Source organism: Anopheles nili, chromosome 3 (genome assembly GCF_943737925.1).
Source record: "Anopheles nili chromosome 3, idAnoNiliSN_F5_01, whole genome shotgun sequence".
NCBI lineage: Eukaryota > Metazoa > Arthropoda > Insecta > Diptera > Culicidae > Anopheles > Anopheles nili.
Window position 1 is genome coordinate 33,048,376 of NC_071292.1, and position 66,368 is coordinate 33,114,743.

At 45.9% G+C, this 66,368-nt stretch overlaps 6 protein-coding genes across 7 annotated transcripts; 1 reads left to right on the top strand and 5 right to left on the bottom strand.

Moving 5' to 3' along the window:
* Window positions 1-31,483: 31,483 nt before the first annotated feature.
* Window positions 31,484-32,502, bottom strand: LOC128724102 (uncharacterized). The gene is made up of 4 exons (XM_053817865.1): window positions 32,448-32,502; window positions 32,334-32,379; window positions 31,889-32,258; window positions 31,484-31,823 (listed from the first exon to the last, which is right to left on the bottom strand). The coding sequence occupies exons 1-4, from the start codon at window positions 32,500-32,502 to the stop codon at window positions 31,695-31,697; spliced, it is 600 nt and encodes a 199-aa protein (XP_053673840.1). The 3' UTR covers window positions 31,484-31,694.
* Window positions 32,503-33,221: 719 nt separating this feature from the next.
* On the bottom strand, window positions 33,222-36,055 carry LOC128722924 (serine-rich adhesin for platelets). The gene is made up of 5 exons (XM_053816617.1): window positions 36,004-36,055; window positions 35,553-35,592; window positions 35,331-35,348; window positions 33,548-35,204; window positions 33,222-33,474 (listed from the first exon to the last, which is right to left on the bottom strand). The coding sequence occupies exons 1-5, from the start codon at window positions 36,053-36,055 to the stop codon at window positions 33,319-33,321; spliced, it is 1,923 nt and encodes a 640-aa protein (XP_053672592.1). The 3' UTR covers window positions 33,222-33,318.
* A 690-nt stretch (window positions 36,056-36,745) lies between these two features.
* LOC128723143 (uncharacterized) lies at window positions 36,746-42,379 on the bottom strand. 2 transcript variants are annotated; one of them, XM_053816855.1, is made up of 7 exons: window positions 42,272-42,379; window positions 40,019-40,077; window positions 39,691-39,952; window positions 38,597-38,695; window positions 37,776-38,049; window positions 37,639-37,708; window positions 36,746-37,301 (listed from the first exon to the last, which is right to left on the bottom strand). In XM_053816855.1, exons 2-7 carry the CDS (start codon window positions 40,062-40,064, stop codon window positions 37,183-37,185), a joined length of 870 nt encoding a protein of 289 aa, XP_053672830.1. In that variant the 5' UTR covers window positions 40,065-40,077; window positions 42,272-42,379; the 3' UTR covers window positions 36,746-37,182. The 2 variants fall into 2 exon arrangements, with proteins under 2 accessions (XP_053672830.1, XP_053672831.1); XM_053816856.1 differs by lacking the exon at window positions 38,597-38,695.
* A 1,401-nt stretch (window positions 42,380-43,780) lies between these two features.
* On the bottom strand, window positions 43,781-44,442 carry LOC128724103 (uncharacterized). Its single transcript, XM_053817866.1, has 3 exons — window positions 44,357-44,442; window positions 44,046-44,213; window positions 43,781-43,946 (listed from the first exon to the last, which is right to left on the bottom strand). Exons 1-3 carry the CDS (start codon window positions 44,440-44,442, stop codon window positions 43,781-43,783), a joined length of 420 nt encoding a protein of 139 aa, XP_053673841.1.
* Window positions 44,443-45,968: 1,526 nt separating this feature from the next.
* Window positions 45,969-47,675, top strand: LOC128726947 (lamin Dm0-like). The gene has a single exon (XM_053820797.1). The coding sequence runs from the start codon at window positions 45,969-45,971 to the stop codon at window positions 47,673-47,675; it is 1,707 nt and encodes a 568-aa protein (XP_053676772.1).
* A 445-nt stretch (window positions 47,676-48,120) lies between these two features.
* On the bottom strand, window positions 48,121-52,093 carry LOC128727548 (peroxisomal acyl-coenzyme A oxidase 3). The gene is made up of 5 exons (XM_053821470.1): window positions 51,959-52,093; window positions 50,955-51,878; window positions 50,411-50,885; window positions 50,166-50,343; window positions 48,121-50,097 (listed from the first exon to the last, which is right to left on the bottom strand). Exons 1-5 carry the CDS (start codon window positions 52,091-52,093, stop codon window positions 49,725-49,727), a joined length of 2,085 nt encoding a protein of 694 aa, XP_053677445.1. The 3' UTR covers window positions 48,121-49,724.
* Between the last annotated feature and the right edge of the window lie 14,275 nt (window positions 52,094-66,368).

Sequence of the window (66,368 nt, forward strand, 5' to 3'; positions counted from 1 at the left end):
ATCATCATCGTCGCCGTCGTCGTCCTTGCCGTGGCTTGATTGAATTTTCACCCCAATGCGAGCGACTTGCGAGAACTGAAATCGATAGCCCCGGCTGCGAAGGGACCGCGAGTCCGCTTTCCAGGGTTTGGGGAGAGCGAGAAAAACCCAGTAACGCCCAAGCCCCGGCGCCGAAGGCCGTTACGCAACGTGCCGTTTGCCCTGCCGGAATGGGGTGTGTCCTTTTTCGTCCTTTCGTAAGTGAGTTTACCGCCGTTCGGCAAGCGCTCGGGCGCACAAATTGAATACGTGTTCATTATTACGCAATTTTCGGGATCGTTTCGCTCGGAGTTTAGGGGTTTTTTTTTTGGGTAAAACCACGGATGCTTATAATCAAACACGACACAAAAACATGTCCGCCGGGTGAGGAAAAACCCAACCAAACCAAACCAACCCGGCTTGGGAGGGAAAATCACCAAACATGCACGCGTAGCAAATCTGCGTTGTCTGTCTGTCTGGGAAGGGTGATAAATGAAATGATCACATGAACGCTTCATGGCGCATCAACGTGCTACGTTTTTTGTTTCTGCTTCTTCTTTGGGGAGGGTTCGAAATGTCCTTCGAAAGACGAACCGTGACGGTGCTTTTGTGGTGTGGTGCACGTATTGCGCGTATCCTTCGAACTCACGAGGCACCCGGATTCGGTTGCAGCTGGCCAGCGGAATGCCGCTTGTGCAAACGAAGCGCAAATTAACATCTTTATGAATGCACTAAATTACCGTGCTTTGCCATTTGTGCGATCCCGCTGTCTCGGCAGAAATCCATTTGCGACAATGCAACATTGCGCAGATTGAATTTATTCGTTTTCGGGGAAGGAAAAAAACTCGTTTCGGGGGGTTTTTATGAAAACGCGTTCGATTTAATTGCACATGGGTTGCCTAAACAAATGGGCCCATATCTTATCCGGGCCGGGGGATGATTTAAGTGTTCGTTTACGCAATCAAAAAGCGACACGACTCGTTATCACCTTCGCGAATGGTGTTTATCGTGAGATTAACACCGAGCTCGAGAATCGAACCGCTGCAGAAAGCCGACGGGGAAAATGTGTTCAATAAAATGGCTTCCACGGACTGGGTAAAGGAGTGTTTTAATGCTTAAGGGAACGGAACGGAACGGAACGTCCTTTTACCGACGGAAAATAAACATGAAATTGACGCTCTTTTTGAGATTTTGGGAACTGAAAAAGAAAACAATAAATGCAATAAGTGCTGTGCAGAGAAAAATACGAATTGAATGAATAAATTTACTTGTACATGCACTGAATAAAAGTTTCTTTTTTATGGGCGCAAATTTGAGTAATATTTATGTTTGACTATTCATCAATATACTTCGATGAGGCCATTTATTTGAGCATTTTGCAATAAACAGAAAACGAAAAATGAATGCAAAAAAAGCTGCTCAGAAAAAATGTATATTCGATAGAAACAATTACTTAAAGAAAATCCGAATAAAGGACATTTTGAATAGGCGAAAATTTGAATCATATTTATATTATGCTATAGAATTTTACACGTCACTTGAGCCTTCCAATAGATTAATGTTCTACTGCAAGCCGTATGTTTTGTAAAGATGTTCGACACGCTACAACGTTCCAGTCCCGTCGGAATGGATTAGTTTAAATCCTGACACAAGACGGACCCTGTCTGGCTTCATTAATGCCCCTGCTCCGATACAGCTCGCAGTCAAATCGTGTTAAAAAGTAACGATTAAATCGAACCCTAAAGCCTCCCCAAAAGGGGGGCAAAGCTTCGAAACATCTGCTGTTAAACTCGCTCGCCGATACAAATCATGCCTGCGACGGGACACGAATAGCTGAGAGCACGATCGCAGCATAAAACCGATATTGATAGATATTAAACGCAGATAAACTTATTAAACCACGCGAGACCAGTGCACGAGGTTTGGCTTCGCGGAACACGGTCCAGGCCAACATTTATTATGATGTTTGCCAGCGACTGCCACTTTCCTGGATATTCCCCCCTTCGAAATGCAGGTGAAGGTGAAAAAAGCTCGACTCGACAGTTTACTACTATGCGTTCGCGGGATCCTGTTACCGGTTCGTTTTATTTTCAAAAACAACCCAGAGAAAGCGAGAGAGAAGATCACTCCCAAACCCAACCAACGGCAAACGGGCGAGGTTAAATGGTTGCTGAAGAAATGGTGGAAAACGAAATTCCATCGCCCAAACGTCCAGCAAAAAAAAAAGCACACTCAAACCGAACGGCCCACGATCGATCGCAATGGCGCAGAGCGGTCTGTGTCGAATGCTGGGTTTTTTTTTTGTTTCCTTGTTGTTTTGTTTCTTGGTTGCCCTTCCGGCGCGAATGAAGACGAAATACGACGGCAAAAGGGCGAACGCGAGAGCCCATCATCAACGCGGCTCGATCGTCTGTTGCGATCTGTACGGTTGAAAAACAAGAAAAAAAAAACAGGCCCTTTTGGACGTGCGGTGAATGGCACGGAAGAACGCAACGCGAGGCCCTCGATTAACGCCCATCTTCTTTCGCGGTTTCGTTTCGATTTTTCGGACCCAAGGGGTCGGAAAGCTGCACCAAACGTTGCCATCAAATCGGGTCCCGGTCCCGGTTGGGTTTGGCCCTTCGCCCGCCTGAAGCCCCTTCAGGGCGGTTTGTAATATTTCAATCTAATAATTATACACGGTGTCAGCCATATTGCCGAACGTTTGTATAACTTAACTAATAGCGGACGCGGACGGACCCGTTCTTTGGGTCGCTTGCCTGGTCGCTTTTCCGTTCCTTCGATCCGTCCGTGAGGGAAACATGTTCCTGAAACCAAGGCGCAAAAGAACGCCCAAAGAAGACGCCACAAAACACGAAACAAAACGATCGCGAAAGCGAGAATTTTAAGCTGAATCATAAAAAGTAAATTAGAAACCGCACTGGCCAGGGTTTTGCTGGGTTGGGTGGGCCAATGTCGGGAATGAAAAATGGCCTAGCCTTAGGGAAAATCCACATGGGGGAAAAAAAAGGAAGAGAAGAGACCGAGAGAAGGCACCTCACTCCAGACCTTGGAGGCCGAAGCTGTGGCCGAATGGAAGTGGCTTTAAAAATGGCAGCAAAGAATGGCTGGCTTCGCTTACGGGCTAATGCTAGCTTTCGGGACGACTTTCAATCCTCGCTCGATCGCATCAATCCCGGTAATTTCGTGCGCTTTTTGTTTGCCCGGGTGTTTCCCCCGGGTGGATTTCGATTAGAACGCTCGGTTCAGCTTGGCTTGATCGCATCGGAAACCAGCTGGGCCCTCCTCGGTAGGGCTTAATTAATTTTATAGAGTTATAAGCGAATGTGCGCCGCTTGGGAGGCAATTTTTCGCCGTCGATCGATCGCCGACCGGTTTATTTATACAACAAAATTTGCCCGGAAACGATTCGCTTCGAACAGGGAAGGGATTGGGAAATGAAAAACGGCTGGTTGACGATGGCGAATCGAGAGAAGATGGTTTTAGTGGTCAAATCAAGCTCATGAAGGAGATACGGAACCAAAGGTCTGCAACGAACGATGCATGTTTTTTTATGTGCAATCATCCAAGAACAAATTGATTGGTAACTGCGATTGTGCGATTGTGCCAATGCCATCCAAGTAAACATTGGCGTCGTCGTCAGCTTGATTTTATGTTTATTTAGCGCCTTGGTATCTATTTTTAAAATAATGATAAGAAATGATTGCAATTGTTGCACGCTTTACACACTTATCTTGTTGTTATTTATTTAAGAACGGCCTGGCCGTATTTAAAACACACTTATCTTATCGACATACATTCTTTTTTGATCCGACAAACATACCTCAACGACAGGTTCCGTTTAGATAAGACATGTAATTGAAAATTCATGACCTTTGTAACGTATGCATCGTAAAAGTTGTAATTTTTCAGAATAACAATTCTCAATAAAATTTTATTAAATCAATTAAATTTCTTGAAATAAAATATTTGGTAGTGGCAGATTTTATAACCATAACACATTTTGCATATAATTATTTCCTGTATTCAATGGAAGATTTAATACTTGAGCATGCATTTAAATCCAATCATTTCATAAGGCCTGAAAAACCATCCGTACTCATCCTCGCCAACGTAACCGCTTCCTCGTTCTTTTATAGCCACCCAGAAAAAAAAATCCCATTCAATCGATCCGCCACTTCCGGCTGATTTATACTGCCGCAAATGAACGCGAGGATTCTGAAAACTGCTCTTCAATTTAAAATCGATTCCCGCAATTTCCCTCGCACAAGGATGTGGTCAAGACGGCACCATCTTTCAAAGCGCGAATGAAATGAAAATCGATCGCCAACCCGAACCCCAACCGCACGATCTGTTCTGCATTCGTCGGGCCAGCGGGAAAACCTCCGTTTTCCATTTAAAATTCAATAACCATCCCCTGCCGGACGATCGGAAGCAAGTGATTGCATTAATGTTTTTTAAATGAATTCCCCCTGGACACAAACGGAGGCTTTCGAGGTAGCGAGCTCCAACCGTAACCGATTCGAGTGAACCGAGCGACGAACAATCAACCGGAATCGACTGAACGCCACCGGAGCGTGTCATCAGACAGACAAAAAGCACACATTTCCTGCGCTCGAGCTGCCTTTTGTGCTCGCGCTCAGAAAAAGAAAATAGCCCCAATCGCTGTGGCAATCCTTTTCATAGAGCGAAAACCCTACACACAGTAACACTATGTAAGCAACCGGGGAAAAACCGGCATCGAATCCATGACAACCCAACACGAAACCAATACCGATAGCTCAATAAATTGCAGCTGACAGATTGACAGGTCCTCGGGCGTGCTCGCGGTGCCGCGATCGCACCATCGATCAATCCGTTCAATTAACAGCCAGCGGCTTCACCTGCCGTGGGTAGCTGGAACGGGCAGGGAGTGGCCCTAACCAGGGCTGAAATAACAAATGTTTATGCAAACGCGAAGTTAACCAATTATTGACGCGATCGTAGCGCGGAGGGCGTCGAAGCGTCCGAGTCCAGCCGGCAGGACATCAATCATAAGCAAAAACAAAGTGCCCGGATGGTTTTGCGAGAAAGATCACCATCGCCGGTGGGGCCGTGGAAAATAGCACACTCAAAATGAAAACGATCCGAAATGGCTACCCAAGAGGTACCCGCTAGCATCATCATCATCATCATCATCATCGGCGTCGTCGTCGTCGTCGTAGTCGTCATCTTCGGTCGGTTGACTGGACACCCGGGCGCGAAAGTTTCCCAGCGCTCGTTCGGGGCGGACCGCGCGTACAATCGATCGCGGTAATTTATCATCCCTTTTTTTTCCACCGGCAAAGGGCGTTCGGGACCCCCACTTGACGCCAATCTCGTTAAATTTCGCGCATACGAATGTGTCCGATCGCACACGTCCATCCGCGTTGTTTTTGTTGATGGAGGTCTCGGGCGTAAATTCGCAACCCCTTTTCATACGATGGCCACGATCACGAATGCAGGGAACGAAGGAAAATCGCTGGGTGTGCCAATAATAACCACGCGTACTCGTCGTTGGCGGGCGGAATGTCTGCAAGTAAAAATTACCAATCAACCAACATGATTACTATATAAAGTTCGACAAAAGGGCTGCCTCGTGGACCTCGTCTGGTTGTGTATTTTTTTGGCATTTTTTGTTTTCCTCCGCACTCGAGCTGCAGCTCGCGGTGGATGATTTATTTAGCAAAGAAACGACGAGAAAACGGGAACACAACGTCCCAACGCTGAACGGGGCGAACGACCCGACCTGGGAGTTATGTTGCGCCCCGGGTCCCAGGTGGACTGGGTGGCTTGGGTGGCCTGGGTTCGATGTTGCCAAGTCCGCCTCTAACGAAGAAATAAACGAAAACGCGAACGCACCGACACCGACCGGGTAGTTGCATAAAGTCATAAATTTATTGAAGTCGTTACTTGTACGTTTTAATAACGGACATGCGAATGAAAATCGGACCCTCGTCCTTCGCGGCTTGAGACCTCTGGTGCCCACTGTCACGATGCAATCATCGCGTTTCAACGCCTTCCCGGAGGCGAACGACTTTGGCAGGCCACCAAATCACAGCCCAACCGTCTTATCGATAAGCGCGTTCGAAGGGTGAACGTCAAGCCATCGCACTCACACTGACGATTTTTCTCTCTCTCTCTCTCTCGTTTCGCTTGCTCGATTGTTTGTGCACTTCATTATGCACTTCCGTGATGCACTTGCGCGAAATCGGTAAGCGATGGAATTTTGATTGGAGTCTCAACGCAATCAGCTCTTTATTTAGCGCCTCGGCGACTCGACTGCCACTTGCGTGTTGGCTCTTGCATAGAGCGTTGCGTGTCAGCTGGGGAATTGATTTCACCTAACGAAGCTGTAAATGAGCAGGCCATGGGGATGGTATTGCCTTCTAGCTTTTCTTTTTTCATTTCTCATCATTAAAGCATATGTGTGACGTTTAAGTGAGAGTGTGTCTGTTTTTAAAGGAGGCAATGCATTTTGTTCATAAACTGCAGATTTTCGCACTATGAAGGGCAATATATTGCTCATATATTTCAGCTTATATTGGATCATTTGAAATCATTGTGGTGTCCTTTGAAAAATACCTATTTTAAAAATATTTCTTGCATATCATCTGCTTGAAAATTTATCAAACGATAAAAATATTATGAATCACATGACGGTATATGTGGGCACTTTAAGCTAAAATGAAAAAGAATAAATCAAAAAAAGAGATTCATTAAAAAAAATGCTTAATGCTGATAATAAGAAGTGGTAAGTGATTTAAATTAAGATTTACGAGCACGGTTTTAAATAATCTAAAGCACGGTCGCATCATACTCTAATGCACAAAAAAGCCCTAAATTTTCTGCACACGTAAGTAGGAGTCCTTCACAAACACCAACGGCAAATGCCTATTACCAGAATCGCCGATGCTAGAATAAAAATAAAAACATTTATAACGCCAAACACCGAGAGTACATTGTTTGGCGCAAAAATATGATTATATACCGTACTCTTTAGCTCAGATTGGAGCTAAACGATGCCTTGTCTTTTCCCCCAAGGCTTGTTAAAACGATAAACGAGCAATACCTTCCCTTTGGTTACCTTTCGAAACATTAAATGAAAAATCCCTCCCCCCCCCCCAAAACGACCCATTGCGATCCGACGACCCTTTGGTCCGTGGATTTCCCGAGTCTCAGCGAAACGTTACTTGCACTTCAAACAACCGCACGGCCATTTTTGCCCCCGCTCGCGTACAAGAAGCGAAAAAAAAGTGGCGTTTCATTTTTGTTAACTTTAGCTTTGCGGTATTTTATGTTTTAATACTCGCTCCAAGCCGCTCCAAGCCACCCTTCAGGTGCTGCCAGGCACTGAATGCCACCACGGACCCAAATTCAAAACCCTCACCACCGAAGGCTCTTCAGGTGCGCGACCGAAGCAAACACCAAACAGTGAAATGTAAACCTTTTACCCTGCCCAGGAATGGTACGAAATGAGGTACGGCAAACCGGGCGAACCGCGAGTAAACTGGCCGCGAAACTGGCTGGTGAAAAGTAAACATGTAATTATAATAAATTCTGCTTGCGAGCTTCATAAATCTATCACCGTATGTTTTTTTTTGTTCGTAACCCGCGGGTACCGTACCATTTACGAATTGGTACGTTCGGGGATTTGTGCCCTTCGCTTCAAGCCCCACCAGAGCGCGTTTGGTTGGTAATTTTCCGCACACCAGGTTTGTTTTCCACGCAGCCACAACGGCGACCACGATCACTGTAAGGTGCGCTCGGGAGATGTCGAAGATTTTGCATCCCCACGGTCCTACTTGGGTTGGCCGTTTGTAGAGCCGTCATTTGCTGTTTCCACGTTGGCGTATCCTTGTTGCCCTTTTACGAGGACGGGATGGAGAAAATGAGAAAGAGGCTAAAAAAGAGAGCTTCTAACCACCTTCTCCCGTGGCGATGGCTCATCAAAACGGCTGTCGAAGTGGCTGGTCGTGAGGCGAAAACCCAGGCCCAGGCCCAGGCTCGGCACTGATTCAGCAAGTGATAAATCAAACCCCGAACCGAACCCGACCCCTGACCAAACGCGAACGCGACCGCATTGGAGCCGTATCGAAAATATAAAAGCATGAAACAACAACGTCGGTGCGAAAAAAAACGGCCGCTAATAAAACGGGTACGGGAGTGTTTATTTTGCCCGGGTCGGTGGTTGTTTCTTTTTTATTTTTTTGCTTACCGCATCACCTCGAACGGCGTGTAATAACGCGTTTGCGGAAGAAAAACGACCAAACTCCAAGCGTATAAGCGTGTACACGCCGGGAAAAACACCTCTCGTGTCCGAAAACCCCTTAGGAGAAGGCGCTTAGCGAAAGAAGAGGTGAACAAATGGGCGGCTATCTGTTTGCAGGCATCGCGTGGGCGGACGATTTTGGGGAGACCAAATGGTAAATCTTTTCAGGCCAACCTAACTCTGCGAGTGCAACAGTCGACCAAGCGATAGGCGTCGTTTTCCGTTGGCTGATAAATTTTTCAGTCACGGTTGGGTGCGATTTGAACGCTCGGGTTTTACGGGTTTTGATGAGATTTGTGCCGGGAAATTAATGCGCATGACGCGCGGAGATCGATTCCTGCGGCGGAAAAGATGGAAAAATGTTCAAAAGAAGCCTCTACAGTGCTTAAAATGTAGGTGAGCTCCATGATTGATTCGCCAGAAGGCAAAAACATGCCTTGGGTAAGATAATATGTTTCGGAATTGTGTCTGTTGCGCACTGACAAGCATTTTTAAATAGGTAAAATTGTATTTATGAGCAATTATCCTTACAATAAATTATGCTCCATAAAAGAAAGCAAAATGCGTATTATGCTCCATAAAAGAAAGCAAAATGTAAAAAAGCGTTTTGATGGAATTTTTAACTCAAGAAATTCTGCCCTAAATCTGCTCTTTATATTATTACACCCACGTTAATATAACTGAAAAAATATCAATTTACAAATGCTTTTTTCTCCTATATTTAAACGCTGTTTTTAAACGCTTCAATTCGACCTCTTTCTCAGGACTAATAGCCACCTAAAATATGAGGTCATCGCATCGATCAATTATCACTCCACCGGCCTGCCGCCGTGCGACTCCGGCTGACAAATAATTCTTACTTCATTTACGTGATCCGGCTCGCGAAAGCCGCTACCACAATTATTATGACCCCACTGCGCCCACGGCATGCCCTACGGCCAAGTTGACACGAAGACGTAACTATGCGCGAGAAGAAGAAGAAGACAAATAAGAAACAACCCGTCCTGACGCACCTTTCACTTCGCAACCAAACACTAAGTAGGCCTTGCCATACCGTATGAGAGGGTTCAGGGGTATTTTTTTCAGGTTTAAGTGTCATTTCCACAACGCGAACGGCGAAACGGACGTAATCTACCGGATCGGATTCATAATTCCCGCTCGGAACGACATCGATCACTCTACACTCCTTAATTTCTACGGCAAGTTTCTCGAACCGAATTACCCGACCCGAACCCGGGGGTCTTAACGATCTGCCCCACGAAATTTCGGCGCGACAGCCGACGGAGACTGATGGTGCTTTCCTGGGCTTCGAATTACGCCACCAGCGGCGAACAACATTATCAACAATTATCAGCGCTCCTTCCACATCTGCGATCGGTGGGGAAAACAGGCCGATTCACAGGACAGGTCTCAATTTTCGCGTACCAAACACACCAACTGCATCGTAATAAGGTCGTTATTTTGACACTTTTCCGTTACTCCCGTCGGGTGGCAGGACGATTCCCCACACACACACGCCAGAGCGAGAGGGTAAATGCGTCGCGAAGCCAATTTCGTGTAATTTAATGTTCCGAAAATGAGAAAATTGCGATCCCTCCACTGTCTGGGGCTCGATCAATTTATGGAACTCGTTTTATTCTCATCCTGTTGTTTTTTTTTTCTTTTTCGAATACACCACTCACCGAGGGAAGAAGAAAACCAAAGAAAAAGGCTCCCTGAGGGCGAAGGTACAGCTACTGCGTTGAAAAAAAAAAACAGATCGCCCTAAAAAAAACCTTTAATCGTGTCCAAACCGGACGCGTCCAAACCAATGGGGTGATCATTTTCCTTTTTTTTGTGTGTGTGTGTGTGTGGTTCACCGGTGGACAACCGGTGAAAAGTAAATTGTTCCTGCCGACGCACCCGTGCACTTTCTTTGAGCAAATTTTCGTTTTTCACCCGCAAAAAAAAGGAACACCGCCACCATCAGGCATCATTATCACAGCATCCTCTCTCTCGGGCTGCTTTGGCGGTGAAGAACGAACAGGAAGACACAATCCAGCCAGCCGGTTTCCTTCTTTGACGAATCCATTTTCACCACACGCTCACACACACGCATCCTTTCTCTCGATCAACGCGAAGTTCAAGGCACCCGTGACGATCGTTTCGAGCCGGAATCCTTCCCCCAAAATAAGTGGTTATCGATCGCGATCGGGCGGGAATGCGATTCCACAAAACGAACCGAAAAAATAAACCCCTGCGAGCGACAAATGGAGCCACTGGGCGCGTCATCAGGCTGCAAGGATGCCTATTTTTGGGCATATATGTGCGGCCTTTCGCCCATCGGAGACGGAGCATTCACGAAGCCCGATTCGATGGACGGGCATTCCTAACGTTACTCGATTATACATTTTCCACCTCCCCGAGCGGTTCCGGGACGATGCCACAAAACGCATTGTCTCGAAGGAGCAAGGAGTCAATTTTACGACCATTCGCCGACTGACCGACCGGAATATCTCTATACCGGCCGTGGACCGATGGAAAACCGCAAAATTACACGTCCTCCGCGCGATCGTTTCCCAGCTCCCGGCACGTTCGTCCATCGTCGTCGTCGTGCTGTGCGAATGGGGCCGTTTCGGTTGTGGCAAAAATTGGCTCCTTAAATTGACACGATTGTTTGGCTTTCCAAATGGACCGGTGGCCACGCTGTATCCCGTCGGCCGGAATGCGCTGCGTGGATGTTAAGCGATCGAGCCCAAGCATGGCTCGCCCGACAACTTAACCGTAACCGCCTCGGCAAATCTCCGAAACTGATATAGCAATTTAATTTCTTTTTGTAAGGGGTTTTTTGTCCGTGTTTTATTGGCCCCTTCTCTGGTGGGGATGGCGAACGCGTGAAGCAGAACAGAAGCTGAAGGGAGTCAAGAAGAAGACGATCGTTGCCTTTCGCTGGAAAACGGAGCCATTTTAAATCGCTCTTTTTTGATCATCTAAACGGCTAGCTTTTTTTGTAATTATTATTCTTCTTTATTTTCCCCTTATTCTTCACGTTCTTGTGTATTTGATTGGAAAGTATTTTTAAGTCATGCTCGTGGTTTGAAGACAGATTGAAAAAACAAAATCTAATCCTTCAATCGCTACATATAAACGATCCTTCCAGAGCCGGTGTGAACTGATCCCTCATTGCCTTGTGCTAATTACATCAAATTCCTTCTCCGAATCTCACCTTCAAACGTCTCCGATCAGATCGACATTCCGGCGACAGAACACGCTGAAAAAAAGTAGCCGCTTTCGAAGGCAACCTCTCCTTGACCTTCGCCGACGGACCTTCAACGCCGGTGGTCCACGGCAGCAGCAGCAGCAGCAGCAGCGGCAGATTAAAGATCCTCAACTGGCTTCTTCCCCCAAGGTCTGTCGGTCCTTTTTTTGATTGTCCTCTGCCTGTCGAAGCGCCTGGCGAGTCGGCTCGTGATAGCGCATGGCATGTTACACACGACAAATCGATCCCGATTAGAACCCCGTCGTGTAACGAGCGGATGGACCTTCAAAATGGCTTCCCAAATAATGCCGGCGCACAGTGAAAATGAAAATTAGACCCTCGAGTGGTCGCCCTTCCAAAGTCCCGGGCGGCTTCCCTTCGAGGAGGGTTTGTTGTGATGTGATAATACGCCGAAATGCGCGCCAGCAATTGCTGGTGACTGCGGAATCGACCAACCTGGCCGGACAGATATCCTTCGGCCCTGCGATATCCATCGCTACGTATCACGACCGTCATCAGCCGGCCATTCATGCCGGTTCGTCCTTTTCGCTCCCTTTCGCGTCGGCCATAGGACTCACCGATAGGACAGGCTAATAATAGGAGACCCATGGCTGCGAGGATGGCCCATGGCCCGGCCGGTGATGCAGCACGTAGAACGGCTAGCCGAAAATTGAGTTTCTATGATAAATGATTGGCTGTCTGGCAAGTTTTCTGTCTATTTACGATGCTCGCAAGCCGCGCAGGACTGTTGATGGCTCGATATCCTGCCTCCCTTCGAGCCGTTGCGTTGGGTTGTCTGTTGTTGTTTTTCCGTTTTTCGGTGGTGAAATTAAATTATAGCTCCTAATAGACATTGTTTCCCCAACAGGCAGGCGAACGAGCACCGGCCCGGCACACGGACGACACCGTTAGCCGTTGGTGTGTTGATAGTTTAAAATTTTCTCAACCCAAAAACAGCGCTCGGAACCGGCCGGAGGGTCTGGCAGCCATCAGCAATTTTGAAGGGTTCGTGAAGTATAATTATGCCCTACGGTGTGGCAGCGCGCACGACCAGCGAAAAAGGGCTCCATCCTCGGGGATGGGATCCTTGAAACGCGATTTCACTCACCCGGACCGAACGTTTGTGTGTGTCTGTGTGCATGGGTTGTTGGAACCTTAGAACCTCGGCAGGCAGCCAGCCAGGATAACTACTATATTACTCAACGTCGATCCAATCCGCGTGTCGGTGGCTTGCTCGTGTGCTTCAAAGGGGAAAGGTCTCAAGTGGGAAATTGCAGATAATGAACCGATTTGCATTTTCGCAAACCCCCAACAAACGCCTTCGATACTAAACAAACAACGGCCAGCATGTGGCAACGGACCAAGGATTGGCGTGCCTCGTAGGTGAAGGAACTGTTCCGTTTGGAGTCGTTTTTTTTTTGTTTAGGTGGCGTGAAATGGAATATGAGCGCAAAATATGCACTCAAACTAACACTTGAAGGTGAAGCAGCATGATTGCTCTCCTGCTCCTGCGTGTGGAATATTCATTCGTTCGTTCTACAATTCCAACCGAACTCAGCGTCAACCCACACGAAAAATCGTTACACCATGTACAACAACATTTTCGGCTACATTAACATTTCAGGCATTCGAGTATTTCTTCCCACGAGAACAGAGGCTCTCCCCTCAAACCGTAACGGACCTCACTCACAAAAAAAAAGCAACAATTCAAATATCTACCACGCTATCTCCATCCAAATCGCAGTAAACCGTGCCATTTCGGATCGTTTACATTGTCAGATCGAGCTGATTGAAACCGCGTCATGTCAGCGGTAATGTTGGAAGAAAAAAAAAACACCCCCAAATCAAGCCTCCATTTTTTCGGCTGGTTTTCTAGCCGCTCCCGCAAAAAGGTTATCTTCCACGGGTATCGACTGTCACTGTGAAAATGAGTCCCACCGAAGTTAGTGGGCCAACGGTGTGCCAAGGTCACAGTCGAAAAGCTCAGTACAATAGATGGCTGGAAAGAGTTTCAACAAAAAAACGCCACACATTTCCATCCATCGTGGGCAGCGTGGTTGTTTTGTGGTGATTAATTTAGCTGTCAATCTCTCTTCGGTTTTGGTTCCGTCGGAGGTTGTGGGCTTCTGAGGGTTGTGGGCTTTGCACGGCTCTGCTACCGGCACACCGTTATTACCCGATGGTTGTTGATTTGATTGCCATTAATACCGTAATAATGGCTATCTGCACATTCACGCTGTCATTTAAGCCTTTTTTCCGTGGAGCCTGCATACGCGCTGCCGTTGATTTGCATGTCTAGCCAGCCGGTTCGAGTTAATCTCGGGTGGTTTCGAGTTAATCTGATCAAACACGCCGTAGGCAACCGCGCACGACATGGGTGAGTGTCGTGTTCTATTAATATTTTTACAAGTAGGTCTTGTTTGACTTTGCAGCCATTTGCAGGGATGCCTAAGTATGCAACCCGTAGATATAAACGCCTATCCTGGCGGGAAATGTAACTCAACGTGCTCCAGTCGATCGAACACCGGTACGAAATGCCAATTTTCTCTCAACTTTCGTCGAGGTCCATCCACTCCATAAGTCTGTAACGTACCGAGGATCGAAAATAACCCTACTGTGCCGTTGATAACGCCATCGCGATAGTTAGATGGATGGTTCCCGGTACCTTGCCGACAAGGGCGCAGGCCCTTCGGGCGGCATAATTAATGTGAGCGCCTCCCTTCTCGCTTTTGCATGCAACCATAATTTACCACTCGGCTCTCGCCATCTAAAGGGAGCCCAGTGTATGTGTGTGTGTGTGTTTTACAGCAAGGTGGGGCTTTTCTGCAATCAGGCTCCGATCCATGATTACATTGTAAAGCAAACCAGCGCCCGAGCGACAGTGATAAAATACAGTAATTTGCCGTGCAAGCAAAAAGGGATTTCCACCCCTTTTCCACCTGAACGGGGGGGGGGGGGTTAAAATGCATTGTGAATGTTGCATTAACGCTCCACCACCCCCGATTCCCGTCGCCCTACCCACCCGTAATTACAATTACGATAATTATCGCCTCCTAATCGGTTGCCGCTCGGTCGAGAGCGGTTGAAATCGGGAAGTCAACCAGGCCGGCTCCAATCACTCGATCATTGAATAATTGACGCTTTCAAAGAGTCGCAAGCAAACACGTTCCATCCAAGGGCTGGCTTAACCGCGAAATGGTGGGGTTGTTTTGTTTTTCTTTTTCCACCCCTTTTCTGTTTTTTGTTCTTGTAGATTTATCTCCCACCGTGCTCGCTACCCACCGTGGTTCGATTCGATCGGATCGAATCCATCACGTAAAGGGACGAAAGCATTAATTGCCATCCGTCGGTCGTGTTTGACAACTGGGCGCGCGTTAGGCCGCCTTCACGCGTCTGTCAATCATAAATCATAGCAAAGGCGCGGGTGCACCACGCATGCCGGAAGCCAGCTCCTTTCCAAGGGCTCAGGGAACCCACAACCCGGTGGTGCTCTGTTTTACAACCGTTTCAATTATGTGCGGCACGATCATCGGAAAGCGGATGACAAATGAGCTCGCGACAAATAATGATGTAGTTGTAGGGTGGCGTGGGTGGGCTTTAACGTCACGGAATCGACGAAGGAATGTTCGATCGTTGTGACACGAGGCATGGCACGAGATTGGTGGGGTTAGATAAATCTGTTCGCTTTACGGTGACATGTATTTTTAACGTGCTCGAGCTTGCGCTGATGGTGATGAGAGTGATAAGCGTAATTTTACTACAAAACCAAATCGCACCTTCATGGGGTGAAATTAAGGACTCGAAACAAGGGCCCTTTTGGGTGACCAGTGTTTCAATTACCTCGCGGTAGAAAAGCTCAATAGGTGCTTCATTTTTCATACTTTGTTCCGGGTTTAAATAAACAAAGAAAGGTTTAACAATTTAAATGAAAAAAAAAAGAAGTTTAACAACGCTTTCTCCTGAACAAATTACTCATCATACAAAGGAACAACCGTGAAAATAAAACCACATTTGGAAGCTAGGAAGCTCACTAAAAGCCATCATTGAGCGCTTTTGCTCTAGCCGACGGCAACCAAGCCGCCGTTTAAGCCGGCTTTGCTTCCCACAACCCTGACGTGGCCGTTAATCCGTTCGCTTATGATTAATCGATTACGCCGTCTTGACGATTTGTCAGCCGCCATTCATTTCGAATCAATCTCCCCCGGATCCGGGACCACCCAAGCCGGTGTAGTCCTCATCCACGGGTTGCGCACGAATGACTTCCAAATATTTTGAAATTGTTGTGACAATTATATTACGACCCTGGCAACAAAGGACCCCGTTGGCTAGCGAAGCGAGCCCTTTTCAAGCGATCCCTCGCACCATGTCGTCTGGAGTGAACGAAAAAAACATCAAAGCACCCGTGTGCGACATCACCCTGGCAACGAGCTTATTGTCTTCTGTCAAAATGTTGCTACACCGTTCGACCTGACAACCTGTGCCGATCCGACCACACCGTTCCCGAACCCTTACCTGGATCAATTGACCGCTATTAATTTATGTTCTGCCACGGTAACCCCGAGGACCACAAACGTCGCACATCAAACGCTCCCGCATTCGCCTGAGGTTCTGGGCGAAAAATCCCGATCCCAACAAACACCGCAGAGGTGCCATTATGATACACACACACAGTGCTGTTGTCGCTTTCCCCCAATAACCGTGTTTGGCAATCGACCTGCACCACGGGAAGGTGCGTGTGTGTGTGCATGCTCCGGATCTAGCGCCCCAGGGAGTCCTAACCTGCGTGGTTCCGATGGGACAACCTCTGGGCGGGTTCAAGATACGGGAAGCACCTAGCATTGTTTGTGGCCGCTTGGCGGAGAAAAACTCCGTTGTTATCGCATTTTGCGGCATTTGTCACCATCAAAGGGATAAACGGGGAGTAGGATAGAGAGGGTGGAGGGGAGGGGGGAAAAAGGACACTTTCATCGTTTCAGCACACGAACGAATTCATCGGTTGGGAGTGGGTTTTTTTTTCAAGCTGTTGTTGCGCAGGATAAAAAAGACACCGTAAGGATGCCGCAAGGTTTGACTTCGATCCCACAAAAAATGCGGCCAGCTCACGCTGTGCGAGATCCCATCAGGATGGGTCTCGATCGCGTGGTGCCCGCAAGGACGTGCGAATCGTGGGAAAACTTGCTTCCCGGTATTCGTGCCGAGTGCAACCACAATCGCACATTAGAAAGACTCGAAGAGCAGCATACCGACGTGCTTGTTTGCGGGATTACACCCGTGAAACCCTGTGGTGGAGGTTCTTTCGAATAGAAAACGTCTTTATGGTTGGGAGATTTGAATTTTAAGCCACAACAAAACCATATGTTAAAGCTCACGAACCAAAAATTCGGCTCGTCTTCTGAGATTCGGAGGAAGAACGTCAAAACCATCACGCAATAAACCGATCAAATTAAATCATACGCTGGATAATTTTGCTCCCAATAAACGCCCAATGCTGGATCCAGTTCCGCTATTACTTCCGACTGTTGCCGGTGGTCTTTTCCTTCGGACTATCAAATGCCCCATCTGCCCTGGCTCATCCTGTGGGATCCGCTCAATCGACGGAAACCGCTTCCGAAGCAAGGGTACGTAGCTTATTTCCGGCCATTCGAAATGTACACCGAGGCCAGATCATTCGGGTTTGCCCTCGATACCCTCGATTCACTTGACTCTTGGGAACCACAGCATGAAGAAAATAATATACAAAGCGAGAGAGAGAGAGAGCAATAGAGCGCGTGTGAGAGAGAGATAGAGCGGTCGGAAAAAGGAATGAAATAATTCAGCTCCATCCTCGGAATCAAGATCAAAAGACGCCGAATGAACCCTAGGGCCGCGAATTAGACGGGTTGGTGTCATCCGGCCATTCTCTCTCTCTCTCTCTCGTTCCATCCACACACCAAAATGGCCACCGCCAGTGCGTGAAGCTTTCCGGTGCGAAATACGAACCGCGCGGTATAGCAATCATTATCTATTTGCTTTTCGTAATTAATTTTCATTGGTCATGCTACCAATAAAAAGGTGTTCGGGTGGAAGTACAAAAAGGCGAATTAGCCGAGCGCCATTGGGGCCGGGGGCCATTCAATTCATTAAAGAAGCCCAGGAAACTCAACCAAAGCGCACCGAAAAATTGGAAAGAAACCACCGCGAAAGAATAGAATTGTCTTATCGCGAGGCGCGATCCATCGCGATTGAAACGCTCGCACGAATTCCGATACGCCGACCGGGTTCCGGGAAAACCCGCCATCGCCATCGTACCCCGCGGAAAATGTTATGGTAATGTGTAGCTGCTACTGCTGCCTGGCCACTAGACGGCATAATTTGATGGCACTAATGATCGATCGCGGGTGGTAGCTCGGATATCCGTGACGCGGATCGCAAACCGTGCGATCCCGCGCCGTGACAATGCTCGCGACCCAACGAACCTTGGCGTGCCCCGTATTTTTTTTTTTGTTTTGACTTCCAATGGCACCTGCAGCTCACGGAGTGAAGGGAACAATTACATGCGCCCCTTTCGTGGCCAGATTCGGGTGGTTCGGGTACGATGGGCAGAGAGGCGGAAAAATGGCTCAATGGCTGGCCGGTGGTGATGCTAATCGAGAAAGAAATCGAGGAAAATGCTAGATTCGTTCCCATTCCGGTCGCGTCGCAGTACAGTAGTGATGTTATTCTATTCGCTCCTGGGAAAAAAACGCGCCCCAAGCGTAACCTTAATTCCGAGCTTAATTCTGGTCATTTTTCTTTATTTTTTCTGGGTGCAATTTAGGCGCTTTAATTCGCGTACCGTTACCGCTGACGTTGGTGAAGTATTGCAAGCATTTAATTACGCAAAATCACAATTACATGGGAAGGTTTCGGTATGAAACGGCTCGTTTTAATGGCCAACTTTGATGCCATTTGACGTTCTGCTCGCTTGTCACAATAAACCTGACATTTAAGATAAATATTAAACACTGTAAACAATATCATGTTTTCAGATCGCTTTGCACTATTTAAAACGTGTGATATTTTCAAACAATTGCTGTGTCCTTTTTCCACCCGCTAATCCACCTGCATTTGTGTTGATTGCTAGCTGTACTTTTGCGCGTACCAATGCCTTGTTAACAACCGATTAGGCTTGTTCAATTATTCTCGACCTCGTCGACCTCGCAGTTGCGACCGGTTCCCCGGCGTAGAAATCCGATTCCAACGTCGCGGTTCAATTCGTGTTCCACTTCAAGCGCACCGCTTTTCCAATCATCAACCTCAAATTGTCAATCGCTCGTTGCGTTGGCGTTCGAGCAATCTCCCCCTCGAGTGGTTCCGAGCGAAGCTCGCAACTCGCTGCCCAAAACCGAAAAGGAGACCCCAACGCACGGAACGATCGGCATGATTACCATAAACATATGCTCGATGACAATTTCTTGCCCCGGCGCTCGCTCCTTTTAATACGTCGCCATCCATCCTTGCTCTGTACCGGTACCGCTAATGATATTGTTTTGCATATGGTGAAGTTTTCATAAAAGCCCAGGCCTCTCGCACACATTCATCCCTCCCTTCCTGTGGCCAGTGAAACCACGGACTTCCGCGCCTCGGGGCCAAAACTCGCTAGCCTCGAGCGTTTTGTGGGATGGAATGGGCTCGAAAAAAAAGCCGGCTTCTTCCTTATTTTGCCGGTGACACATGTAACGAGCACTGGGCCCCCGGGACAGGCAACAGCAACAGAAATAGCACCCTTACACACACATACGTAGGCAATGCCTCCCCGTCCGGTGTGTGGCTAAATAAGGCTAATTTATGCCGCAAATTGAAGCACAATAAATAAATAGATCTCGCTCCGGGGCACGGCTGGCCAGTTACCTGGGAGTTGGGTTGATGATTTCGTTTGCAACCCACAACTGGGCCGATCCGGAACGATTCCCGAATGCGTTCGCGTAATTGAATAATCACAATTGGAGTAGAAAATTGCATTCTGCAATCGCGTGGGTAACTGAACGGGAGTTTCGAGAAGGGAGACGGTTTAGCTTTTTATTTCTGTTTTCTCGCTACCCCATCCAGGTTTGTCGAACCAGAAATGGGTGTTCCATCGTTCTCTGGGTTGCGTTCACCACCCCGTGGGACGGTATTTCCTCCAACTTGCGCCGGTTTCACAACCACCCCGTGGGGAGTGGGTGGAGTTTTAAGGGTGAAACAGCAGTGAAGCATACGGTACGCGCCATTACGCCGCGTCGATGGCGGCGCATACGCATTGTGCATTCATAGTTGCCGATGAAAAATGCATCATCAAATGGGGGCGGGTGCACCAATTGCATCCACCGAAGAAGGGTCGGCGTTCCCCGTGAGGGCGAACGGAACAATTGCAATCGATTGCATCCGATTATCTTCGAGGGAGGCGAAATGGGAGCAAGTTTGAACTTCATCAGGGGCGATTATTCAATTTTCCACGCTCATTATGATAATGAATTTGCCCGTGCCTTTCTCAAAACTCTAGCTCACAAACTCCACCACGGGACGCCATCTTGTTTCTATGCCTACTGCGTAACTCGCGCGGTTGCGAAGTGCGCTTTCGAATGTGACAGATAGCGGGCGAATGGAATGCAATAGAAAAGCACAGCAAATGACAGTTATGGTGGGGAAAATGAATAAAAAAAAACATCCCCTCGCGAGGAAAAGTGAAACCGAAACGACCGTTTCAGAAACGCTCTACGGAGGAATTGCGTGTGGCGAGGTTAGGGCAGCCTATTTGCTGCCAATGCACCAATCGGGCGCATACACTCCGGGGAGGCCATTACGCTAATTACTTCATCAACAATTTACATTAATGGAAACACGTTCACGAGACCTGGCCAGGGTGCCAGAGATGGCTCTCGACGAGTGGCCAGCTAGAAATTGCATCTCATCAGTGTGCAGATGCTGAAGATGTACAGTTGTTGGCGTGCGTGCTCTACTTTCGTATGTAAATATGCTTTTTAACCGATATAAACCGTTTCTATTACGTTTAACTGGTGAAATCATTTAAGATTTTGCAGCATAAATTTATTGGACAATAATTATGACAAATATATGCTTAACTTTAGCTGTTAAAAGCATAACATTAGGCAATAATAACCGGTCTGTAATTTTCATACACATTTTTTCAATAACTAAAAACTCTACGCATTTTTATTGAAATGAAAAACAAAAATTGAAACAAATTATAAAAATACTAAACGTATTCTTTTTTGGTGTGTGATTGTAGGTAATCTTTATTTTTTTTTGTTTTTTTAACGCAACGAATTCTTTAAAATTGGAGAATACTCATCGAAAACAATTCATGCATATCACCCATAAATCATACAAACTCTTGACGCTCCCATCGCATCTTTTATACAACCTATCATCGATTCTATAAACGATAAGAGAACAAACCAATTAGCCCCGTTGTACGGGCGGTCGCAGGACGCTCGTTTAATAATTACCGGCACTGTGCGGGTCCATCATCGCGTGCCCAAAATCGGCTCAACTATGTGGCTCCGTTGGCCATTTTGTAGACGAATATCATCACGTAATTTGATGGTCCCACAAATGGTCGAAATTGGCCAAACGGTGGTCCTCCCATTCCGGCTGCGAGTGCGCGTCGACAAAAAAGGACACTCCATTAGGTATGCTCCACGGGCCGTCCAGGTTCGCAGATGGTATTCGGGATTGTCGAGATGCTTTCCTAACACCGGACCACCGTTCGAGGTTTGCATTTTAATTAGCAAAAGCCCGGGGACGAGCTCGGGAAAGGGCCCTATCGCTGGGGCGTTGATGAGTGGACGATCGCGATCGATCGATGCACGGAACGGAACGATCACAATTATCGCCTTTTGTCCAAGTACGGCCGGTATGGTAAGGACCTGGCCAGGGGGTCCAACCTTATAGGGCTCACCACCCATCACCTCCCCCAGGGAGCACCCAACCGAACGCGGGCGCATCGTTATGCATCGACGGGCGCAGCGGGAACCGCAACGAAACAATTTAGATGAGCCCGTGAGCGAGTGTCCATTTTCGGCCGTCGATCGCGCATTCACGCTCGGATCGCAACTGGTGGTTTCCACCGAAAACGTGCAGAAATCGCCCGAAATGCCGCTCCGAAGACGTGCCAACGGAGCGTGTAATTAAACGGAAAAGGTTGTGCGGAAAATTAATCAATCCACGCGGGCGATCGTGTTGCTGAGGGCCGATTCCTGAAGCCAAGGGCTGCGAGGGCGCTTTGGGAGCGTTAATTAGGGTCACTTGCTCATTGTTGGGTGCTGTTGCAAAAAATCTGTAAGCGCAGAATTATACCACACCTTTCGTTATATTTGCCTCTGAGCTGCGTGATTGAATGTAGGAGAAAAGTAAAATTTTAAAATGTTTATACAACTATCATGAATTGATTCAAAATTTGTATTTATTTACTCCATTTTCTCTTAGTTTACTTTGCTCTAAAAACAACATCCTGCAATTCAACTTCATGCTTACACGATCTATTTTAAATTCATTAAAGATCCATGATGGTGTATTCTAAGATAATTAAAAAAAATTGATTCAAATTTGATTTTATACATGCCATAAACCACGCGTGTCATGCCATAAACGTACAGCTAATGATTAATAGCTGACCTTTGATGGGCCAGCAGCGAGCTACCGCATTGGACTAGATCTAGATGAGCATTAGCATGTGCATATTGCGGCTACTTATCGAGAAAGGACATCTTGAAAAGGGGATCACTTAACCGGTAAACGGACGCTTTATAATTGGATAGATGAACCCGGTTATATGACACCATCCTTGGCGTGCCAAGCTCCAAGGGCCATTCTATTCCATCATCATCCCAAAACCATCACGCCATCACACACCCGTCACATATGGCGCTGTTGGCGAAGGATCTCCACCTAGGATCTATGGTCCTATGGCTTCTCTAGACGTCGCTTCATTAGCCGGCCCGCGATCATGGTACGATCCGAAAAAGGGCACTCGCGTATGGAAATCGGTTCAGTTCGAGTTCGAGCACAGGGGACACATTCCGAACATCATAACTGACATGATTCAGGCGAGTCGCGTCCACCACGGCCCAATGCCGCTTTGCGCACAGGCACAAGTTTGCAAACTCGGCTCGCTACAAACGAGCCCTTCAACTCATCAACCATCGTGCGCGTGACACAAACACAACGGGTTTTAGATAAAATGTTGCCCAAAGAAGGAGATCATTATGCAAATGGTCCCGTCTCCGTCGTCGGACGACGCGTCGTTCAGTAGCTCTACTTGCCATCTTTGTGCTCGAGGAGTAGCTAAGTAGCGACGACGACGACGACGACGATGAGAAGGAAAAACGCGCGAGGAAAACTCTTCGCACTCTCTGCCAGCCAGCACACTCCGTTAATTTGTTAATCATCGATGCTGCACTTACGTATGCATGCATGCAAACCGCTCGGATTGCATCGTGTGCATTTGTCACGACACCCGGGTGTCCTTTAATTTATGCTCAATTTAAATGCCTCCGGCCACACGGCACTCTAGCGATTCGTGGTGCGATTCACCGTCCATGCTACGCGCCCTTTCGGGAGGCCCTTTTTTTCGTTCTTTTCTTCGAACGATTTTCGGCGAAATGCGCACCATCTCTGGATGGAAGTGAAACGCAACCGCGAACCTCCCATGCGATCGTGCGAAAAGCAGGTCCAGTGCGCTGCTTTCCATTAAATATTGGCTCGCGATCGCGACTCCATTTGCCGGCGGCCAGTTGACGATCGCGAATCCATCACGCGGTTCAGCATCGATTGCGTGACGGCAGCACACACCGAACGGTCCCAGCGTCGATTGCTGGCCCTACCAGACGCAGACACGAAGCAACCCTTAATCAATTTAAATAACATCATCACCCCGGTGCCGATGCCCACGGGAGATGGGCGCTGCACTTTTCCTTCGGCTCGGGGAAAATGTTAATGCGCGCCACGGTGCCACTAGGCTGCTGGTTCTCGTTTGGCCCTTCGTTCGCTGTCACCGAGCTCGCTGTTAACAAGTTGTCTTGCCACCTTTCGACGCGGGACCCGCAGTTGACCGGTTGGCTGTTTGCTTGCCCCGTTCGTCCCTTTTAGGATGGCGTCCTTGGTTTATGGATGATGGGCCGAAGGTGGTGCGGGAACTCTCTGCGGAGACGTTACATTGTTGGGGAAATTGATTTGCAAGAATGTTTTGGCTCATTTCAATACAACGGGTGCTTTTGGCAGAAAACGCATTGTGTTTCTTCTCCAAACAACTGCGCGTTTTAGTTTTCCTTTTCAAGCAATTAAAGGGAATTGGAAAATTAAAACAAAATCAACGATTGCTTCGACACAACAGCAACTACTCGTACAAGGAATGTTTCACGACATGCTGATGCTTCAAAATTAGCCTCTGTTATGAGCGTGCCTTTTTGTGATCGTATCGAAAAAATGTTATTTTATATCAATCAACTATAAGTGATTGATAAATGAATGCTACGTCTGTTTACGATAATGAATGTTTATATTCAATTTTTTATTTTACTTTAACTCGATTTCAAGACGGTAACGAATATCAATAACATGGTTCACATGACATGAGGCATAACGTTATTATATTTTTATCAGATGAACATGTCGAAAACCACCATCCAAAACAAATCCAAACAAAATCGTTTAGTAATTCTGATTCGTTGCAGGTAAAATATTCCTAATTAATATATCACCCCAGCCAGGCTTGGCGGTAAGTGATGTGGAAGTAATGATACGAAATAATGCTACAAATTTCCCATTTTTTTCTCCACCTTCAAACCGAGTGGGCACACACGAGATCATCATTTGTTAAAAATATCATCATCATCATCATCATCATCATCAGTAGCTGCAGTACCATAAGGCGACCATTGCACCGTTGCCGTATGATATTGCTGCGATCGCTATCGGCCATGGCTCATTATCAAATGGCTCGAAAAACGCACTCGGCGCGTTGCATCGACGGCCAAATGCGTGGCATTGCGATGCAGAGAGGTGCCGAGCCTCCCAATATGGAGTTTCGATCCGATCGAGCAACCGGGCAGCTCGGGCCAGCTCCTTATCGAACATTCCGCGCGATCGCGCTCAGCAGCAGCAGCAGAAGCAGTAGCAGCAACATTGGCACGCGCTTCCCTTTTCGAATGCGTGTGCACGATCTCCATCGGCATCAATCGTGCGAGCTTCTGGGCAACTGGCAACGAGCGACGTGTGATTAGGTTGTTATGGTGTTTTTATCAGCCCCCTTTCAAGCCCAAAAACGCGCCCAGCCTCGGGACTCGGAGCCCGTAATAGACTCAATTAATCAACCTGGTCGCGCCGGATCCGCTGGTCGTGATATGGAAAATTGTGATCGATCGAGCGATCGAGAGAGCGCACCGCACCGTGGTGGAGAAGGCAATTGTCTTCTAGGTCCTTTTTTGTCGCGCAGACGAACCAAATTCATACCGGTATGAATCGTTTCGATCGAGATAGGGAAAAATTAGCGGCCACCGGGTTCGTCGCCTTGTCGTGCGCCGATTGATGATGTCTTTCGTTTTCACCTCATTCTTTGAGCAGTTTTACTTCTGCAGTTGGTTCGCGCTTAACATGAACATTTTTTTTCGCCAATAAAAAAGGCTTCCAATCCCTTCCTTACCCCTACTCTCTCTCTCTTCCTAGCACTGCTCAACCACGGTCGGGAGGGAAAATATGGCAGATTCCTGTCAAATGGGTGCGTTTATCGCACGCTGCGATCCGAAAACTCAATCAAGTGGCTAGAGCTAGTGAGCACTTGCGGAGCTAGTGAGGACACCCTCGAGCACCAACTGCAACTGGTGCGTATCCCTTCGGGAATGGTAGTGAAAGCAAACGGGTTTGACCGAGAATTCCCTCCGGCGTCCGGTCCCAGGAATGAGGAGCATTCGTTCTGGTGTATCGTCGATTGCCTTCGATATTCCTTTAACGGGCTTGACGAGCATCGAGTCGAGGGATGTATCGGTCATTTGCGTGGCCGTGCAGGATTGAGCGGAAAAATTCGATGCCCTCGAAGCGATTGCGAAATGCCTCCATATTGTTTTACAAGCCATCGCGTGCAGGGAGGAATTCATTCTGAACATCGATCAACGCATGCCAGGAACGAATGGAAATGATGGCAATTTCTTCCGTTCGGTTGTGCCCTTCACATGCTGTGAACATTACGTATTAAGATCTCTTGGAAATGGAATTGTATCCTCCTCAAAACTATTCGAAACAAAAGCCACAAAATAGTGAAAATCTGCTGCATCATCTCATTGGCGAACGAAAGGCCGAATTCAAGTCATATTGCGACATTTCGTTCACGAATTCAACACAAAGAGAGCGAACTATTTCCCACGAATTGAAACAACAACCCTTCAGCTTTTGATAGCTTCACCAGCAAACGATCTCCATCGTTTACATCGCGCCCCGTCGTGTAATCATCACCATTTTTGAGAAAGAAAAAAGTCCCCCCAATGGAGACACCGCTGGGAAAAGGGCTCACGATCAGTTAGATCCCACCGACAGGAAACGATCACGCAGGCGCTCTCGCTGATAGCCGGGGTTTATTGTTATCCGATCCAAGTAACAATAAGGAAATGGGCTGTAATGAAACGGACCCAAAAAAAAAGGGTCGTTTTCGGGGAGCTCCTCCCAGCCAGCCGATCTAACAGATCAAACTAGAAAGCTGCCTTAGCGTAGGCTTGTCCGCCGGAACATTACGAGCCGTTACCGTGATGGTAAAAAAAAGCCCTCTAATCTGTGCCCTCAACCCTGCGGCAGTTGAAACAAAAGAGTGCCTTTCCTTCCGGGCCCTTCGGAAAAGGGCGGACTCATGGGAGAATAAACAATAAAGATGCCCCGAATGTGTCCGGCTCGCTGGGCCGTCCGGTGAAGGCGGCCATTTTCTATTCGGCATGTTTTCATTCCGTTTCCTACGCACGATAAATGAACGGTACCACGTAATGGGCGAAGGGAGTCGAATGCCCTGTTTCGAGGGCTCCGTTATCGAAAATGTTGTCCCACGACCAATCGAAAAATCGATCGGATGTCATTTATAGGGCGACGGGCCAGCGATATTTATTGATCCGTTTCGATCGAGCTCCGTGGGCTTGCAGGTTGTGTTCTTATTTCACCCTAATGAAGCGTCAACTCTCCATTGGACGCATGTCACGATCGCGGGAACTTTTTTTTTCCAACGTAATATCGATAGTGATCGTGGAGGGAGCGAACGCATTTTTCCTCCATCATGGCTGTGGAAATGGTTTGGAGCTTCACGAAAATGGAACACGCGTTTGCCAGCGTGTTTGCCTAATTAACCCCAACGATGATGGGTTGCTTCCAACAGGACGCAGTAAAACATAGATCCGTGGGGAGGAAATATGTTTTCATATTCCACGGCGGGATTATATTAGCCACGCAGCGGGCATACCCCACGGACTGATAATGTTTCATCGTATTTAGCTCGTAGCCTGTTCGATAAGCAATTTCCTTTCGGGCGCATAATTAATAGACCCACGGCACGATCGGGTGCCATCGCAAACTTGATCGCGCTGTCGAGATCCAATTAGGGGAAGATTTTCCAGCGAGTGATCACCGGGCGGTCTAGCCAGGCGAAGGCATTGCAGGACGATTCCAAGCTGTGAGGCTTGCGATCGGTTGTTATCGTGAGCTGTAAACATTTCAACTAATTGGATTTGACGCGCGACGTCCACGAGTAGCCGCATGCCAACGACGAAAGAAGAAATCTAATTATGGCTCGAAAGAAAGCATCGGACAGTAAACGAAAAGAACGTGTTTGTTTAACATTTCACACAACATGTTGAACGTTGAGATAAAAACTCCAACTATCCTGGTACGAGAATTGTTCCCGAATCGTAAATGTGGTTTTGTGGCTTTGCACGTTGCAAGTGATCAGCCCTTTCCAGGAAGTAAATATTTATCTACAGCACCACGGTAACGCTTCAACTGCGACACTTATTTCTAAGGACACGAAAATTGCCTTCGCAAAGACGCATTTTCGCCGAAACGCGCTTTAGGACCCATTTTTCGGAGCTAAACACGCCAATTATGGTTTGCCCGGGCCATTCTCAATCGCTTGGGGCGTCTTTCGGTGATCGGTCGAGAGAATCACCTCTTACTTGTAGCCATATGGCAGATGGTATGGCGTGCAGACTGGTAAACAAGATGCGCCCGCATTATGAACTATATTATGGGTATAATGCGCCACAATACACTGCCGAAGTAAGGGCGCATAGCAATTGATAGGCTAATGATTGTTATTAACTGCGAGTAATGGATACACATGTAAGTATCAAAAAGGAATCTGCATTCAGCGATCCGCACGTCTTGTTTGCTGGTTTACAATTTAGACGTAGTGTTGATAATTCCTTTTCAGGACTCAAACTGGGGTGTAATTGGTTGTCATGAAATCGCGAACTTAAGAGCAAGCAAAAGGATAATAACAAAGGGAATATCAAAAGAGAACTTTAAACGAAAATGAAATGCTTCATGCTCGCGGAACATTTCATGAAATATTTCATAAAAATTTGAATTGTCTATTTCTCGAATCTAGCTAAAATATTCAAGGAGTATACTTGAAACATCTGAGCCGATATACTGGAAATGTAAAATCCCAGCTATTGTCCTCCAGTTTCGATAAATCTGCGTCGATTGTACAAGCGATTTTCAAGTCGTTTGTCGGATTGCATGTGGTACCGGGCTCGAACACTAAGAGTTAAAAGTAAAGTGACATCTAAATAACTTTTTTGGTTGGCATATATTCATCTGATTGCTGTTTTTTTACTACCCTGGTGTTCCTGTTTTATTGGAGGTCATATTCTTTTCGATCTACAAGAAGAAATGTTTCAGGAAATAACCCTATTTAAGCCCTTGTGTAACAGCATTCTTTTGCATCTGATAAATATTGCGCCTGAAAGTATGTAATTAAAAGCTTCTGTAAACTCGTATCAAAGCACAGGAGGTATCGTGAACACACTATAATCTGGCACGTAAACTCACCACTTTGGCAGTTCCAGGACACATTCCAGTTCGTTATAATTAACATTGAATCATAATATAGCTCTACGCTTTAAGAATTCGTGCAATCATAGCTATGTCTCTTTGATATTTACTAGTTTTTTATTATGCTCTTGGAACAGAGCAGCTTGGAGTGATTTTTAAGAATTTTATTTTCAAAATGAGGACAAATAGGATTGGTGTTTTGATATTAAAGTCAAAAGGCCATACCATTAGCTCCAAGATAAAAAAATATGATTTACAAAATAATTGAACATTTTCTCTCATTTTTATCCCTACTAACAACGGGTAATATTTTGTGATGATTTCGAATGTATGTCTGTATGGTTTAATGTTACCTTGTTACGTCGAGAGAGTTTTGGACCATTTTTTTTTCATTTGGAATTATATTTCCTCCAAAACCATCATATATTTGATGATATATATGTTATTTACAGTATTAGAAAAAAAAAAATCTATGTTGAAGAAGTAATTGATGTTCTACGTGAGCAAAAAAGTTGCTTTTTCATTAATTTCATCTTTAAGGACTTTTAACTTTTAAAATAACGAACTTGACAAAATTGTATTAATTTGCAGATATAAACTTGATCCTATGAAACTTATGAAACTTGTAAATTATGAAGCTTTGAAATTATTATATACATCTTTTGACTGATACATGTACGTTGTGGCATATTGTATAAAATTTAAGCAGCTTCTAGTGTGATAGCTACTCCTGTCGTACCAACGAGGACAATCTTAATCGAGTGACCATTAATATTGATTGTTTTCTGTACAGTTATTAAGCAGTGCACGAAATTCTGTTCCTCTATGAATGTGGAGATTCTGACGCAGGAGGTGCATTTTTCAGGAACACTGCAATAAGCCCCCGCGGTGCCGTTACTGCGGTGTTTCGCACAAATACCGGTTTCGTTGTATGCCTGATATAGTTCGATGCAGACACGCTTGCGCGAGTTAACAATTGTCGCCACAGCCATTTGCCCAGACGTACCCAGCTATATGAAAGCTACCTAAAGAATAGGCTTTCTCCTGCATAAACAACCGATCATCTAGACAGCGACATCAGAAACTAGCCTTATAATCGTTACCATCGCACATATGTATCCGTTAACCAGTGTAGAAATTCCCCGATAAACCGCCAAACGGGACCTGAGGAAGAGCTGGAATTATCTTAGCCTGTAATTCTTGTATGATATTTAAATCAAGCCTTAGATGACGTACATAATTTAAATACTACACTATGCTATGGCTATGCTGCCTTGTGTGATATGGTGAGTTTTTATTACAAACACTCAATAAGAAAGAAATAATCAAATCTGAAGCACAGAAACTATAAGTTCTTTCACGGATCCTTATTTAAAAAAAAAACAATACTACCTCATATTGATCATTTGTAGGGTGCAAACATTAAAAATGCCTTGCCCGGTCAGACGATGCCCATTCACCAGCGTTGCTTGCATGCGAACCCGAACTCCCACTAGTCACATTCAGTCGCCGTTCATCGCTTACAGCGCGTACATATCTTCCGTTCGTTCTTATCTGTTTGTTTATGTTTTCGTTCCTTTCAAAAGAAGGGTTTTTTTTAAAGCTCTCCCCGTATCTCTCATGTGCAGGTGAATTAATCAACGGTTTCGTCTCCAAACCAAGATGGCTCGTCATCGTATTCGTGATTGACAAAAACGATCGCAACAGCGCTGGTGAGGTGACCGATAATGCAGTGTTTAAATAGACGTTAGCCGTAGTTTACCATGATAAAACCGAAGTCGTCGCCATCGCAGCATTAGCGGCCGAGTTTGACATTCAATCGACGACCAAGCTACCGTATTCTACGAGCCGCAGGCTGATGATACATCTCCAAAGCCTTTCTATCGTCAACATACAATATGATCTCTGATTTCAATCTTCCCACGACTCACAAAACGTGTCTCGTTACTACGGCATGTATACTGCCGGAATGTATACTCCCCAGTCTTCTGAATCAACCATTCGTCTCGTTTTTGTGCGATTCCTCATCAAGAAATAAGGTGAACGTATAGGTCTTATCGCAAAGAGCAACACTATCGCCCGATCCTCACGTAGGTGATGTTGGAAGAGGAGTGCATCGATCAAAGCGCGTCATCGCAGCGCAGGACACTGGCTTGTAAGAAGAAATAAATCACACCTTACGTTAAAAGCGATCCAGCCAACAACTTGTCTACCATTCCTGCTTTTTTGTATGGTCAATAACATCTGAAATACTTTAAGTATTTTTTGCCGAAAATCTCAATCGCCCTATCACTTCTGTGCGTCTTCACTCTGCTCACTATCAGCTTCTAGTGGAACGGGCATCACAATCCAGCTCACCTCGCTTCGTAGTCGTACCGTCACATGCATCTTCTCTAGCTTTTCCGTTCAACTAGCAGGGAAATGCACCGCTCGAGAAAAAGAAACAATCGTACTCGGTCACCAACACAACCGGCAGAAGCTCGTTGAAGGGTTTCTAACATTCGCGAGAACAACACTAGACGCACACACCGACAAAGGGCAGTACCATTGCGACCCGAACCTCGCAGTAGATTGATAAGCTAGCTGAAGAGAGTGACTCGATCGACGCATAGAGGCAAATCAATTCGCGTTCGCGAGCATCACAGAAAACAGTATCACCTCGTGCAGTGAGGCGTCCTTTGAGGCCCAATCGCGTGGAGTTTCAACATTACGGTAGCGATGGGGCGATCACTTCCTTGGACATCCTTAGTGATAGGATCGGTGATCGTGCTTGCCAACACAGGTGATCACAGGTGCTTTATTGGACACGCAACGAAACAAACCACCAACGTGTAATAACTCCCTTGCAGCTTCCCTTCCAATCGAGATGGATCAAATGGATGAGATGGAGCAGTTCGGGATGGTTGGATGTAACCATGCCGTCACGGTGACTGTTCTGCCGATGCCTGGTTTCACCGTAAGCCCTCAACCACCGCGAGTAAACTCCAATGCGGAACCATCGGAAGAATCGAACGAAAGTGATAGCTCGTCTAGGGAAAGCTCAACCACACACGAACCGGAGCAAGTTGATCAGTGAATAAATCAATGCCCTTTATTACGAAGCAACTACAGCACTATCAGTTGATCGTTGAAGTGTCGTGGAGCCGCAGGTGGGCCACGTCCATAAACAGGTTCCAAGTACTCGACCGAGTCCGTGAGCAGCAGCTCCTTGGGAATGAAACCACTGCGAGCGTACTGGCGAATACAACAGGAAGAGAGCATGAGAGGTTGATCTTCGATATGTGACGCACTAGTCTTACCATGAAAACATTCGGCAGCTCGAGGTTGTCCGTGTCGGCCACCGTGAATACGAGTTGATCGTTGTTCACTTGCGATCTTCTCGTGGAAGTTGCCGGACGGCTAGTGGTCACGATGGCCGGAGTAAACACCGGTAGATCAATAGTAATCGGGCTAGTTGATGGTGGTTCGGGCGTTGTTTGCCACCACCAGATATTGGGAACGGTTTCGGAAACGGGATCTTGTTGAGGAGATGCTAAATCCACCGATGGCTGCTCCGTCGTAGTCGATGGAAACGGTGGGATCCAGAGCATTTTCGACACCTTCTCATTGATGCCGTTCAGCAGCTCGCGCTTCTTCTCGTACACGGTTTGCTTAAAGTTGGCGACCTTGCTGTTGAAATGTGCAACGAAAAAGAGTGCTTCTTTACAGGTCTTGGTTGGGGAAATCGAACAAAACAAGCATTACCCTAGCAGTCCGCCTCCGTCCTGATTTCCAAAGGCTAATAATGGAGCTGCAGAGGAAGAGTAGTACGATTGAAAGAAAACCGAAGCTCAAACGATCGAAATCGCATAAACTTACACGCGGCACTACTGCCCAGGACGATCGCTACCACAAACACCGGCGTTAGATTCATTATCACACGCGTGCCACAGGAACGTACTCCAATTCGATTTGCGTTCAATACACGACTGATCAGCACCCTTCTGAGCCTCAGCACACAGCTAACTGACCTAGTTATCAGTTGGCGCGAAAAAAATAAAACAACAAGCACTCGCAAATGTTTGGGTAAAGGAGGCACATTTCTAGCACGTCAAAGTTTCGCAGTTGCGCTTATCTACAGCGGCCAGTGGCTTTCATGGAAGGACGTGACCGTGCAAAGGCCACCCGAGTTCAGCATCATGATGCGTAGGATCAAGGATGCGAAGGATCAAGGATGCGGAAGTGCATCGACAAATACCGAGAAGAGGATGTGCACAATCGGCACTCGAACAACTGAGCTGCCAATACAAGATAAGCCTTTAAGTACAACAGAGAACAGAGTTGAGGAAATAATTCGTTCAATTATCAGCTTTAGCTAGAAGATCTTTCATACTCTTGGGCTACACAAGCAACAAGCCAAGACTCCGATATCCTAGCGATCCCTCATTAAAAACGATACTGTTGGCACTGTTTGCCAGTGAATGTCGCTATAAACGATAATGAATGTCGACTCGTTTCGACATGCAGAAGTATATATATACATAAGAGGATAATGCGAAGATAATCAAGAAACCCTTGTGCACGTCTGAAGAGCTCCGGCATTATGTTATGATAGTTTATCTGGTTCTAATATAAAGGGCATTCAGTTCAATGCTACAGTTGTCAGTTCAACAAGAACGCTCGCACTTTATTCCTTGAAGGTCTTAGAAGCTACATAAATTAATGCTTAACAAACTCAACGCTCGCCACCTCACGTGGTGTGCAGACTGTACGTGCTGACCTTGCCATCGTCCTCCAGGGTCGTGGTGGCCGCCTTGTATCCCGTCGTTTTGCCGTTGATGTTGTGCTTTTCGCTTTCCGCCGTCGAGAGCATGCTGTACGTCTTCGGTTTGCCATCATCGCCATACTGAAAACGAAAGCCTCCATTTAGTCAGCTGACGTGCGGACTTACAAAATGGACAAAATTTCTGGGTACTTACGCGCTGTTCCGAGGCCCACTTGGAGCTGCTAGACCAGGACTTGGTGCGTTGGTAGCCACCTGGCATCGTGCCCAATCCATCCGACTCCGCGTTACCTCCAAAACGGGAGTCCGTCTCGAAGGTGCCACTACCGGCCACGGCTCCATTGTGCACGTTGTGTGCCTGCTGACGCGCCAACGACTCCGATTCGCTCATGATGTCCTGCAGATCCGTATAGGAACCGTACCCACCAGCAGTTCCTCGAGAAGCCCCAAACTGCCGCCCAAACTCGTCGTTCGTGATGGGATAGTGCACGAAACCGCCACCAGAACCGGCCTTATAGCGGCTGTTGTGTGACGAGCTGGATGCCGTGTTTGAGTAGGACGTGGATCCAGCTGGTGCGTAATAGACTGGCCCCGTAGCACCTGCGAGAGTGCTAGAGCGTTGTTCCGACGCCGACGAAGCGTACCGATTGGACGTCGAAGAAGCCGCCACTGGGCTTGGTTGAGCTTGAGCGAGTCGGTGCTGAGATTCTGAGGCGCTTTCGTACTTCGAGGAAGAGACAGAACCTCCTGCGGGAGCTACTGTCACGTACGTCGGTGAGCTGTGATACGTCTGCTGTCGTCGTTGCGAATCAGCCACTGTACTGTACCGGTTGGTGGAACCGGTATTCGGAACGTACGAACCAGCACGGACGTACGTGTTCTGATGTTCACGGCGTTGCGAGGAAGAGGATGATGATGATGTCGAACCAGTCGAAACGGGCAGACGGACGGATTGCTCTGTCGTGGAACCATCGACTTCATCCTCGAAGACTTCCTGATCGTGGTGCGACTCTCGCTCCTGGTGATCGAAGGTACCACGCACCGGGTACAGATCCGGTTGACGTTGGACGGTCTGCACGGATTCGGATCGCTGTTGCGATCGCTGTTCGTTAACCCGCTCCGAATGTACCGGTTGAACAGGGGCTAAGTTCAACACTCTTCCAGTCGACTCGAAGGATGACGCTTCGTCAACGCGCGATCGTGACGGTGCGTAGTGAATCGAGGAACCAATCGGTTTGGAGGAGTACAGTACGTACGTATTACCCGTGCCCGCGGACGATGACGGATAGTTTAGGTACTGATAGTCCTGCTGAGCGGACACGTACCGTCTGGAAGTGTCACTGTTTGCCACCGGATAGGTGACCGGTTGGACATGCTGCTGTTCGTTCGACGCTGCCGAGAAGCTTGAGCGAGTGTTGAAGTTGTTCGCACTGGAAGCTGGTCCGTAGACCAGAACTGGTGCCGCACCACCACTGCTGCTGCTGCTATGCTGTCGAGATGAAGATGAGCTGGTGTAACTTGAACGCGTCCCTGCCGAAGATGCTACCGGGTAAACGACGGGAGCTGGAGCATGAATGTTCTGCATCGACGATTCGGACATGCGCGATGAGCTGGAGGAGTACTTCTGTGAAGATCCGGCCGTTGATCCGGCTCCGGTAGATGTGAATCCAACAATGCCTTGTCCGATAGTTTCTGCGTCAGTGGATGCTTCCGCACCGTACGTACTATAGCAGAGTTTTCCACAAGGTGTAGCGGAAGTTCCAGAGTTAGCCACTAACGCGGCTGACTGATGCAAACGATCGGCGGCAGCCTTCCGAGCGGCGTTCACCGACGCCTCATGCTGGGAGTAGTGTCTGGATGGAATTTGCAAAAGAACAGCAAATGGGAGTAGTGAGATTGGGAACCATCGCACGAGGTGTCTTTCATCCGTGAAATACCGTGAGGGGAAACCGTGTGCTTCCTTTCCATTCCATACTTACATTCCGGTAACGGCGGCACTTTAGTGGAGTGTAATTACCAGAAGGGCAGAACCGAGGCATGCAGTAAAAAGCGTTCCCGTTTGCATGAGATATACAAGGATCGCGAGGTAAGAGTGCCATCAAGGCGTAACAGAAAAATAACAAGTTAGAATCGTTCGATAGCAAATAGGAGGCTTAATGCTTACAGCTAGTGCTAGATACGAGTAGAGAGCAAGAACTTACTTATTGTGCACTGATATGTCCTCATTCCACGATGCGATACCTGGGGAAAGATAAACCAAAAAGAAGCGAATAAATCACCGATGAACCGATGTGCCTCGGTTTTTGGGTAGCTTCTGCCAAGCGCTAAATGCACCAATCTAGAACATGGATGCTTCTAGAAAGCACCGACCGGCGGTGCACGACCTGCGTGCGATAAGACGACGACGACTGATTTCATTCCTGCCGTTTAATCGTGAACCTCGGTCCACGCGGCACTGTTTAATGCTGATGAAACCAGAGGAACAGTGGAAAACTATCACAGTTTTACATGAATTTTAAGCCTTTTTTTAGGTTTTAAAAACTAAAAACGATCGTGCTTTTCTAGCTCAAAAGATCGGTGCACACTACCACTAACACTAGCATCCTGGCACTGATATCCGAGTTGAATTCCCGCTAAAGGAACCTTATTTACCTGCGTTACTGCATCCAACTAGCAGGGCGAAAAACACTGCACTTTTCCACATTTTGCTTTGTTACACTAAAACTAGCTCGAGGTGTACACTAGTGATCTCACTTTATTTTCACAAAAAAATAATATCAAAATCAAACGGGTCTACCGTCTCGAAATCACGATGTCTGCGGGCTCCAATTGATGCTCCAATTTGTTCCTCTGCTCTGTTGAGCTGCTGGGCAGGGAATGAAACATTTATAGACGCGCTCCTTGATGTTATACTTACAAACGGTAACGGTGTTCAGTAGCCATAAGATGACCTCAGCGTCTTATCAGTCCCCCGGCATGGAAGCTGAGGCTACCGAGGAGGTCGATCTTCAGATGATAGTACCGACACCACATTTCCAGCCCAAGCCGGTAGCATCGCAATGGCGGATTCATGCCGTAGCCTTCTAATTGTTTACGATTTGCCGTTCCGTTTTGTTTTTTTGCAAACGGCATTCCAGGAAAAGGCGGAGTTTGAGGGTTTCGTTATCATCCATGTGGCATACGGAAGTGGCGATTGGAAACTAACAGCAGGAGTCGCCTTGCGTGAGGCGATCGCACCCAAATGTCAGTAAACGCTAAATCGGTCTAGGTCAGCCATTGGCTTCGTTTGTGATATGCCTGTCAGCAAAGATGAATGAACGGTGAACATCGATCATCGGAGGACGCGTTCCCTGCAATGGATCAATGAAAGGTCCAGAAACGCAACACGCAGTACTGCCCTATTTCGGAGCAAGAACGCTCCTACTTTATTCACGATCACCCAAGCGATGAGAGGACAGTTGATAGCTTAATGCTAACAGTACGATCAAATTATCGATACATCGGAAATACCAAGTACAGGGTTGTTAGAGTAAGTACGTCTTATTTGCAACGCTTGTTTAGTGTCCCAGGGACGAACGCTGCGATCATTCTCGTCGCTTTTAAGCACACCAAATCGCCATCTTTCGATCCTGATGAAGACGGATTCTTCACCCAGCCGTTTGTGTTGGGTTTCCCGATGAAGGCAGCACTCCCACAGTAGCTGAGCGATGTAGAGTTTGTGAAGGGTTGTTGTTCTTGCTGCATCTTCTCTGGCGTCTTCTTCGCCAGTCCAGTGATGATCGCTAGCGCGTGCGATCGAAGCGTGTGCTTGCGAAGTGGTGATGACGCAGTTTACGAGTGCACCCGGTGGGTCGTCACTTTGCCGTTATCATTTACCGACGTGACTGCCTCGCGGTGAGTCTGACCGTTGATGTTCGACGAGGATGAGAAGCTAGACACACCGACGAATCCTGCGAAAATGCGCGCAGAAAAATATTACGATTAAGAATGCTTCATTTTGGGTATTCCCAAACCTCTGAGTCTGAGCAAGGTTATCTGTTTCAAGGATGCTGTGCGCAGTTTCTACAACGTAAACATTCCAATGAGCATTATTTTGAACTGTAAGTACGTGGTAACTTAACTTCCAAACGATATGGAACTAAAATTTCTTTAGAGACCCCTCTATTGTGTAATGTTACTAGAAGCTTTTTCCTGTGATCATGTGATATACATGAACACCCTCGTTGCTATGATATAAAAATCTGTTTTAAAAACGCGCCATATTCTCTGTCGCTTGCCTAAACGTACCTGGTTTACCACTCTGGAAGCTGGTGCCCTGATCTGATCCACCAAAGCGCGTGTCCACATTCGGAACGGCCTAAAACGTAGAAAAAGAAACCATGTAGTGATCGATCTCCACCTGCAATAGGTTTCACGCAACTTACCGGATTGCCCGGATAGATCGAAGCCGTCTGATGGAATCCTCCTGGTCCAAAGGAAGCCGAAGAGCTGGCCACATTCGGTGAGCCGTAGGTTCCGGTTGGGAAACCCGTGCTCACGTAATTACTGCCACCAGCAAAGTTGGGTCCGTACACCGGGAACGAACCAAATCCGGAAGACGCACCGTAGCCACCGAAACCACCACCAAAGGCGCCATTAAAAGCTGCCTGCTGTTGCTGGAACAACGCCTGCTGCAGGGCGAACTGCTGCTGGTACAGGCTGTTGGTAAGGAACGGATACGATAAATGAGAAGCTGCTTATCAAGGAGCGATCGCACGAATAAAACACAAGGCACAGGGCCCGTTATGTCACACGTTCTACAAACACAAGTGGGAAATTTAAACCAGTCACGATGAGGTTAGCACTCAGAATGGTCCGCAGGGCGTCGATGAAACATAGATGGGCGGGAAATGAAACGGACGACAGATGGATGCGACAGGAGGATGCGAATGAGCACATTCGAACAAAAGATGTGGTGTTGTTTTACGATCGATCCATATGGAGTGGTGGAGTGTTCCGTTCCCTTCGAATGAATGGCAACACCACACGGAAATCATTAATCTTCCACCATCGCGGGTGCGGTTGATGATTGTCAATCGACGCGCGGTATTTGTAAGTGATTCCTCGCAAAAATCCAAAATCCCCCGAGATCATGGGGGGTGTTCGATCGTCAAGGTGAATCCAAGGTGAGCGAAAGGTGCTGCCAAATTTGATGACTTGTGACATGCATTCACACATGCGCGGTTGGAGTTTGGCGTTAATTTACTTGATCTGCTGCTGCGTTGGTCTGTACCAAGCGGGATCGAGAAGTGATGCTGAGGCGGATGCCATCGCTCCCGGTCCAGAGTAGGATTGCGTCATCGAGCTTCCCGATGCGATCGTGCGGGAGATCATCGCGATCGTGCGTCGTAGGTGACGCGTTCGTGTGAGTGGAGGTTTTTTTTTAGCGCCCGTTCAGACCCATGCGCAGTTTCACACACCATCAGTGCGCGGTAGTTCGGGTGGAGTTAATCATCGCAAAAACAACAGAGCGTTTGAAAATAAATGTCGTAAGAATAACAAAGCATAAAGCTCATAAGCCACCGGTTATGTTATTTTCCGGTTTGTATCAGGTCAAGTGGGAAACCCTCGCGAGGATGACGTTTTTTTCTATCGTTGCCACTTTAGAGTATTCTTACAATTTACAGCTTAATAGCAATACAAGTTTAATATCAGTACAATAAAGCAAGTGACTGTGTACAGCAGCAATGTACGCGCGAATACCATTCTGATAAAAATTATGGTACATATTGTGCTTCATTCTACAGCTCTATACAGGCAGCCTCTTTTGATAACGTGTAATAGTGATTACTATTTAAAGCTTTAATAGGTGCTTGCTAATGCAAAAATAAGCTTTATCATAATAAGGCTCGCTAAAAAAATGACATAAAATTGCTACAACTTGTGAAGTACTGTAAACATACTTTAAACAAGAGCACAATCTCTGCTACTCCGATTTAAAGATACACATGCATTCGTGCATTTGTGCTGTCTTTATGTTCAAAAAGGCCCTAAATAGCGTTTTCCATTAGATTATTTTCGAAAAAAGCTCCAATTTCAAGCAAATTGTCAACTATGAGATATTGATTCTATTTCCGGCTATACTGTGCATGATCCTGTGACATAAGGCGCGGAGAAAGGAAGCAGCGTGAAATAGTAAAGAAGGCAGTAAATCGTGATAGAAAGAATGTTGGGTTTTGTGTCCACCACCACCTAGTAAAAACAAAAACCTTCCCGTTCTAATGGCCATCACCGAAAGGATTCGTATTCGAACAGCTGCCGAAGAACCTACGGAAATGGTTATGAAACTGTTTGTATTACTTTGCGAAGTTGGCCTGCATGTTCTGTAAGAAGCTGTTGAAATCAACCGTGGGTCCGGGGAAGCCACCGAACCCGGGACCAAAGTTTCCGGTGCTGGCCCCAACCGCCACTCCAGCCCCATTCGGACCAGTGTAGTGCGTAGTGTAGCCGCCGTTGTAACCTGTGTTGCCATGGGGGAACTTGTCAGCATAATCCGTTCCGACCGCTACGTGATTATAAAGACCTGTTGCTTTGCCATCCCGATAGTTCGAGCTGGAGTAGGCTGCAAGAAGAGAAGCGCAAAATTAGAGACGTGATTTTTCGAGGCATCCCTCCGACGCATCCTTACCTGCTGTCGCACCAGCTATAAGCGTACACAATAGAAACAACTGCATTCTGAATAATTACCTACGCGAGCCCGTTCGATGGCGGATGGGAAAAAAAAACCAAAAACAAAAAAGGATAATAAATATACCGTCACCCACGCTGCGGCATTTTTCGCGTCCTATTTTACGCGCCCTCTATATGGCATTTGATAGCCAAAGGAAAAAGGTCACACCAATTTGCCGCCTTTAGTTAAAGCAACTTTCTCTCGCAGACGTGCCTCTACTAGAGTGAAGGGTGGTTTTCCCCAAATAGTGCTGTATCGGCACTATGTGAAAATAAGACCAACGAACCTTCTCTGATCGCGTGGGGAATTCATCACTTCACTTTTTTTTTATCGTTAAGCTATCCGTCTGAATGCACCACCGGGTGTGATCTCACTGCGACGTTAAAGCCACCGAAATGGTCAACAGTCGAGTTTAAACTGATGAAGACTCATAAAAACAGTCTTCGTAGCACAAGCCCCACTCTTGGTTGCGAGCTGCTCCGTCATGCGGCAAGGAAGAATTAGTCATTCGTTGAAAATAATAAACTCATGTGAAACAAAAAAACAATGTTTATTCGACTGGGTGTTAACCGAACCAAACACGGAAGATTAGAACAAGTGGTGGGAGTTTGTCAGTTAAATAAAAAAAAAATGAAATACGGCGATGCATTTGTACGGGCAGCGGTTTGATAAAAATAGTCACCGTAGAATAGTGAATGGTGCAAATTACGCTGCATCTCGGAGAAGATTATTTTAATTAACTGATCATCCCCCAACTGATCACCAATTAATCCCACTTTTAACACATTTCTGTTGCGATGAATTACGTCAACGATGTTTCAGTTTGTCAGTATCGACGAAAAAAATCTAAGGTCAAATATGCTACTAGTAATTTTTTTTCCCCAACACCACACGTGCTCACAGTTTTCCGGCTCATTTCCATGCCATTTGAATTCAACCCCACGTTAAGAAGATCGCGCAAAGAAACAATGGAAGACGTGCAAAATGTGCCAAATTGAAATGCCAATCTACAATGTGGGCTTTCTTCCGACGATCGTGAGATATTTACATATTAGTATGTTTCTCAACGCCCTGTAGATTTCGTTTGGATGTTTCAAGAGCCCACTCGGCTGTCTGACGTGTAAGATCACAGGCACGTTCTGTATGTCGTTTTGTCAAATCAGTAGGACAACAAGCGTAAAAAACAAATGATCTTATTCAAGCAAATTTAAGCCACATGTGATGGGCAGGCCGGGACCTATCTTTGGTCAAACAATAAAACATCCACCAGTAAACATGAAGCCGAGCTGAAACTTTGCTCAGTCAGATGGAAACCAGTTCCACAGTTGGACTTCCCCAGGCTGTCCAGGCTAGCGAGCCTAAAGTCGCACATCGCTCAGGTGGGCTTGGGTGGTTACCGAAAACCGGTTCAACGATGTCTGCATCAACCAAGTGCGGAAGAAGATTCCCATTCCCTGTTCTACTGTTTGGTTCTGTGTCGACGGTTTCTCGGGTTTTGGGTGATACTAAACCGTCACCGGTATCAGATCGCCACCGAGATCGGGTGTTGGTGAATGCGACTCTTCTACACACACATACACACGTGCACACCCCTCACACTCGATATTTATCGAGTCGTGTCAACTTCACGGTCAAGACCAACAGATTCCGCTCGACGAGCACCGGCGTCATCATTAATTTACACTGCCGGTAGGGTGTACCAATCTTCAGGGTCGCAAAAACAACCACCCCAAGCCTTCTTTTGCTGGTGCCCTTGGACATGAAACCTTCAACGACATCAGTGATAAGGGTGTATAGAAGCCAACGACATTTAGCGGAGTATTTTGCTACGAATGTTAAGATGAATGAGCTTCCGAAGCACACTTTTAGACATCAAATTGAGCGATCCTAAAGAAGAGCGTTCAATTCCAACGACTCGGCAATAATCTCCTAACGTTCTCGATCGTCGTCCTCCTCCTGCTCGAGATAAGCCACGATCAAGCATGCTTGTGGTTTATTTCGCGCACTGCACTGAGTATTTTCGGGATTCGTTTGCATTATGCACTCCATGGTCGAGTTCAACACGATTGTGATTATGAAACGTAAACATTTCGCCGGTCAAATTTCACAATCATGCCGATAAGTCTTGCTCTGTTCCGCTCCCAAGAACAACCGGTGCACTATCGGTATGTTGCGGCATGCGCTTCTGCACTTGATCACGCGTTCACTTACACCGATCACCACTCAAAAGCTTAGTAAAACAGGAGCACACACGTCACTCTCTCTCTTTCGTTCTCTTTCGAAAGCTTCCAAACCAGAGGATCACGCAAGCGTTCGAACGTCAGGCGCGAGAATGGAACTCGGCTCCGGGTGGTGGTGTTGTTTTATACAAAGGTAAACAAATCTGCTCCGCTCGCGAATGGCCACGAGCGAGAGAGCAACGCGTGCTGTCCACACAAAGCGAGAGCAGGACAGCAAGCACCGCGCGATCATCTCAAGCAATTGTCGCGATCGCACGATCGTGTGGAGCGCATCTCGCACGGTGATACCACCGGTAAGCCGGCGAACTCGGGCAGAATGAAGTGAATAAATACGCGGCCACAAAACAAAAACGCAAAAATAGACAAAAATAACTCCCCAACAAAACCGGTTCCGGCTAGGACTGGCACATAGCCAATATCCTTCACATGGACGGCAAAATCACCGGATTTTGTTTCTGGGCTTCGAGCACACACACGACCTGAAGGGGTGGAGTTTTCCTTTAGCAGGTTTGCCAAACGAAAGAAAGGTGAAACGTTTCGATTTAGTTTCTTCACGCGATATACGCAAATGAGCGAAAGTTGACAGGCTGAGTTCACACACCATCATGTGTCTGGAGTAGGTCAAAGGTTTGTGCTGGTTCTAGGTTCGTTCGGTACGTGATGTCGCCCACTTGAGACACTACTCCTCGACATTGAATCTTCAATGGCGTATTTTGCCATCGAGGAACGCGTCTGAGGTCTCGTAAGGGCCGAAGGACACACCGGTTCGAAAACAATAACAAGCCCCATACGCCCAGTCATTCACCCCAAAGGGCCGTTGGGTGGGTTCGTAGTCAAACATTGACATTGACTGGAATGGGTCTGGGTGTTGTTGTGACCGAGAATTTGAATGGAGTAATCATTAAATGAACTTTTTCCTACCCTTTTGTAACGGTTAGATTTCGTTTGAACTAAAACTAAACAACGACAACGAGACAGGCGCTCAGAAATCACACAAAGCGTCGTGTGTTGGGAAACAAGAATAAAACTTCATGCCTCATAACGCTGGCGATGCTCCCGGATGTAATCCAAATGCTTCGATGCTTTGGGCCTCACGATTCAGAGGAATCATAATTGTGTATTCGTCGGCAGGAGTGGGATTTCCCCAAAGGAAACAATAGGGTACTTTGTTAATAACGTTCCCGCTGCTAAAACGCTTCTATGCCGCAGGAGCGATGAACGTAATGAGGTTTCAATCGGTGCGACCACAGCAATGAATCACGTCTTTTTAATTTATTATCATTAATTAAGAGTTCCCATTGCAATAAACTTGGGTCAATTCACACTAAAACCTTTGTAATTTCCTGCATCATTTTTAGTTTAAAATGAAAAGAAACTCCATGGAATGGTACGCGAATTTATTAAACTAAACCAAGCTCACAGTTCTCCTGTTCCTAAGATGTTGTTGTGACCAAGAAGAGACAAGATGGTTCTGCCAGGTTCATCCCAACTGTTTAAAAAACTTCCGCCAGGGCTTGCTCAGCAACGGTGCCTTGAAGGAACTAGCTTTCCGACTCGTCCCGGAACTGCTCTGAGCACTCACCGAACCAGCGGAAGCAGCTGATCCGGCATCCGTGTTCCCAGTCGTCGATACCGATCCGCTGTGACTATTTTGGGGGAAAGATTTATTAAACTCACTCCCACTCCATGCACATCATACATATTTTTTTGTGCACTTCTTCACACGCGGCATAATTACAACTCACCTTACAGCAATTGGTCGGTTGTGCACCGACGTGGCAATCGACGTTGAGTGGGAAATGGACACTCCCGGAAGTCCCCCGCTCACTCCAGGTGGACCACCGCTACCCGGAATGAGCGAGGGAATGATCGTTCCAATGATCGGCAACACGGCTGGCAGCAAGATCGAGGCGCTAAGAGGTGTTTTGGCAATTTAAAAAAATCGCACACACAATAAAGAAACAAAACCGACACACATCATAAATGCTCCCGATGCTAAGCGCAACGTTTTTCCAACACCTCTGATAGAGCGGTTCCCAGGCTCATCAGCGCTTACCCAGGAAATGTTTTCGCTTCCTCGCGACTTGCTACCGTGCCGGCAAACACCGCCACAATCCAGCCGATTATTCGTCCCAAACGCATGTTTCCCCTGTGAAACACAAAAACCGCGCTAGCAATGGGCTGGAAACGGTTTGAGATTGCCCGGAGCCGACGAAAGATTTGCCGCCACTGCGCTTTGCCGAAAAGGTTTGTATTGAAATCAGCGAACCGAACCCACCCTCGGGCCGTTGGCGTAAGCTTGAATTCCGACCATTAATTGGCCAGAGGCTTAATAAAACTTTAAAATAAACCCTGGCCACTTCCACCATGCCAGGGTAATGGAATCGGCATGTAAGGTGAACGGATCGTACAGCAAGGGTAGAATGAGGTGGAGCTGAAAGATATTGTTCAAGGTTAATTGTGGCGACGCCGAATGCGTCCCGGTCTTTGATGGGAAAACGATCGCTATCGTCACCTGTAAAAGGACTCCCTTGTGATTGTGTAATGGAGCGGTAGGTGATCGTATTGCGATAGGCGTCTCGACTACGGTGCAATTAACGCATCAGTGGCACGTTTTCAGTAGTAAGTGAATTGACAAATGCAATTTGTAGGTGCATTGAATAACATTCGTTCAACGTTTTCCAAGAAACATTCACGTATGTTTTGATTTAAGTAAACACACATAAAATGAACTTTTTTGAATACCCACAGTTAGTTATCAGTACATAATTTTATAGTGATCTCCGATTGCAATAAATAAAATAAAAGTTCATCATTGCCTAATCTTTTCGGTACGCAAATGCTATTAAATATTTGAATTCATTTGACCGTTAAATCACACGGGCACTTCATGAGAAATTCGAGCACCTGCTCGAAACCGCATGGGAGCTCATGGTGAGTGAGATCTGCATAGTGAGAACGGCTCATTCTCATCGTCGTCGGTGAGTATGAGCAGGCAAGGGGAGAAACAGTAAAAAGTCATACATTACAAGGAGCTTCAGTTTAATTACTGAATATAATAAAAATTGCGCAGTAATATTGAAAAAAAAATGAACAGACATTCAAGAAATAAACTGTGAAAATGCATTCGAAATTAATTTTCTACATATTTAAATGTATATAGGATGTAAATTTGAAACTGAAAAATGGGATGATTTTTGTCACTGCTCGTACACATTAAATTATCTAAACTCTCAGTACTAATCATACAACAGAACTTTAACTGTTTGAATGTGTCAGTAATATAATTCCATCGCCCTCTAACCGCACTAGTATACGGATAGTGACTTCCATCATTGTCCGGGTTTAACTAACCCATATGCAGTCTCCAGTTAGCTCGTAACGGTCCTAGAGAAAGTTCATTGGCACAGTTCAACGGCAGTGCGCGCGTGTTTTAAAAGTCATCAAATGTGACGATACAAACTGACTATTATTAAAGCTTGCCTTTAATATTTTTTTCCTTCACACACAGCACAAGTTTAGAATTTACTCAGTAACCGTGCATCGTACGGCAAATCCTTGGCAGTGCGCAAATTTCAAGGCGAAAAGCATCGTGGCGTCGGTCCGCTCGTTCGGCCTGTTTGCAGGATAACCTCAAACTTTTCGTCGCTACTTAGAAGCCGCACAAAATGTCACAGAAAATGAAGAAATCGTCAGCAAAGCCGTCTTCAACGACGGCCCAGCAACAGCCCAGCGGAGCCCAGTCGGTGTCCTCATCCGCTTCGACCGTATCGAGCGCCTCGGAATCCACCGAAACGGCCCTCAGCCCATCCCGACGTAGCCGATTGCACGAGAAAAACAGCCTAATGAACCTGAACGATCGGCTGGCGTGTTACATCGAAAGAGTGCGCTACCTGGAGCAGGAAAATTCGCGCCTTTCGCTTGAACTGACCACCTTCCAGGAAACGGCCGCCCGGGAAGTGTCGGGTCTAAAGTCCATCTACGAGCACGAGCTGACGGACGCACGCAAACTGCTCGACGAGACGGCCCGTGAAAAGGCGAAAGTCGAGATCGACGCCAAGCGCTACCTGGAGGAGAACGAACAGCTGCGAACGAAGCTGAACCGTCGCACCAAGGAGCTGAGCGAACTGGAGAAGGAATCCCGGACGAACGAGTCCCGCTGTATCGAGCTGACGGCGAGCTACAACACGATCTGTTCCGAGCGGAAGAAGCTGCAGGACGAGCTGCACGAGGCTGATAAGGAGACGGATAAGCTGCGCCGTACGTTCGAGACGATGCGCAAGGACTACGAGCACGAGACGCTGGTACGCGTGGACCTCGAGAACAACATCCAGAGCTTGCGCGAGGAGCTCACGTTCAAGGAGCAAGTGCACAGCCAGGAGCTGAGCGAAAGCAAACTGCGCCGGCAGAGCGAGATCAGCGAGATCGATGGTTTTCTGATGGAGCAATACGAAACCAAGCTGCAACAAACGCTGCAGGAGCTTCGCGATCAATACGAGCACCAACTGCGGCTGAATCGTGAGGAGATGGGTGAACTGTTTGAGGGACGCATTCGATCGCTCGAGGATCGGCTGGTACAGGATCGCACCCGGTACGACGAGGAGAAAGCGAAACTCGAACAAGAACTGGACCGGATGCGCAACGAGATGGCCGTACAGCTGAAGGACTACCAGGACCTGATGGACATCAAGATCTCGCTCGACATGGAGATCGCGGCGTACGATAAGTTGCTCTCGTCGGAGGAAACACGCCTCAACATCACCCCCAACGTGACAAGCACCAGTTCCGGAGCCGGAATGGCCGCGTTCACCTCCAGTTCACGGCTTTTCCGGACGCCTTCGCTCAAGCGCAAACGCAACAATCTCGACGAATCGCTCGACTACTCGGTGCTAACGTCGGCTAAGGGTGACATCGAGGTGACGGAGTGTGATCCCGAGGGTCGATTCGTGCGCATCACCAACAACTCGAAGCAGGAGTACAAACTGGATGGCTGGCAGCTGATCCGACGTCCCACAGATGCACCAGAGGTGTGCTACCGGTTCTCAAAGTCCGCCAAAATCGAAGGTAACGGCATGGTGACCGTGTGGGCAACCGTTGCAAACCGAAAACCGGACCCACCGATCGATCTCGTGATGAAGAGTGCCCTCTGGACGGTCACCGACACGATGGCAACGGCACTGGTGAACGCGGACGGTGAAGAGGTGGCCCTTGTCGAGCGGCATCGTACGATCAAGGCACCGAAGGACAAGTACTTCCACAACGAGAGCGGCAATCGGCTGGGTGTGTCGTATTCCGCATCCGGTGGTCCCAGGCTGTCTCCCTCAACGGCAGGACGAGTGCCGAACAAAAACGATGAACAATGTAGGCTCATGTAGAACGCAGTTCCTCACGTGATCACTTAAAACGCTTAAGGATGAATTAGACAGACGGATTGCGCATCCGTGAAGCCCCTGTGTGTAGCTCTAGTTGTACAACCCCACGTGTTCCTTTCCTTGTCGCAGCAAACCAGCAGCCTTGCATGAAATCGTTTTGCACGTGATCGTTTGCTCATTTTGAACGCAAAAATGATAACCCGTACTCACTGGGGTAGGTAGCCTAACGTTCTCGCGTCGCATGTGAAAAAAATGGAGGAGGGGATGGTTTATTGGGAAGAGAGGGTGGGATTTTCTAATTTTCTAATTTGTATACCATGTAGAAGGTTGAAATAAACGCATGCCAATGATTAGCTTTTGTTTTTTAGCAAAACGAAAAAGGAACCGCTTTTTTTCTTCTTCTTCTGTGATAAATTATTACACAAAACACACACATATTCGCCTCACGGATGAAAAAGCGTTCAAGGAACGCACAATTTATATGCTTTCGTATTGTTGCCATTCATGTAGGACTGTTGTGGGTGTATATATATATAAGTAAGTGTATATATTTTTTCCATGTAGATAAACATTTCCTATCGTACCGTGGCACCTTTGCAATCTTACTCCGGTTTTCTTTTCCCAGTGGCCTCATAAAAGAGATATGCATCCTTCCAAGAACGATGTACTTTGCCGTGCGCGTTATGCACATATTTTTCTCTCTATCGTACTAGCAGTCGATGATCTTTGATCTGATTCTACTCTATCTAGCTCTAGTTGCTCGAACAGCTAGCTACAACGATATACACAACGACGATGACTTACTTCGCTCGATAGCATTCACTAGAAAGGAGTTGATCTACATCATCACATGTAATACGTTTTATTTCTCCATTACATCGAACGGGTGGGATGGTTTTGTCGGAAAAACACCACACGGTTGGAAAAGATGCACAACATCGAGAAAGACGCTTGCGAACAGGTAGTAAAGTACAGTTAACAAAGAAACCGGTAAACGACACACCGATTCCGTCCCGGGGTGGATGGGTTTTGGTCCTACGGATGACAGATATATTGCATTCGGAAACGACGAACAACGGAAACACATATCCATCCAAGGACTCGCAACGGTTACACACGACGGCACCGTTCCTCTCTTACGCTAGTAGTATTCTTTTTCTTTTTTCTTTTTTACAACAATCCACCCACTTCGGTTTCAAAAACATTCCTATTTCACACATTTCTCTAGCTAGGCTGGTTTTGACTATACTCGATAGTAGATATATAGGAATAAAGATAAGACACATTTTCTTGTCACAAATTGATTTGTCCTGTTGGTTTGGTGGGGCCCTATCCCCGGGGTGCACCCGTTTTATAGGAGGGCATAACGAGATTTCATCGAACCGGAGCAAATGAAGCACGGTTTGCGCCAAAAGGATGGCAACCCGCGAATGATACAAGGACAGTAAGGGACACTTTTTATGCATTGTTCGCGTTGCTGATCGCCGTACGCGGTGACTGCTTAAACCGATGGGCCAGAAAACTGGCACCGGGAGTTACCGGCAGGTAACAACTAGAATCGTTCGTGCAAGAATCGAGACAGCGATGAGGGACGAACGAGAACAAACAAACATACACGAGAGACGGGCGCGCGTCACCATCCTTAACGATTATTTTCACACGTCATTTGGTCGTGAGAAAGGACTCCTGATCTGTACGAACACGGATACACATTACATAGATTATTACACACGTCAACAGGAAACATTTACGTACGAGAAGTTTACGTCGATTTTGCACGCGAGGACGACGGGTTTTTGGCTCTGGGAATACCACCGCTAAATTGCACTGTATTGTGTTTGCTACTTGTGTTAACCGGAAACGATAATAACGCATCGTGTTCCCTACGTGCCGGTATAGCCAATAGTTTCAACAAACGATAAACACTCTAAAAGAAAAACCCGTATATTAAAAAAACGCTTTTCGCTACTCTTCCGCATGGACACACTGGCTTAGACTGGTACGATCTGGATCGTGATGAATTCTCCGCCGTCGCGTTCACAGATAGCCCGCTTACAGCTTGCTTTTGAGCTTCGTTGGAATGATGTCCTTCCACCAGGACGCTCGTTCCATTGCTCCCGGGTTCGTCATGAACTCGGACTGAATGTTTTCGTACAGCCGTCCGTCGGATTTCGCGATCACCGAGTTAAGCACCCAGTCCGGTGGGGCCAGTGCATCGGCTATGGCCACGGCAGAGTCCTTCAGCTCACCGCACACACGCAGTAGCGTCCCGCGAACGGCATCGGAAAATTGCGATCCCTTTGCGAATGAGCCGGCGTAAAACGTGGTCATATGCCGATCAAGACACCACATACCGTACACTAGATACACGCGGAAAAGCACCGGCAACAGCTCTTCTTTTACATCTCCCCGAGCACACCGTGTTCTACAAGGACGAGACGAAGCAAATGTAATTACTCTGCAGGCTGAAGAAAGCCACCGACGACGACATACCTGAAGCTCTGCAACGCGTAATACTCGGCATACGCACGACTTAGATCCCTGGCCCGGTAAACCTGACAGTTATTGCGTGCCGTAAACGTGTCCTCGCCCGCCATGCTGGCTTTTTCCATCTTCATCACGCTCTCGCGAAGCAACCAGCACATGAGCCACTCGTAGCATTTACTGACAACTGCAAGTAGCGATCACAATTAAACAATCACAACTCCTCTGGCAGACAGAAAAACTCCATCACTTACACTCCGAGCTTTCGACGCGAAGCCCCGCACGCAGCAAGGACTCAAAATCACCGCTCAGGATCGCATCCCTGCGCGTAATGAAAGCAGCCGTCCCAACCGGACTCTCCACCTTGGCGTTTTTCCACTGGCGGATGAGCCAGTTGGAAGCCTGCTGCCCTAGCACATTGTTGTCGCCCTCGTAAGTACAGCTGGGGTCGTGGTTGTTGCGCAGCTCGCCCAGATTTGCCGCCCTCAAGTAACCGTGGCCACCGCAAGCTTCCCGTGACTCCTGGATCGCGTCTCGTGCCGTCCACGTGACGAGTGGTTTCGACGAGGACACCAGCGCGTGTATCTCCGAGACGATCTGCGTCAACAGCTCGAACCCGTTCGATTCGGCTTGCGATTTCTGCACCGTCTCCAGATAGATCTCCGTCATCGCGAACACGGACACTTTAAGTACGCAGGCGGCTGCCAGATACGGGAATATGCGCCATTGCTGAAAAGGAAAACGCTCGCTGAATCTCGGTACACCTTGTAAACCATCGTAAAACGTATCGAGCCTTACGTGCAACTGATACTCGATGATGGACTGTTCCGGCCCATTACGGTCGGTTCCGAATTGCTTCCTTAGTGCGGCATAACGCACCGCGATGACAGCCGCGTGTGATAGCGTGTTGGACGACTCCTGCATGATGCCTAACCGCCCGGCCGAAAAGGACTCCAGCACGGCACCAAGTATTTTACCCGGCTCACTAAACGTGCTCTCGTACACACCCTCGGGCGTCACGTCCCCTGTGCGGTTGAGCAGATTTTCCCGCGGTATGCGATAGTTGTTGAACATCACGAACCCATTATCGATGCCGTTCAACCCGATCTTCTCACCGATATCGCCCACCGTAACACCCGGATAGGGTAGCAGCGTTTTCGGATCCCGGATCGGCACCAGGAACCCCTGCAGTCCGTGGTTTTCGCCATCAGCCGTGTACAGGATAGCGAACAGCAACGCCATCGAGGCGGTTTTGCCCAAGTTCCCGATCCAGCACTTGGCCGCCTCAAAGTCCGGCGTGTGGATAACAAACTCCTGCGTGGTTGGATCGTACGTGGCCGTAGTGCGACACCGTTTCGTGTTGCTACCGTGCGAAACCTCGGTGATCGCGAGACAAGTGATGATCTCTCGGTTCCACGCCTTATTGTAGATGTCCTGATGCCGCTCGGTTCCCATCGCCAGCAGTGAGTTCGTGAACAACCCCACACCGAGTGCTATCTTCACCGACAAACTTGGACATACGGCGTGTAGGGCCTCGTTGATGCTCATTAGATAACGCACGCGGTAGTTGTACGGTTTGGAGTAGATTTCAGCCGGTGCCAGCTCCAAATCGGCGATCCGGTTAACCTGACGTGCCGCACGTTCCTTCTGCTGATCGATCGATAGTGTCGAGGTGACGGGAGTGAACAACGGTTCCGACTCTAACCGGTGCCATATATCGTACTAGAGAAGGGAAGAAGAAAAAAAACATAATTACAAACGAAACTTCACATTGCAAAGGGACGGAGCAGAAGAATACGTACTTTTATTTTGACCAGCTCCTTGTTTTCCAGCACCAGCCGGAAATCTTTCCAGTTAAACTTTGCCTTCGAGCGGTAGGTGCACAGGGGACCTCGGGGCATGTCTGGGATCACCTTACGCTCTTCTTCGGCTGCCATTCTGAGTGGTGAAGCAAAACCGGGCCAAACTTATAACACACCGTACACCAACACGTGAAATTCTGAAAAGAAATAAGAGAAGAGATAGCACGAAATTACCACCGGATACTGCTGGAATGCTGCGGCACTCGTGCTTAAGCACGCAAGCTTTGTCTGCAGCTACCGACCGACCGTCTCAAGGATGTATCTCGGAATGGGTTTTGATGGTGCAAAACGCGTCTCGATGGGGGGCTAAGAAGCGTAACTCTACAGCTGCGGCATGTACATTAGGACCGATTAGGATTAGTTGCAGTTAGAAGCAACATAAAGCGGTTTTATAACTGTTTAAACGGATGCATCAGAAATGCATGGTGCAAAGCAAATACAAATAAAACACGGAGAAAACATTTGTCCGCCATCGCGGTGCAGTATTATCTAAGCCAGGGGTCGGCAAAGTCCGGCCCGCGGGCCAAATCCGGCTCGCTAGCTGGTTTGATCCGGCCCTAGAGACAATTTTTGTAGGCCTAATAAAGAACACAAAATCCAATTATAACGATATCAGATAGTTTTCTCTATTTATTCTAATTGCTGGTTGTAAGCAATTCGAACCTCGGTTGGGCTACATAATTTCAAAGCAGAAATAAAAACCACATTTTGATGAACTAAAAACCAGTCAAAGTGTTAATTTGTAGTTGTGCTGTATTATTCATTCTGCCCCTTCTTATTCACATGTTTAAAGATTTGCTTCATATGGAAAGCAGTTTCAGACTAATTTTCACTGTCTGGCCTTTTTGGTAAAAACTGTGCCGACCCCTGATCTAAGCTGTTGTGTGCAAAAATTCGTTACGCAGATGTTAAACATATAGCATTGAAGGGGATAAAAATAATTGCATCTATAAACAAACCATAACGAAGCAATTGATGGAAGAAGTAAGAGCTTGTATAAAAAATTAGATTAAATTTAAAAAAATTGAAAGAAAAAAAATGAACGTAAACGTAATAATATAATTTATAAATTTGTTTATCTTCAACATACATCAAAATGCTACGAAAAATGTACACATAATTTAAGCAAACAACGATTGCATTCGTACAAAATTAATTATAAAATACGAACTAACTATAATTTGGAGGAAAAAAAAAGAAATAAACCAGTCCATCTACCAAGCTTAATACAAAGCACCCCTAAAATGCATTATACTTATGAAAGGTTGAATGTTTAGTAAAATTGGCTGCCACGTTCATCTAAACATGCTTCCATGCTGAACTTGTGTTCGTTTAACTATTTTCCCCTTATTAATTCACCCGCACGTGGCTGCCACAAAGTTTGCGTTTCGCGTAAGCAACACCAACAAGAAGAACCAAAATAGCGCGATGGAACAGCAGATCAGGCAGCGAGAAACACATTAGGCCGCGTAAAAATGCGCCCAGATAATATTTTACCATCGGACGATGTTCGCGAAATGGCTCGATTGTTCCTGCACCATTCCACGCGTATCGCATAGTAACCGAGGAGAAGGCGATCATATACTCGGAGTTGCTAACCCTCGCCTACTCTGATTGCCATTTTCACAGCTGCTACGATCGCTGGTGCGAATTTTACGATTTGAAACTCACTGTTTCCACCTACTGTATTTTTTTCTCTCTCTTTTTCTCTCGCGCACCGAAATAAAAAGACAGATAACTTCCTTCGAATGTACGCACAAAGTAGTTGGTATCTTATCAACGCCGTTTGGGGATTGTGGAGAACCTTTCACGCTTGACCACGTTTCATGGCACGCGCGAAATTTTGAGAAGAACCTCACCCGGGGGGCTCAAATCGTTGGTACACGATGAGTAATGCAGCGATTGTGTCATTGCTGGCTGTTAATCGCCATCAGATTACAAGCCTCCGACGTGTCGATAAGACGCCTAAAAATAGGATTACAATTTCCCTATCGTTTATGGTACGGCAATCGTTTAAATCTACACAATCCGCGTATTGTCTGCAATGGCAATCAGAGGACATCGACGCATGCTTTACGATAGCGTCAGCTGCGTAAGCCCAACTCACACGCTGTACTCAATGGAGCTAATTGTGATCAAAAATAAATACCGTAACCAGGGCACACGACAAACCTTATGAAGTGAAAAATATTCTTATCTGGCGCTCCATAGCCGTAAAGGTGTCTGATAGAAAGAAACGAAGGGGTGTCGCCAGCATTCATGCTGGTACGTTGGAATCACGCGTATGGAAAATCAACCCTTCAAAGTAAGAAATCGTTTTTTTTTTTTTCAAATTATTAAATTTTCACAAAAAGTGAATGATTTGTTTCCATAGAATATATGAAGCAATTATAAAAACGTGACCGATTTATTCAATAGTTCATCATACAGTAAATCATACGAAACATCCCCGATAGAATTAAATTTTGATTTTGTGAAATAGCGTGCCATAACCATACTCTAGTAAATATGAATATGACACATTTAAGGGTTATTTTTTGCTACTCTTGAACGTGGTGTTTCGTTGCGTTATAAACGCATGTAATAGATAGCAAAAGGTAGCAGTAGCAAGATAAGGTAGAAGAAACGCAGTACATTCTAAGATAAATTTCAGAAGGCTCAATTATTTGCAGACAGCAACTTTACAGCTGTCAGACTGCCAAATTAGCACGAACTAAGGTTTCCAGTGAGACTGTATCGTAGAGCTGCTGGAAACACTATCATTTATGTGAATGCAAAGAAAGGAGATATATTATTTTTTTTAAATAACGTTAAAAAAATCTGCTACTCCAATCCGTACTTTTACAGTTCTTTACACTCCATGCCATGTTTTATGCCAGCCGAATGACGCATGGGAAAACTATAATGAAAATGTATTCCCTATTCGTTATCCTGCAAATTGCATGTATGATACGTACACCTATACGATGGAGCATTTTTTTAAACATTCCGCTTAAGACCAGTAATTCAGGACGCAATTACCGTGCTTCGGTTGTGTATCATTATCTGCCCGCATTCACCATTGAATAAACCAAACCCGCGTGTGCCTCACATCGAATTGGATTAGGTCTGCATTGGTGCGCACGGTTCCACACGAAACTCATACCATTATCTACGGAAATGCACCCATTGTCCTGAAATAACCCTTCCCAAAACGGAGGCGAGGCTCCAAAGGATCGATTGAAACGGTTCTTCGTTTGAGTCATATTGTACGAAATCACACAGAGGGTTCCCGTATTTGTTAATCGTTCCACATCGACGCTATCGATGAAGGGTAAAACCACAAAGGTCTAATTGATTAAATAAAAAACGAATCATTTTTGACATCGGTCCACTTATTCGTCCGATCGATCATCGATTGACGGATATCTGGCAGCTAATGGCGCCCTAAAATACAGGGCAGGATATTATTAGCATCGCTTTCTATGGCACCATTCCCATTGGAGATGGTATTGTACGAAGTTTTTTTAGAGTATTTTATTATCGCTATTATTGCAATTGCTTATGAAATAAACGTTCGATCATTGCAGTGAAAGAAGATTCCGCATCCTTGACGTCTTGAATATGCTCTAAAATTATGCGGATAACTCATTCATTCCTCCTTCCCCGAGACCGGTTAAATACTCCAACCCTAACAAATTGACCAACCAAATTGAACTCAATCAGTCGGAGGACGCCGTCGATTGTCGTTCTTCCCACGACCACGTGTCACCCACGGTAAAAACGCGCTTCACCAATGGTTGTGACAAAAATGCCTTTTCCCCACGATGAGCTGACGTAACGAATAAAACAACTCGTTGAGCTGTTTTGCTTCTGCCATTCCGGGACTTTACCGGGGAACAAATTCCCAACTCCCTTCGCACAGGTGTGAGGGAGGATTTAGAATAAAACACGTGACACATGCCACATGGCCTTGCAATCAGCAAACAATCTGCATCTTTCGAGCGATACGCCCCGACCAGGGTAATTTCAAAAATGCACCACCCCGATAGGGCGCCACTTTTTACTAAGTATTTACACCCCACCCATATGTGAGTCACTGCACCGAGGCGAAGTGGTTCAGTTGTTCGTTTAGTTTGAAGCATTTCCACAGCGAACAGCGTGTTTGGTGTGGCGCGGAAATCGACACACTCGTCGGGCGCATTTATCGGTGTTCGCACTGTAAATAAAACAGCTGATCGTGCCGGTGATAGCGCTGCCTACTATGATGATGATGATGATGAAAGAAAATTAAACAAAATGTCAACATTGGGAAAGGCAGCCTCTCATGGAGTGGAGGCACTAGGTGTTGCAGTTTAAACAAGTGATTCCATTGCAAAAACGTAAATCATATTCCTTCGACTCACTCGCTTATCAGAGAGCGTTTTTTTTGTTTTTAATATACTTCACTTAAATAAAATATTAAAAAAACGCGCTTAGACTTGCATCAAAGAGCTCAACTGTGAATTGTTGAAAATAATTGGTCTGCTATGAGACGCGTCTAATTCTAACAATTTCTATTCCCCGTTAGTGAGCATTTGCCCTCACCCTACTATTTTGCTCTAACATTTATCTATCATTCTCTTGTCTTCTCGTTCTCGGATTTTTTTCTTCTTTCTTTTTCTTTCTAGCTCTGCTTATGAATTCGAAATATCATACGATGTTGATGCTCTCTATTTTGGCGCAACGGAACACAACCACTTGTAGCGCGATGCTATGTGCGGGTTTCTTCAAGGGTCCGCGCGCATATTTCTTCGACATTAGCGCTGGAAAGGGGTGAGTCTGTGGGGTGAGCGGTTGGGTTCGACCCGAAGACCGCGAAAAGCGCACAGGAAGAAAAGCAACCGTTCCTATCAGTCACAATGCTCACGTACCAAAGCCAACGGGACGGGTCCATCGTTTTTACGCGAAACCGTTGGAAAGCCTTCGAAATAGCGACGTGGGAGTGAAAATGAGTTCAACGGTGACATACACATTCGTGGACGCGGAATTATTAATCAGCCCTGTTTTGCGCTGAAATGAACCGCTGGAATTTGGCTTTAAGTTCGTCGCCGTCGGTCATGCTGTAACTCAGAGAAAACTGAGGATATCCAAGGTTGACCTTCATTAGTTTGCTCCCTGATTGTGATGCCTGCTAAATTTGTGACCGTGGCACACTGGGAAAGAACGCTATCGAAGTGGATAAATTTCAATCAAGACAAAAAAATCGCAATCTTGTGAATTAAGCATTTTTGAACGAACGTACGAATTGCCAGCCGGTTTCATTATAGGAAGTTTCATCATTCCAATGCTAAACGCCTACTATCCATCTATGCAACAAAACTGCCACAACGTGTCACTCTTTCTCATATGCTATTCGCTCTCTCTCTCTCTCTCTCTCTCTCTCTCTCTCTCTCTCTCTCTCTCTCTCTCTTTCTTCTCTCTATCGTTCACACGGCACACGTGAGTCATTTGACAAAATAAGACACCGGACATAAAACCGGCGGTGAGGCCATCATCGCAACATAGCAAGCCATGCTGCTTGGTTGGTGGAATAATTTACGTGCATACGTGTGTGTGTGCGTGTGCATGTTTAGTTTTTTGTTTCTAATAAAGTAGGCAATGCCTGCCCATATTTTGCCCGACTAGAATATTCCCATTAATGTCTCCTTCTCTTTCTTGCTCGTACTGTTGCGCGCATGGTGGATCTCTCTCTCTCTCTCTCTCTCTCTCTTTCTCTCTCTCTCTCTCTCATACACACACACATTTCAACGCCTGGTTGAGCGGGTCATATGAAAAAGGGAAATGGGAAAAACGGCAACACAAAAAAAATACCCCACCCCACCTACACCAAGAACATGAATGGACTCAGCATGCGGCGTGACCGGGCAGGGCGGTTGATGTGGTGCCGGGCGCGCAAGGGGAGAACCGGCGGCGTTAATTTTCCTTTTTATTTCCGATTCGCCTTTTTTCCCACCTCGCGATCCATGTGACCGAAACGCCCCGAGTAGAAGCCAAAAAAAGGCAGGAGGCAGATCACTTACCGGGTCGAGTGGGGCGTTTTCTACCCCAAGACGCGTACGTTTTCTTCCGGTTTAGGGGGCCGGTTTTTCCGTATGAAAATTGCTCCTGTTGCTTCGGCGGTGCTTGGTAAAGATGCTCACGACGGTACGCCGGGTTCAGCTTATCCCGCGTATTAGGTACGCCTTGTTCTTCGCAAGTACTTCGCAAGTGCTTTATTTATCACAAATTAAATTCGGACGTCTAGCATATATCTACACGGTCAAATGCATACACTACACATAAACACACACGCACTCTTATCGATCACAGGTAAGCTCGTGGAAAATCACCGAAAAATCCCACGAGGGGCGTTTTCTATGCAACAGAAACACAACACGCGAGCGTAAGGCTGCTTTTCTACTACCGGCAGACTATTTCGGTGGTGGGGAAAATTTCCAGCAGCTGTCAAAATATCATACGCACAAAACACGATACGCTGAAGGGCAGAGCGAATTAGATAAAGGATACCAGTGGTTGCGAGGGGCTTCCGTTTGCGATATTTCGCCACTTGCAGCAACAACCAGCCCGTCAGGACGACTATGGATTCGCTTGCACTGGGTTTGAATAAATACTCTCGTCCGGTCGTCGTTATCGCTCTTCTTTTCTACGGCTACTTCCTTCGAATGCCGGCAGCATAAAACACTAATCACACGCACTGGCAGTAAAGCACATAAACGAACGAAAACTGATGTGCACGATGCAACGAGAGAAAAACAACCCACCCGCGCTTGAAAAATCAAATTAAAGCGTGATGGTACAGTCGCAAGGAAAAACAGACCCGTCAAACTGGGCTTTGCAGTAGCCCTGTCAAACCGTTGGAACGGAAATAACTATGATTTGCATTGCGGTCATCCGAGCAAGATAAATGTACTATAAGAATAAATAACTATTTCTCAAAAACTGTTGGAGATTGATTGTAGATACATTTCTCCAATCAGCCATTTAATGTCTCATTTTAATTGTTATTTTTTTTATGTCGAACCTATTTTGGCCCATTTTATTTGCTTACTTATTTACTGTAACAATATTTATTATATAATTTTTAATTTAAATACTTTTTCAAAATTAATTATCTTCCTCAATTTATCTTCTTATCGAATGTTGAAACACCGACATTTAATGTATCAATTTATGTCCGTTTTTTCTACACATTTCAGGCGTAAAATTTGACATTATCGTAGCAGGGTTGTTGCTAAGTTTTGTATGAGTTGAATTTATTTGTTTTATCTTAGCTACCCAAAAAGAATTTTTGACATTTCATTATTCGTGCAACTATAATTTCATCGGTTGGATATATGAATAAAATACTAGTCAAAAATGGATAAATTAAAACAAAATATTAAAACAATCCACTAGTCAATCATGTAACCAACGTATTGAATATTATTTTAATTATAATAAAAGCATTATTTCAACTATAAGATATTTTTCACAGTTGAGCACTTCTTTTTGAAATGACTAGGTCACCAGTCTATTTTCAGGTACCTGACTTCGCTGACTAGCATCTTCTGGGTAGGGCATGAATCCGGTATCCTATAAGCCCAAACTGTTCTGCTCGTTGTTCATTCCGCTTCTCCACGCAATTTGCTCACAAATACCGTCAAAGAGGCGCCAAAGAGATGTTTTTTTGGTTAGAAAGTTGTAATAAGACATGTGGTTTATCACTGCCAGCCCTATCATTTATCAAGAATTGTGGAGTTACTCTCCAAGCTACAGTGTGGTACATGTACCGTAAAGTGATCAAACCTTGATAAAGAAGAAAATAAAGAATAATTTTCTTCTATTTGTACTTTTAATAGGATGTACTCCAAACGATTTTTGATCAATGGGCAAATAAAAAAAAACAAACACCAAAATCTTCAAATAAGATCTAAAGTATTAGGTCCAATAAGATGAAGTAGTAGAAAAGAGGCAGAGCTTTTGTGCTGCAATATGTGCCATTTACCTTTTCCAACTATATGCAAGCAAGTAAAAAAGCAAGGCAAGCAAGGAGGAGATATTTTCCTCGTTAAAGCAAAAAATCTATCAGATTTGATAACATGAGATAACAAAAATAGAAAGAAATTAAACAATATTTTATTTAAAAAATTTGATATCAAAATGTATCTTTCATCGCTCTTTATATTAACGACGTTACTTATAATCAACCACAGTTAAATAACGGAATAACAAATGCAGAGACACACTTTTCATCATTTCTCAATCTTTACAGTTCCACCTAGTTATTTGAAACGCGCCCTCTACTGGTGGCTAGAAAATAGTATAGAAGAAGCAACTCCTACAGCGATGGGAAACCTGTTTCGAATGTATAACACCTTTTGTTGCTGTAAATAGATAGATCATTTTCCAATAAAAAAGTTCAAAATAAGTAAAGTGAAAAAGCCATAATCGCGGATCTCTTTTAGTTTTCGTTTATATTTTGAAGGATTTATTTGTGTTTATAATTTGCCGAAAAATGTATGTATCGGTGTGATACTGATAACTTTCTATTACTTCATTTTCATTATTATTCTCGTTTGGAAGTGTATCTGTAACTACAACTTTTGTGTTTTAACTGCTTTCTGTGTTCGGGATTGAAAATATTAAGGTTTTACGGCTAGAAATTCAGCATCTCGAAGGAACTTTTCAATCATGCAACAATGTTGCGGGAATGACGTCAAACGCATACATGTTCAAGCTGTTCGCTATACACTGGAAATCATTCGTTCTGTCTGGCTGGTTGCTGGCGATGTGTCACCGTCTTCTTACTCTCCATTTTGTTTCCTGCATTGCACACCATCCAGCTTTATGAGTCTAAGCTATAATCAAGCTAAAGCATCTCAGCGACGAAAAGCAAACATGATGCATCTAACACCTTGCGATAAAAACGTTCCTTGCTCCAAAAATCTTGCTCATTCGATCTTCTTCGACCTATCTTCTTCATTCCTTCACTATTCCATGACCAGAGTTGGGTTTGGTTACTATGGCGCAGACGCCTGTTCATCGTTGGAGGATGGTGTGTTTGCTTAAAGTAGGCGTGGAACTCACGGTGGCCTTATGGTGCCTGATTTACAAACGAAAAGCGCTCGCGAAACGACTGCAAAAATTGATGCAATTTACGCACGCCGTGTTGAAAATTTGTCAACTCATATTTCAAGATTTTTAAATCATGCTCCAAATGGGTGTGACCGGTCCATTCGTTATATTTTTTCAAACACTTAATGGTCACGATGGTAGTCTTTATGAGCACGATGCATACCAATACTTGTTCGTCCACAAATTTCAGATAGGCTTCGTTAAACGTTGACGATCGACGAAATTTGGTAGTAATTTTTTTCACCTTCCGCACAATCTGCGATACACTATCCAGGACCTGTGAATGGCGTGAAAAATTTAGTTCATTAAACAACAAATGCGTAGTATACCATCAGATGTGTCAATCTATCGCAAACAACGGGTAAAGTTTTCTTTACGGCAGTTGTTCCTATAGATTCTTCCTATAGATCGGTATTGCAAGTGTATATTGCTTCGTTACAGAACAAAAAAACGTTTTTTCGATTTTACTTTCTAGGAATACATACCAGCCAATCCATTCTTCTAACAACGCAGTTTTCGCCACAGCCAACAATTTAAACACTGTTAGAAGATGTCATACAATAACCACCAAGCACCAGCTCTGGAACCTACCAGACGCACCAAACCGCTTTCCGGACAAAGTGCTAATAAATGTCGAAAAAAAAACAGCGCGTCACAGGATTGGTTTTGACAAGGAAGAATTTGCTATATCACCCCTTCTTTTTAAATTTGTAGTAGAATTTTTGCTTAACATACACACACACACACATCCTAGGAAGTAGTTCCTTTACTCACAAAACACCCTAGGCGACGGCGTAGTGTGCGTGTACGCACATAGCACACATTTGCCGAGGTATTTCACGGCATCCACGCATGTACAAGGGATTTAGTAGCTATTTTACATGCCACGTGCTTTCTGTATTGTAAATCCACTACTACCAAAGGTCAATTGAATCCTGCGCTCTACACCATCTTCCGAGAAGAATACGAGACAGTAGACGCACGTGAAAAAAGCAATAAACGCGCGAAGAACTCTAGTCGATGGCTTTGAAAGGACTTTGACCGAAATGTCCAACACCTTAGCAAACGTCAAATTACAACACTGTAAAAGTATCCTCGCGAGCTGTGTGTTACATGATATTACCAGCAGTGAGTTGTGTTAGTTATAAGACAAATTCGCGTTGAAAACGGCCCAAATATCCAGCTAAATCCTCATGCAAAAAATAACGGACTTTTTTAAAAAAAAAACCATTGCGCATTTCCACCATGCAGCTTTTCACGCACAAATCTTGCTCGTCACGCAGAGCTAAATACAGAAACAGAATGAAAGCACACTGAGCAAGGCTGCGTCAACACGCGTATAAGTTCGAGCCATTTACTGATGGAAAATGCGCCACAAATGTGACCGGTAATGTTCTCGTTCCTACAGCGATTTCAAGACCGTGTGTGAGCTTATAGTTGTATTATTTTTCTCCCACACAGAAGTGTTGAGTATTCATCGTACGCTTACGCGCGCCCTTACGTGTGGTAGCTGGCTAGACAAAAAAAAATCGCATGTAAAAATCCACGACCGCGTCTTCGGCGACGCATTTTCGACAGGACCATAAAGCGACAATGTTGGTAAGCTTATAAGAATAACATTTGGCGAATCTGTCCCAATTTACACCTGCAGTGCGTTAAATTTGTTTTCCATCAACAGGATGATCCACGATATATGCAGCAATGGCTATTCGCATACATTGCCTTAGAAGAGTTCGTAAAAGCCAAAAGTATGTTGGCCCGGAATGGGTCAATTTCATTCGTCGACCCGCGACTTCACGCCTATGCGCAAGTTTTCTTCATGCTGGTGTTTGAACTCATGATACTGGAGAGACAAATTCTTGCAGAGAAAGGAGAAATCGCCCCAATGCGTCGGCCCGAATTGTCAGTTGATGACATTTTCGAGTTTATATTTTATCCACTTTGGTATTATGCCTCATAGCGCATAAAGCTAAAAAAAACGATTGTGCTACGCAGTGCAGTAAAAGTTTGTTGTGTCAAGATGTGCTCTGTCGGCTTTTGAACGAAAAAAAAAAATGATGACAAACAGACATCCTACGTCTATACAGCGACAATTGCTAGCAGATTACATTGTCGAGGAAGTATCATCATCATGCTCCCCGGTAACGCTCAGGGCGATTGCGTTGTCAAGTTATCTCAGATGCGCTGTAAATTTATATATTTTTTTCCTTTAGCTATTAGCCATTTATTGCCGTCTGGCATGTTTTACATGCCATTGCACGCCTTTCGCTAATATTTAGCAACACCGATAGTTAAGCCACCCTGATTACATTTTCCACCACCACCACCAGCAACTAGTAAATTTGCAACTGCACGCAAAAAGTACCCGTTGAGATGGTGTTTGTGGGTGTGTGTGATGCGGCTAGCAGAAGAGAAGGAAATCTTCAACAAAAGCGCATCGTACGCTCGTACTCCCCGTCCGAGCACGCCGGATTCAACCCGTTCAGTTCGCGTTTGAACATTCGCCAGTGTAGATCGGCTTCTGTGGTTGTGAAGTGGATGCTGTTGTGTTGCAATTGCAATTGACTTAAGTTGATCAATATGAATGGTTTCAATATGCACCCTCCGGCCAACGGGAACGTAAGTTACGCAAAGCTGCCCAAGTGGTTCCAGATTTAAATACTATTTTTGAATAATTTGTATAGGATCTGTTGGAAAGCTTTGTCGCTACGCATATTGATATGTTGGAAAGGTTCATCTTGCACATGGATACTGGTTTCCGAGCGATGTCCAGCATTGAGGTTAGATTCGATAGCCGATGCATCGCGTATATTCGTGCCTGTCTGCGGTTCATCGATGACTCTTGGACGATGATTCATGAAATGGCGGAACGTCACCATGATTTGAGAGAATGGAATATGCTCCATCGTCTAGACTCGTTGAAGGCGCGTTGGAACGAAGCGAAATTGTACTTTACGTCGGTAGTCCGCCTGTGGGATGAGGCGGTCCTAATCAACTCATGAAAAAAGCCCATCTTTAAAATTTATATTCCTACATTCTTCAATAAATTTTCCTTCACCAATCAGAAAACCAATATTTTGATGTTATGTTTTGTTTAACATTTGAGAAACGAATCTTGCTCGCCATCAGTTTGCGTTAGGAAAGTGTGCGATACCAGCAGTTTTCGTGCAGGTTGAAAGATCTCAGGAAACAGTTCTTGATATATCAGTTCACTGATTTCACCACCCTTTTTGGGTGATGCTGATGATGGAGGGTACCATTTCTTGTGCTGCCCGTTTACGAATACGAAAATACGAGATGAAATTTGGCCACCAGTCTTTCATGTTGCTTGACACGTGGGGCTCTTCCACAAATCCATTTCGCAGCCTACTTCGTGTGACAGAAACCGTCGCCTCCTATGTCGAAGCGGGATGTTTACAACAAAATTAAAAATTACTGTATTTTTTTGCTCCCATACAAGTGCTTCTGGTTCACGCTTTTCGGCCAAATTTGGGTCATAAAATTGCACATAAAAAACTCACGAGGGAAGAGCCGCTAATATTTTTATGGCGACTATTCTGGCAAATGCGTCAGGAAGCTAATTTATGCATAACGAGAAGATGGGATACTTTTGAACAGACTCAGTTGTCTGGTACAGCTCAATCATTGGGTACTGTAAATCCATTCGCTGGTACATTATGAGCTGGTCGTTTTTTAAATATTCACTATCCCACACAGCACCCGGAACACAGCTAACTTTTGATGGATTGAAATTACGTACACACGGTTCGATATTCTATTCGTATAAACATCTTTCGTTGCTGGAACAAGGTTAACAATGAATGCTTGGAAATACTGAACAAATATTCGGCACGCATGGGATTTCGATCGTCATCTACGTCAGCTTTACAATTGAACGGTTCTACTTCTTGGCAACAGAAATAGATTTGATTCCTCCATCAGGCTGAGGCTCCTTGGATATTGTGTGATAGCCGTATGGCTTAGAGTGATGTATACGGTGATTCTTGAGCGATTTGAGAAAATAAGGGAAACGGGAATGGTTTATTTACAGTTGAGAAAAAGTGAACGGTGCAATACACATATTCCACGAAGGAGACATTACTTTATTGCTTTTTTGAATGATCTCTAGGCAGCCTTGTCAACTTCATGAACGTTTGAACGATCGCTAGACGATCGAAGGCAAAGGTCCGGCAACGTATCGTAAACTTTTGCATTGCATATCAGCCAAATTGACACACGGCTCATATTTGCCGACATTCGCTTGCATTCGTTTCGGCACATGAATGAGCAATTGCATTTGAGCATCTTAAGGAGTGTTAAGGAAAGATTTAATTCATGAATAGGTGTGGCTTAAAATGCATTCAAATAATCAAATACGATTGACTGCACTTTCTCGAAACCGTAATCGGTGTTTGGTTCTGTGTGAAAGCACAAGCGAGTGCCCTCTAATGCCGGTGAAAGGTAGAAATATCATTATTTTTTGATTCGGTTGTTGAAGAACCATTTTGTTTACCAATAGTGTACCCATGATTAGGAAAGCTATGCAAAAATGTTGTATGAGTTTCAAATATTTTATTCCACCTCCATATTGATGCACTTAGTCCTATCAGCATGGCTATACAATAGCAGCTGCAAAAAAAAATCGATTTGTGTTTCAATCATATTCTCCAATTTAGGGCGCCATGAGGCCTGCATCATACGTTACGAACATAAAGGTGATGTCATTGGTGTTGATCACTATTACGCTGAGTAGGGGAATTTATGATCCGCGTGTCTTATCTAGGCTAAGAGTTGTTGCTCCCTTCGTATCTCGCAAGCTTCGGTGCTGTTATAAACGGTCTCGTAGGTGATCTATTTCGTTCTGCTTGATCATGAACTTTTAGATACGATAGCTTGTTTAATTTCTCGTCATCGATTCCGTATCTTCAGGTTTCATTCCCTGTGACAGGTTTTTACCTTGTTCGATTTTTTTTCTACTGCTAATATTTAGATTTTTGCTACGATCGACTTGCTAATGGGAATATGCTCGATGGTACATTGGTATTAGAAAATCTCTTTCACCGTTGGTGAGTCTACTACTGAGTTTACACATCAATATTGAAATACAAAATCAATATTGAAAAGATAAGGATAAATCAATATTAAAAAGCAAATTAAAAAGAAACATTATCTCGACCTGTACTTTACGTAAAAAAGTTATTTATATATATGTTGA

Bases quoted from the DNA above. Each gene is read 5' to 3' on its own strand.
- LOC128724102 (XM_053817865.1), bottom strand. From the start codon at position 32,502: ATGAATCTAACGCCGGTGTTTGTGGTAGCGATCGTCCTGGGCAGTAGT. The intron at 32,259-32,333 runs GTAATGCTTGTT...ACATTTCAACAG, and splicing joins GACGGAGGCGGACTGCTAGG to CAAGGTCGCCAACTTTAAGC. The intron at 31,824-31,888 runs GTAAGACTAGTG...TGTATTCGCCAG, and splicing joins AGCTGCCGAATGTTTTCATG to TACGCTCGCAGTGGTTTCAT.
- LOC128722924 (XM_053816617.1), bottom strand. From the start codon at position 36,055: ATGTGGAAAAGTGCAGTGTTTTTCGCCCTGCTAGTTGGATGCAGTAAC. The intron at 35,593-36,003 runs GTAAATAAGGTT...ATCTTTCCCCAG, and splicing joins AGTTGGATGCAGTAACGCAG to GTATCGCATCGTGGAATGAG. The intron at 33,475-33,547 runs GTAAGTACCCAG...TTTCGTTTTCAG, and splicing joins AGTGGGCCTCGGAACAGCGC to TATGGCGATGATGGCAAACC.
- LOC128723143 (XM_053816855.1), bottom strand. From the start codon at position 40,064: ATGCAGTTGTTTCTATTGTGTACGCTTATAGCTGGTGCGACAGCAG. The intron at 38,050-38,596 runs GTAAATTAACGC...CCTTACCAACAG, and splicing joins CCAACGCAGCAGCAGATCAA to CCTGTACCAGCAGCAGTTCG. The intron at 37,709-37,775 runs GTAAGTTGCGTG...TCTACGTTTTAG, and splicing joins CGATCTATCCGGGCAATCCG to GCCGTTCCGAATGTGGACAC.
- LOC128724103 (XM_053817866.1), bottom strand. From the start codon at position 44,442: ATGCGTTTGGGACGAATAATCGGCTGGATTGTGGCGGTGTTTGCCGGC. The intron at 44,214-44,356 runs GTAAGCGCTGAT...AACACCTCTTAG, and splicing joins GAAGCGAAAACATTTCCTGG to CGCCTCGATCTTGCTGCCAG. The intron at 43,947-44,045 runs GTGAGTTGTAAT...CCCCCAAAATAG, and splicing joins AACCGACCAATTGCTGTAAG to TCACAGCGGATCGGTATCGA.
- LOC128726947 (XM_053820797.1), top strand. From the start codon at position 45,969: ATGTCACAGAAAATGAAGAAATCGTCAGCAAAGCCGTCTTCAACGACG.
- LOC128727548 (XM_053821470.1), bottom strand. From the start codon at position 52,093: ATGGCAGCCGAAGAAGAGCGTAAGGTGATCCCAGACATGCCCCGAGGT. The intron at 51,879-51,958 runs GTACGTATTCTT...TCCCTTCTCTAG, and splicing joins AGGAGCTGGTCAAAATAAAA to TACGATATATGGCACCGGTT. The intron at 50,098-50,165 runs GTATGTCGTCGT...TCGTCCTTGTAG, and splicing joins TACGCGTTGCAGAGCTTCAG to AACACGGTGTGCTCGGGGAG.